Here is a 72,089-nt window from a genome sequence, read left to right as displayed (position 1 = left end):
ATTCTGTGGAATTTGGTGAAAAATGGATGTCATTTGACGTGATTCAGACCTAATTTGCAAAAATTTATGTTTTAAGAAGTTTGAGGAAGTTCTTTGATTTCGAGGTTTAATTTGTTGTTATTGAGGTTATTTTGGCGATTTGATCGCACGGATAAGTTCGTATGATGTTGTTGAGTTAGAAGGTATGTTTGGCTAGGAGCCCCGAGGGCTCGGGTGTGTTTCGGATGTGTTTCGGAACTTATGAAAAGTTGCAGGTTTTTGTTGTTCAGTGACCAGGGATTTTGTTCTTCACATTCGCGTGGGTCCACTCACGAACGCATAAGGCAAATTTCTCAGGAGCCAAACTTCTTCTTCACGAACGCGAAGCTGGAGTCGTGAATGCGAGGCTAAGGAGGGATACCCTTCGCGAACGCGACACAGCTCACGCGAACGCGATGGCTAGTGAACCTAGGCAGGGGGAGGGGCATTTTACCTACGTGAACGCGACTCATTGGACGCGAACGCGAGGCTCGAGGAGTTTCTTCTCCGCGAACGCGAGCTGGCTTTCGCGAACGCAATGGCTTATCAGGACTAACTGTCACGACCCAAACCCCGCTCCGATCGTGATGGCGCCTCTCGTGAAGACAAGGCCAGCCAACAAACCCATATCGCCTTTTCAAAAATGTTAAACATTAATAAATAGGATTTAATGATATAATTAATGGAAACACAACCCGACACAACCCTAACCGGGGTGTCACAAGTCACGAACATCTACTAGGGTATAAATACAACGGAAATCCTGGAGTGTACAAATACAGACTAATGAAATAAGGAGAGAGAAAAGTAGTGCTGCGAACGCCGACAGCTACCTTGCTAAACCCTGATGACTCTGCCTCCGATCAGCCAAAACATTCTTGAATCTGCACACAAGGTGTAGGGAGTAATGTGAGTACTCCGACTCAGTGAGTAATAATAATAAATAAAGACTGAAGGCAAGGAATCACGCAAAAATACAAGGTATTCCAAACTGAAGCAGTAAAATCACTTTAAACAGCAAAGCAGTGAGAAATCAAGTGAAAATCCCTTTTTTCCAACAAGTAAAGCAAGTAGTTTACAAGTGAGTAACAAAAATGATAGAAATATAAATAGCCCCTCGGGCAAAACATGTACAACAAACCGCCCCTCGGGCATAATATTAACAGAACCAGCCTCTCAGGCTCAATATCAGAACAGTGCCAGCCCCTTGGGCTCAATATCAGAACAGTAACAACCTATCAGGCTCAATATCAGATCAGTAACAGCCCTTCGGGCTCACTCTCAGAATAGTATCAGCCCCTCGGGCTACCTCATAATCACTCATATCAACCCCTCAAGCATAGTATCAATCACTCAGAATGATGGGTACTCGCGCTCATTGTGGGTGTGAAGACTCCGGAGGGGCCCCTTACGACCCAAGCGCTATATCAAGCCACCTCGTGGCATCATCACTCAGCATATCCTTACATCACTCAAGCCACCACGAGGCATATAAAGTATCTCAGGCCCTCGGCCTCACATCACTCAAGCCACCTCGTGGCATAAATAGTATCTCAGGCCCTCGACCTTATATCACTCAGCATATCCTCACATATGTCCCTTGGCCTCACTCAGTCCGAAAATCATCATAAGCCCCTCGGGCATTTGTAAAACAGTAGTTCTCAGCCCAAAATACCATTTAGAAATATTATTTGAGTTTTCAAATCTGCATAAAAGCGGCTGAGTTTGTAAAACAATAATTATCAACAGGCTGAGTTTAAATATAAGTCAAAATAGTGAGGAAATAGTGATAAAAATTCCCAAAGGATTCAAATAATTGGCACGAAGCCCAAGTATGGCAATCAACCCACTCATGATGATAACAAATAAGTTTCAATCAAATATACGGTAAAATTATCAATCGGGATGGACAAAGTCACAAACTCTTAGGACATCATTTACAATCATTACTCATCTCGAACCGGCTAATCCTCTAGCTCGCGATGCCTTTGTCAGAAATTGCACTCAAAATTCGCCCGTGGGATCCACATCTCGGAACCCAACAAAAATTACGGAATATGAAACCTCATCCAACCACGAGTCCAACCATACCAATTTTACTAAAATCCGACATCAACTCGACCCTCAAATCTTCAAATTAAACTAAGAGGGTTTTCAAGATTTTCCCAACTAAAATCACCAATTAAATGTCAAAACTAGTAATAGATTCGGGTAATCTAACCAAAATTAAGTTAAGAACACTTACCCCGTTGTTTTCTCTGAAAATCTCCCGAAATCGCTTCTCCCCGAGTTCCAATTTGGTAAAAATGGAAAATGGGACGATTTTCAGAACTCAACATTCTGTCCAGAATTTCCGTGGTTACTGTTCACGCATTTTCCTATTCATGGGTACTGTTCACTGTACTGTTCGTGGGACTATATACGGGGTATTGTTCATATGTACTGTCCACGGGTACTGTACATGGATACTGTTCATGTTTACTGTACATGGTATTGTACACGGATACTGTTCACACATGTGCGGTTACTGTTCACACGTGCGAAAAATGTAGAAACTGCCCATAAAATTGCAGTAGCTTTTTTTTTCACTAAAAAGGCTCTAACTCTATCATACGAACTCGGAATTCGATGATTCTTGTTCCTATGAGTCACAAATAATAATACGAGTATAGCCCTTTAGTCGAAACTCAATTCGAAGCTCATTTGCTTAGTTCAATACCCATTTCGCTCGTTAAACAATTAACTCATGTTTCATGCCAAAACCCCAATCGCGACTTGATGAAATTAGACCAAACTTTCCAGATCAGTCCTATAATTCATTATAAAAATTTTGGAAGTCTCGAAATCAAATTTCGATCTCTAGAACTAAAAATGGACCTTTGGATCATTACATGCTTATGCTCAAAACAGCAAAATCTTCCAAAAACTCTTCCAAAACATATCCGAGCCTCATGGGACCCCGACCAAACATGCCAACACACCCCATAACATAATTCAAACTTGTTCCAACCTTCAGAATGCTAAAAACAACATCAAAACATCAAATCACCCTCGGTTTCAAGCCTAAGAATTCCAAAACTTCCGAAATCCGAATTCGATCAAAAAGTCGACCAAACGACGTCCAAATGACCTGAAATTTTGCACACACATCACAAATGACATATCGAAGCTAGAGCAACTCTCGGAATTCCATTCCAACCCTCGGATAAAAATCTCACCTATCAACCGGAATTCGCCAAAATATTAACTTTGCCAATTCAAGCCAAATCCTTCCATGGACTTCCAAAATGCATTCTGATCGCGCTCCTAAGTCATAAATCACCCAACAAAACTATCTAAATCATAAAATTTCTGATCCGAGCTCATATGCAAATAAGTCAACTCTTAGTCAACCTTTCAAATTTAAAGCTTTCAACTGAGACTATTCCTTCAAATTCATTTCGAACCAAAACCGACGATCTACATTAGTCATAATACATTACACGGGGCAAGTCATGCCCGGGAACTGGCGATCAAAGTGCAAAATTTCAAAACGATCGATCGGGTCGTTACACTAAACCATCGCGAATGCGTACGCGATGAGTAATTTCGCCTAGTTATTTTAAAAAAACAGAACAGTAGCCATTACGGGATTTACACCAAAACTAATAGCTTCTTCATCTTAACTCCAAATTGGGCAATTTTTAAAGGAGATTCCACCACTACTTTATAGGTATTTAATCTTAGACTCATTTTCTTCAATTTCCATTAACACCCATTAGATTTCTAGGCTTAATCATGTAATTAAGGGTAGAAAATTAGGGATTTGGGTAGAGTTAGGGCTTTTTTATTATTTGTGATTTAGACCTCGTTTTGGGGTCGGATTTGAAAACAAATTATATATTCGGGCTCGTGGGTGAATGGGTGATCAGGTTTTGGTCCGAACCTCGTGTTTTGACCAAGCGGGCCCGGGGTCAATTTTTGACTTTTTGGGAAGAATGATTAGAAAGCTATAATTAAGCATTGGAATTGGATTGTTTAGCATTTATTGATGTTATGAAGTCGATTATGTATAGATAAAATTGATTTGGAGCCGAATTTGAAAGGAAAGGCGGTGTTTGAGGCTTGAGTTGGTCGTGGAAGTTCGAGGTAAGTGTTTGGTCTAACCTTAGCTTGAGGGATTAGGAGTCGAGTCCTATTTGCTATGTGATAATTGTTGAGTACGATGTATAGGCATGGTGACGAGTATCTATACGTTGGTGTCAAGCATGCCCGTGAGTCTTATATTGTGATTTTCATGACTTCGTTGTATTATCCATGCTTTAGAGTTGATTTCTACTTGTTGTGGGACGTTTATGGAAGGAATTGTGACATTTGAACATCGAGGAGCATTCGCTCAAGTTATATTACGAATTGTGAAAGTATATGAGTTGATTTAACCCTTTGGAGCATTGGCTCAACTGGTAAAGCGAGTTGTGAAGTAAAAGTGAATAAGAGAAAGAAGTCACTAAATTGTTCCCTTGCCGGGATATTATTGATTTATTGATTATCTTCCTTGTCGGGATGTTGATATTATTGATGTTGCTCCCTTGCCGGGACTTAATTGTTAAATTGTTGTTCCCTTGCCGGGATTCCTATTATAATCTTGTTTATTCCCTTGCCCCGTTGTTTGTGATTGTTGTTTGGGTGAGGAAGAGTTTTAAAGAACGAAAGGTGATATCGTGTATTAATTTTTTGTGAGGAAGAGTGTAAAGCACGAAGGGTGATGCCGTGTACGATTGTGAGGAAAGAGAGTAAAGCACAAAGGGTGATGTCGCGCCGCACGATGTACCATTCTGTGCCGATTTTATTAACTGTATGGTGAGGAAAGAGAGTAAAAGCACGAAGGGTGATGTCGTGCACACTTTTATTATATAATTGCTTTGGTGAGGACGAGAGTAAAAGCACGAAGGGTAATGCCGTGCATTTGTGGATTTCTGATTCTTTGTTGATATCCGAGTTATGTTGTTCTTTCATTACTTGATGTCTTTCTATTCGAAATTGTTATCTCCCCCACAACATGCTCCCCTTCCCATATTGACTGGTTATTTCTGTATTTCTTTTCCGATGTATATATTTGAACTGCACAGGTTTATTTGGTAGTCTGGTCCTAGCCTCGTCACTACTTCGCCGAGGTTAGGCTAGGCACTTACCAGCACATGGGGTCGGTTGTGCTGATACTACACTCTACACTATGTGCAGATTTCGGAGCAGCTTTTGGACCATAGTGTGGAGGCTACCTTCAATCCACGCGGAGATCCAAGGTAGACCTGCAGGCGTCCGCAGGCCCTGGCGTCTCCCTCTATCCCTACTTTCCTGTTTCATTTTCCTTACATTCACAAACAGTGTATTATTATTTCTTCAGACTTGTATGTAGTAAATCTTAGACCATCTATGATACTGTGACACCAGGTTTTTGGTGGTTAAGACTTGAGTATTTGTAATAGATGCAGTTTTCAGACATTTAATTGTTATCTTCCGCTTAATTATTTAAAGTTTCGTTGTTTTCATGTTATCGACTTATATTTGTTAAGAAGAAGTAATTTGATAATGAAGTAAGTAGTTAAGGATTGGCTTGCCTAGCTCTCATTAGTAGGCGCCATCACGACTCCCGAGAGGTGGGAAATTCGGGTCGTGACACTTTGTGTGGCTAGGAAGAATAAAAATATCACGATCGTGATGACACCTAGTCCCTAAAACTAGGTAAGCTTATCACTCAACAACATCAGACAATATATAACAATTCAATATTTAAATAAAACTTAGAAATGACCCAAAACATAGCCAGTATAATTATACCACAATCACAATCCCAAAATCGATAATATTGAGTCATAAGCTCTACAAAAGGTAGGGGTGTCAATGGATATTTCAAAACCGACCGAACCGTATCGCACCAAACTGATTTTTAGGTTTGTTTTAAAGAAACCGTAGGTTTTTATATAAATCTATAACCGTACCGATAATTAGGGTAAGTTTTTTATTTTATAAAAATAAACCAAAAATATACCGAACCGTACTGAATAAATTTTACATGTGGAAAATATATTTATATAGTAATTTAAAACTAATAAAGCATTAAATTTTTCATTGGGCTTTGAAATTATGAAATTTGTTATAAGTCAACAAGTAATTAAACTCAAAATACTAATTCCTAAAACCTATTATGCTACTTATACTTAAACTAAGTTATTTCAAGTATCTTTATGAGCAAGACACAAAGTATTCTAGCGATTTAGAGTGGCAAACTACAATGTATTGAATATATTTCCTTTCATATAATTTAGATTTATCTTTTTGAATATTTAATATAGATTTTCTTCTTGAGTCCCTACTTGGTTAATATCTTTCCACTCGTGTGATTTATATTTTCTTTGCTTTTACTTGATTTCTTTTACGTTGTTGTCGAATAGTTGATGGATCTATACTCTAGTCATCTTTCATTTTTTTTAATTTATAACCTTTTAAAAAGTAAAAATGTCTAGAGAATTTTGTTAAGTTCTATAAAAACACGTATGTTATTGAATTCTACTTCTACTGGTGAATTTTACATGACATTTAAAAAAATACCAAAAATTAACCGAACTGTACCGATACCGAATTAAAACCGACATGATTTGGATGGTTTCGAAAAGTCTAATTTTGGTTATACATAATAGAATAACCGAAAAATTGGTATGGTACAAATTTTATAAAATAATCGGCCGAATCGAACCATTGACACCCCTAACAAAAGGTACATAATGAGTCTAAAAATACAAAAATATTTGAGATATAATAAATAGTAGAAGGTGACTTTGAGGCCTGCGATTGGAACAACAAGTATACCTTGAAATCTCCACAGCAACTTAGAATCAGCTCACTAACAACTAGCACGCACTGATGTACCAGGATCAACAGAAACATACTATGAGTACATTACAATCGGTACCTAATAAGTATCAAGACTAACCTCGGCAGAGTAGTGACGAGATTCAAGTCAAGACACCCACTAGTCAAATAATCCGTGCAAAAAATCAAAGACGGGCAATAGGAAGAATAATAGAAGGCAATAACCATAATTTCATCAGAACAAGTGATAATAAATTAATACAAGTAAAGGCTCATTTTTAACAACAAGTCATCAAATAGAACCATGCAGATATGGCACATTGTGCCTACATTACCACTCACCCTCGCACGACAAAGACCTCGTGCCACAACATTCATCACACCCCGCACGATAATACATCGTGCCACAATATAAGTCACGCTTGTATGGTAACGACCTCGTGCCACAATGTAGATCCGATTATATATCAATTGCCCAAAAAATGTTCCAGAGAACTATCAAGAATAAAATAAAGTAATGCAAAATAACAACTTTTTTTGTTTCAACCCCTTACGCTACCAACAACTCAATAGAAACTGAGATAACAACTCCATGCAAATAAATAAATTTTGACAACTGAAACATTAAGTAATAACAGAGGTACATATTTTCATGTTAGAAATCACACAACAAATCATTTATAAATTCATGACACACACAAAGAAGTCATAAGCACAAACAAGAATACACCTTCTTTACCACCACACAAATATCATCAATAAACGCCCCCATGCCATTACACATTATCCCCACATAGCCACCCTTATCTCACCGCGTGTGCAACAGTAAAGTAATTGCCTGCCTTATCTCGTCACATGCATTTTAATAATCATCCCACTGTCTCGTCTCATGAGCAAACCCGATATAACTCGCCTTGTCTCGTCACATATGCAATATCAATAAATAATATTAGCACGGTAGAAATCTCGTCCAAACACCTGAACAATCCGCCCAACAAGTTCACATATACCATAATTATAACAACACAACATGCCAAAAATTGTCGTCAAGACATAGACTTACAATCTGCCAATGCAGTGCACAAGGATAAATCAATAAAGGAAATGCGGATAGGTGTTCAACATACGAGCATGAATTCAACTAACTCACTTTGGCAACAATATCACAAAGGCCCAACTTGGCATATTAAGGAGATTACAATCCTACAATATGATCTCTAGAATGGAACATAAACTCAAGCAAACAACCAAAGTGAAAACACGTAGTGCATAGATCTCTCATGCCAAACAAGGCAATAAGAGCAAACTCGGGTCAAATCCGGTCATAAATCACACAACGACTGTGTACACACTGGTCACCTCGTGTACGCATCATTTACACATAACACAAATAAGTAATTAAGCCAAATCCTAAAGGGTAATCCCCTCACACAAAGTTAGGCAAAATATTTACCTCAAAAACTCTCAATCAATAATCTAAAAATGCTTTCCTTAAAAGTACACCTCCGTTCGGCCCAAATCTAGTAAAAAAGGAATTCATAACATCAAACAATGTAAGAGAATTCAACCTCAATTAACAAAGTTAAGATCTTTACATAATTCTCAAAAATTTAACAAAAGTCAACCCCGGACTCGCTCTGTCAAAACCCAAGTCGAATGATAGATCTTGACAACTCATAACCACGAGTCCAAATATGTGTTCGGTTTTCAAATCCGAGTCCAAATCGATTCTCAAATCTCAAATTTTTATTTTTCATAACATAGTCAAAAATTCCCAAAAATTCATTTCAAATCTCATGATTTTGATGTTAAAATCTATAAGTCTAATATGACTCGATAAATTATCAAATCAAATCTTTAGCTTCATTTTCATAACACAAGCAATGAAACAAATTCTAACGGATTTCTTATGGATTTTAACATCAAAATCATGATATTTGAAGAATTTTTTGGGGATTTGTTTTACTATGTTTAAAAAATAAAATCTGAGATTTGAGAGTCAATCTGGATTCAGATTTGGAAAACGAACACATATTTGGATTGTTGGGGGTTATGGGTTGTCAAGATCAATCCATTCGACTCGGATTTTGACCTAACGCGCCCGAGGTTGACTTTCATTTACTTTTTGGAAAATGTGTAAAGATTTTAACTTTATTAATTGGGATTGAATTCTCTTGCATTGTTTGATGTTATGAAGTCTATTTTGGTTAGATTTGGGTCGAACAGAGGTGAACTTTTAAGGAAAATATTTTTAGAGTATTGATCGATAATGTTTGAGGTAATATCTTGCCTAATTTTATGTGGGAGAATTACCCCTTAGAATTTGGCTTAATTGCTTATTTGTGTTATGTGTAAACGACGTGTACACGAGGTGACGAGTGTGTACACGATCGTATGTGTGATTTATGACCGGATTTGACCCGAGGTTTCTCTTATTGACTTGTTTTGCTTGAGAAATATCTGTACTACGTGTTTTCACTTTGTTTGTTTACTTGAGTTTATATTCCATGCTAGATAACATATTGTAGGGTTTTAATTTCCTTAATTGGCCAAATTGGGAGTTTGTGGGATTGTTGCCAAAGTAAGTTAGTTGAATTCATGCTCATATATTGAACACCTATTTGCATTTCCTTTATTGGTTTGTCCTTGTGCACTACGTGGCAGATTGTGAGTTTATGTCTTGATGACAATTGTTGGCATGTTGTGTTGATATGATTATGATACATATGAACTTTTTGGGCAGATTGTTCGAGTGTTTGCATGAGGTTTCTTCCGTGCTAATATTATTATTGATATTGCACATGTGGCAAAACAAGGCAGTTTATATCTGGTTTGAGCATGTGGCGAGACAAGGTAGGATGATTATTAAAATGCATATGGCAAGACAAGACGGAAATTTACTTTATTGTTATGTACGTGGTGGGATAAGGGTGGCTATGTAGGGATGATATATAATGTCCTTGGGCCGTTTATTAATGATGTATGTATGGTGGTGAAGAATGGGTATTCTTGTTTGTGCTAATGACTTCTTTGTGTGTATCACACATTTATATATGATTTTTTGTGTGATTTCTAACATGCCAATCTGTGCCTATGTTATTTCTTGATGTTTCAGCTGTCAAGAAGGATTTACTTACATGGAGTTGTTATCTCTCTTTATGTTGAGTTGGTGGTAGCATAAGGATTGAAATAAAAAGAAACTTGTTATTATGCATTACTTTATTTTATTCTTGATAGTTCTCTAGAATGTTTTATGGTTAATTGATACGGAATTTGATCTAATTGTGGCACGAGGTCCTTGTCGTGCAAGCGTGACTTATAATGTGGCACGAGGTCTTGCCGTGCGCCGTGTGACGTATGTTATGGCACGAGATCTTTGTTGTGCGAGGGTGATTGGTAATGTGGGCATGATGTACCATATGTGTATGATTCTATTTGATGAATCGTTGTTGAAACTGATCCTTTCGTTGTATTAAGTTATTATCACTTGTTCCATTGAAATTACAGTTATTTCCTTCTATTATTCTTCATGTTGCCCGTCTTTGATATTTTGCCCAGATTGTTTGACTGGTGGATGTCTTGACTTGAACTTTGTCACATTCTTTGTGCAGATCCAGGTACCTCAGCACGTGTCGATCGTGAGTGAGCTGATTCTGAGTTGCTGTGAAGACTTCAAAGTATACCTGCTATTCCACTAGCAGGACTCGGAGTCACCTTCTACTGTTTCCTTTCTACTGTTTATTGTATCTCAAACAGTTATGTATTTTTATACTCATTATGTACCTCTTGTAGAGCTTATGACTCAGTATTATCAGTTTTGGGATTGTAATTGTAGGATTATCATATTGGCTATGTTTTGGGATATTTTCTTAATTTTATTTAAATATTGAGTTGTTTTATTCTATCTGGTGTTGTTGAGTGATATGTTTATAATCTTAAGGACTAGGAGCCATCACGATCCTTAAGGTGAAATTTGGATGGTGGCATCTTTATTCTTCCTAGCCATACAAAGTGACTAAGCACTTAAAGGCACCTAGATGATTAGCTACTAGGATATCCCTATCTTTTTGTATAAAAGGCTAAATTCAATTATATTTCTAGATGATGCAGTAGAGTTTGGTCTAAAAATATTAATAAAGCTGCCATATTTTGCAAGAATATCTTCCTCCGTCACTTGCTTCTCTTTCTTTTTAGTCCATACAAAAACAGTATCATTCAAAAGTGTTGCAAGTTATAGACCATAGGAATTTATATTCAAACTCCCATGGTGAATATTAGGTTCAAACTTATTACATGAAACTATATCTTAGGTCTAATCTCAAGGAATAGAATAGTGAAAGACCTAAGATAAACCTACTATACTTGAAGAAAAGGAATATCCATAAAATTTAAGTTGTAAAAAGTAAAAAATAGTAAGTATACTATAAACCAACTAACCTCGCCTAAACAAAAATGTAAAAATCAGTTAACTAACTTTATGTAAAACTTTCTAGAAAAAACACTCACATATGATACCAGTAGATCTACAGGGGCACATGCCCGCTAACCCACCATCAGTCCCACCTGACCCACCCAACGAAAATTTGAGAACGCATAGCTCCTCCACCATTCCACAACTAATACGCCACCAAACCAAACTGACTACAACTCAGAGTCACCCACAAATCATACCCACTCAAACCCAAATAACCATCTAAACCTCAAAACACAACCAAATTTAAACCAAGATATTGCTATTAGAATTTTTTTGGACAACCCATAGATCTTGAATACCCTTAATATGGCTTTCTTCGAACAAAATGGGCAACCAAATCAAACAAAAAATGCAGCAAGTAAGCAAAGTACACCACCAACACCTAATGCAGAGGGAAGTTCGAACCAAATGGGTGTTAAAGAAGAAGACGTATCAGTTATCAAAACCCATGCCCATCCAAAGATAAGCTCAAATTTTGACCAATTTAAACCTAAACACCAAACACAAACTACAACAACCTTGGATCATAGAGGAGGCTTTGAGATACTGTACCATTCATCACACACAGCAAATATGGCTTGAAACTAATTCAATGCTTCTGAAAAATACTATTGAAGGAAATTGGAAACCTCCTTGGATCATAGAGGAGGAGGTGGATGAAATAAAGGAATTGTTAACATGGGGTAATGGAAGAGTGTCTCATATTTATAGGGTGGGCAATAAACTTGCTGATCACCTAGCAAACTATGCACTCGGCATGGGAAATCTGGAATGCCATGAGTTTCACCATCTGGATACACAAGGAAGAAGGTTAGTCAATGTAGACAAACTTCGATGTCCAAATTTGAGAATCAAAGTTGTAAGATGTTAGAACTGATGAGGAAAGGTTGTGTAAGGAATAAGGAAAGGAATGGTGCCCAAATGCAAGGGATGCATCTGAAAGATCTAAGCAGTGGATATCATGATCAAATCCTAGGGGAGGAGCTCATGGTTATTTCTAACATTGTTTGTTCTTTTGCAGGAAATTTAACTATACCTGGGCCACATTTTCTGATGATTCTCCAACAGAAGTTAACTGCACACTCCATATTGCAACAGCAGATGGCAACACAAAGTAGTAACTCAAAACATATACTGCAAAGAAGGTTCAGCAACAGCTCAGTCGTGCTACAAATGCTTCTCCATTTATTACGACTTCAAAGGGTGGTATTAGCACTAGGTGCTCATTCCCTTGAAGAAGGAAAGATGGCAAGCACAAAAACGACAAGACACAACTGGAAAAATAATGCTGCATAAATTCAGTTCGAGAGAGACATATACAGTTATTCTCTAATGGAAATTACAGGTCGTACAACATGGATAACATACAGCTGCTTATTAGCATTAGTGATACAGACACAAGCAGAACGAGAGAGGAGTTCAAAAAAATGGAATAAGGCTGAGGATGATTACTCGATAGGAGCAAAAGGCATAGAGGCGTGGGTGCATAGACCAAGGGATATGCTTCACAATGTAGATAGGTGCCTTGAGACAATAAAACTAGATCCCTTATGGGCTATGGATACATTAAACAAATGCAAAATGTACTGGCCAATGCAATTCGTTCGCATGATGCTGTTTTTAACTTGGGACAGGCAAGACATTGATCTATGCAATCATGATTTTTTGGAAATACAAACTCATGTATCAAAAGGAGCAAAAGCATGTGAAGCATGGGTTCAAATACCAAACAATGAAGTTGATAATGCAGATAAGCACATTGGGTTATTAATCTGGGGTCTCGTGCAGTATATATTAAATTCATGGACCATCTTTCCATGTTGCAAAACAAAACACACGAGAGGAGCACATGACAGATGTTGGGCAGCCATGTTCAAAAGAAATAGTCTCTTCAGCTTTCAATCATATGCAATCATAAGGGATCTATCACAAGTAAGTGCGAGCATTTTTTTTTGAACTCTTATTTACAGCGGAGGATCAATAGGGAATATTCAAGCAAATACCATCAACTAATCTGGGCAGATACAAGAATTCAAGTACAAGGCTTAGAAGTAATATTTTCGAAGTTGGACTCAAGAGCTAATCTGATGCATGGGCTAGAATACTATATCAACGCGTACATTAGTTCATATGTGATACCAATTTTGAGTCCACTACTCTCTATTGGTATTAGGTACTATGTAACAATCATAGGTTATTATTTCCATTTTGCAAGACCTCCTGAGATTGTATGATTTTGATTTTGTTATATATAAAAATTAGCCCTGGGCGCTTGCCTAGCGGATTACCAAAAAAAGAAAAATTACAACAACCCCTCCCCAAAACCAAAAAACAATTGACCCACCTAAATAGTCAATCCCACCACACAAACTGGACCAAACAATCATAACCAAAAGACCTCCGTCTCTGGGGTTGGAAAATCCAAAAATATAGGTGTATAAGGTTAAAATTGAGGAGCCCGATTTCAAGGTCTTAGATTGGGACTATGAGTTCGAGTCTGGGAGACTCACAGTGAGGGTCGGACTTGGCTGAAGGGCACATACCTCGAGGGAGCAGATCGAAGGCCTAACACGACCTATATCGAGGGAAGTACGATCTCGAAGATACTCAAGAAAGAGCGGGAATTTCTTAAAGACACGTAGATCAGGGCATTAATTAAAGGATAAGATTTGTACGAAATGGTATAGGTCCGTACCAGGTTGTTATACACCTGTACCAATAGAATTCTTTACCACAATTAGGAATGTACTATGTTGGGGTTTTCTCCTCCTATATAAAGGGGACCCCAATCATTTGTAAAGAACACATTATTCACTGCAATAGAACATTCTACTCTGCTTTTCTCATTTACCGTCCTCAACAATTATTCTTCAGCTTTATCATTTTTGCTTTATTGTTCTTAGCTTACCTTGAGGCCCCTGAGATAATCGAGATCGAGGCCCCTATTGCTCTTACAATACTTGTTTGGTTCATCAATTCCTCTTACTTAAACCTAATATTACTTGTATATTCACTAGTATTGGAATACATCACATATCTTTAAAACCACAAATTATCTTTAATTTTTACTCATATTTTTCGAGGTAACCAGTTTGGCGACCACCATGGGGCTAAAGATAATAGTGATTATTTCTTTACTGATTCTCGTTACACACGTTTTCTTTACACTTTTTCTTGTCAAGATTTTTTGATTATCAGACTTAGACATGTCTAGCACACATAACACACCTATTCATAATGATGAAGGTCTTGGAGAAAACAGAGGTATTGGGGTAGGTGTACTACCCATAAATCCTGAGGAAGTGCCAAATATGAAGTCGGTTGATATCAGCTCGCATAACGTTCTAAACGTAGATCTAGGTACAGACCCTGAAAGGAACGCGCATAGGGAATCCTGGCCCTATGGCCAAATAACACAAGGAATGGAAGAAGGAGGAGTCAGCCTCCAATTGATATTCGAAATGTTGCAAGCACAGCAAGTCGCCATCGCTCAAATTCAGAGTCAGGATAGAACTCCTAACACAGCCAAACCAAGGAACACTCGGCGTGCTGAAGCAGCGCTTGAAAGGCCCGCTGAAAGCGGCTCGGGGAGTGACCCCACGATTATAAGAATGCTCGAAGAGCTTGCCAAAAGATATGAGACCGGAGAAAAGAATATTGAAGAAAATGACAAAAAGGTGGAGACATCTACTCAAGGGTCGACGAGATACTAGGAGCACCTCCGATTTTGAAAGGACTGGACTCGAAGAAGTTCGTGCAAAAGCCATTCCCCCAAAGTGCAGCTCTGAAGCCCATCCCGAAGAAGTTTTGGATACCAGATATCCCAAAATACAACGAAGCCACTAATCCCAACGAGCACATCACCACATATACTTGTGGCATAAAAGGAAATGATTTGGAAGATGATGAGATTGAGTCTGTTTTGCAAAAAAGGTTTCGGGAAACTCTCTCTAAAGGCACCATGATTTGGTATCATAACTTACCCCCAAACTCTATCGATTCAATTGCCATGTTGGAAGACTAATTTGTAAAGGCACATGCTGGTGCCATAAAAGTTGCAACAAGGAAATTCAATGTATTCAAAATAAAGCAAAGGGAGAACGAGATGCTGAGGGAGTTCATATCCCGTTTCCAGTCAGAACGAATGGAGTCACCACCGGTCTCCGATGACTAGGCCGTACAAGCCTTTACTCAAGGGCTAAACGAACGAAGTTCGATAGCTTTGAAGCAGTTGAAGCAGAACTTGGTCAAGTATCCTTCTGTGACTTGGGCGGATGTGCATAACAGGTACCAATCAAAAATTAAGGTCGAGGATGACTAGTTGGGAGCCCTATCGGGCTCAGTCTATCCAAGCAGGTTACTGGCAGGGGAGTCAGGAAATGCAGACGGGGGTCAAAATCGAATAAGGAAAGATATAAGCCATACATCAAGGATCGAAGGAACATTTCAAGGCATAACATACCTCAGAATGATCGAAGAGCAGATCGAGGTCAAAGTTCCCAGGAACTCGTGAGCAAAACCGGGTTTGATAGGCACTTGGGACCGTCAGAAGCACCCCGATTATCGGAATACAACTTTAGCGTTGATGCCTCGGGGATCGTCTCAGCCATTGGCAAAATTAGAGATATTAGATGGCCCAAGCCTATACAGACTAATCCTTCTCAGATGAACCCCAACTTGATGTGCAAATATCATGGTACTCATGGGCACAGGACCGAAAATTGCAGGCAGCTTAGAGAGGAGGTAGCCCGATTGTTCAACGAAGGGCATCTTTGTGAATTTCTCAGCGACCGGTCCAAGAACCATTTCCGAGAAAGGGATGCAAACAAGAAGAATGAGCCCGAAGAACTCAACATGTCATTCACATGATTATCGGAGGAGTTGACGTCCCGCAGGGACCTATATTCAAAAGTACCAAAGTTTCCATCACAAGGGAGAAACAGACTCGGAACTACGTGCCCGAAGGCACCCTCACATTCAGAGAGAAAGATACTGAGGCCTTATCTCAGCCTCACAACGATACACTGGTAATTTCTATCATTTTAAATAAAGTTCAAGTTAAATGTGTTCTCGTGGATCCAGGTAGCTCGACAAATATAATCAGATCAAGGGTCGTGGAGCATCTCGGGATGCTTGACCAAATCATACCTACCTCTCGAGTCTTGAATGGATTCAACATGTCAAGTGAAATGACGAAGGGGGAAATCATCCTCCCAGTCAACGTGGCCGGAACCATACAAGATACCAAGTTCCATGTCATCGAAGGAGATATGAGGTATAATGCTTTACTTGAAAGGCCGTGGATCCATAGCATGAGGGCAGTGCCATCAACTCTTCATCAAATGATGAAGTTCCCAACAAAGGATGGCGTTAAAACAGTATATGGAGAGCAACACGCAGCTAAGAAGATGTTTGCAGTACACGACTTGGCACCGGTATCGACACTATCTACATCGGAGGAGTCAAAGGACAAACAGGTCGCCAAATAGCAATCACAGTCCATACCTTCAGTTGAGCTCGAGGGACAGGTGATCAACGAACATGTGGTCGATGATGAAGAAGAAGATTTCCTCACCCCCCGAGCCTTCATTGCCCCCGAGGAATCGGATGCAACAAAGTCCATGGTCGAAGAACTCGAGCAGACGATATTGATCGAGCATCTTCCAGAACGAAAGGTATACCTGGGGACGGGGTTAACCCCCAAACTCAGGAAAAAACTTCTTCAATTTCTTATCGATAACATTGATTGCTTTGACTGGTCTCACTTAGATATGACAAGGATCCCACCGGAGGTAACTACCCATCGACTAAGTGTCGATCCCAGATTTAATCCGGTAAAGCCAAAGAGGAGACATGAGTCCGAGGTAAAGCATGCGTTCATCAAAGAAGAGGTATCCAAACTTCTCAAAATAGGATCCATTAGGGAAGTAAAATATCCGAATGGCTAGATAACGTAATGGTAGTCCCTAAAAAGGAGAATAAACTTAGAATGTGTGTAAATTACAAGGATTTGAACAAAGCATGCCCTAAAGATTCTTTCCCACTGCCCAATATCGATCGATTGATCGATGCTACGGCTGGCCACGAGATCCTTACCTTTCTCGACGCTACTCGGGGTACAATCAGATTCAAATGAACCCGAAGGACCAGGAAAAGACTTCGTTCATCACGAAATATGGTACATATTCCTATAATGTAATGCCCTTTCGGGCTAAAAAATGCAGGAGCCACGTATCAGCGCCTAGTTAATAAGATGTTCGAACATCAAATAGGCAAATCTATGGAAGTTTATATTGATGACATGCTAGTTAAGTCTCTGCCCGGAGAGGACCATTTGACTCATTTGCATGTGACGTTCGATATCCTAAGAAAGCACAACATGAAGCCCAACCTGAGAAATGCACTTTCTGAGTCGACTCGGGCAAGTTCTTAGGCTTCATGGTGTCGAACAGGGGGGATAGAGATCAACCCCGATAAAATCAAAGCCATCGAGGAGATCACCGTGGTGAACAATGTGAAAGTCTACCCTAGGCCGATTTATCTCGAGGTCATCAAATCGGAGCCATCATTTTTTTTCCCTACTCAAGAAGAAGAACAACTTCGTATGGACTCCGGAATGCCAGCAAGCCTTGGAAGAATTGAAACGCAACCTCTCGAGCCCACCCTGCTCCATTCTCCGAAGGAGGATGAAACACTCTACCTGTATCTAGTTGTGTCCAAGGTAGCGGTAAGTGGCATGTTGGTTTGAAAAGAGCAACGTACGTAATTTCTTGTCTATTATGTGAGTCGGACCCTAGGAAATGCTGAAATCAGGTACCCACATTTAGAAAAGTTAGCTCTTGTATTAATAAGCGCGCCTAGGAAATTAAAACCATATTTCCAATGCCATCATATATGTGTACTAACCACGTACCCACTTTGAAATGTCTTGCATAAACCCTAATTATCGAGCAGGTTGGTTGTCACGACCCAAACCGATGGACCGCGACGGGTGCCTTAATCCTACCTGTCAAACACTCGTAAGCATGAGTTTAGGATATGAACCTGTATAACATCTGTTGAATTACGAAGGTAACATACATGAAGGAAACCTGCCAATAAGGCATATGTACGTATACATGCAGAATACAGTGGGCGAGCCGACAAGGCCACATACAACCCAACTAGACATACTGTCTACAGACCTCTAATAAAAACATAACTGTACAAAGACGGGACTGAGACATGTCATACCCATATACATATATATACACAAACGTATCGTACCAAAATCAAAAGCAGCTCCGGATCAAGTGGAGCACGCCAACTCTCGCTGATCAGGGATCCTAAGAAGGGGGACCGTCAGCTTGTCTACCTGCACCTGCGGGTATGAAACGCAGGCCCCGTGAAATAGGGCGTCATTACGAAAAATGTACTGAGTATGTAAGGCATGAAAATTAGTACGTAAAAGACATAGATGAAACATGGAATATAGAAACGCATCTTTAAATCTGAATAACTTTGTAAATTCTGAAACGTTTATAATGCCATGTACGTGCGTATAAATTGCATGCCATGCGTAAGTATGGGTGTACATAATATCATCAAGCTACTGAGGGCATCCCATCATATCGTCTTGGCCACTGTGGGCAACATCATCAACATATGTCAGTTGATCAGGTGGTGGTGCGTATATAACGCCGTAACCTTTTTCCATACCTCATATACATATATTTACATATATATGCATATATAAGCCATCTACTTATGGGTCAATGCACACGTATAAATGAATGAAATGCATGAAAAAATACGTAATAATCTAAATATTCTTTCCGGATAAACTTTTCCAACTGTGTATTATTCTGAGACCCTTGAACAGAAGTTAATAATAATTCTCATGGGAAATCAAGAATATAGACACCCGTAATATTTCAATTAATAGAGTAATTTATGGAAACTGTGTGTTTGCTCGTTTCTTCAGTATAATTTGTACCATGCCAAAAGAAAGAAGGGAGAGCCTTAACATACTTGGAGTAGGAAAAACTCTGTATAATATCCCTTTGGAGAACATTCATTGAAATTTTGGATGAAACTGCTTCTGCTCCTTTGAACCAAATGAACGAAATAGGCTTCCTCTAATTGAAGAATTGAAATTGGAAAAGTGGAGTATGTTTCGTATTTGTGGAATTTGGACGAAATTTTGCTAAAGAAGGCTTCTGTTTTCTACGTTTCCTTTATATAATTTAGTTTCTAAATTCCAACCTTAAGAAAGGAATCCTTCTTGCACTCTTTTGGAAGGAGTAACGTTACTTGTGTTCTTATCTTCATTAGTAAGACTTAAGTTATTTTAAGTCTTGGTGGCTTTGGGCACATGGCATAATGAGTCCTTATATTGCCACATGGCATGATGACTAATGAGTTATTTTTGTCATGGTGGTTTTTTGTCACATTTTAGATGGGTATATTTATAAATTTTTATCCACTTATTAGTTAACTGGGTAATGTCCTGTTACCCGGTAATTAATCAATTACCCACATAATTTAAAAATTACCCCAAATTACTTAAAATTCCACTTATTATTTTTTATATATATTTTATATATATACTACCATGATCATATGGTACCTTGCATGGTACTAGTTCATAATTATCGAGTATTATCGCTCGACCCATATTTTATCCCAAACTGGCCACTTTTAACGAAACTCGTTTTCTTTAATTCGTGTACCCTTTATCCTTCATGACACTTATTTATCGCTAGTTACATATAGCGTAAATATGTTAATGTCAAGATGATCTTGTCCCCGAGTCTATGTCAATTAACTGAAGACGAAACTTTTAACGTACGAAAACGCAAGATGTAACATCTTTCCCCCCTTAGAAACATTTGTCCTAGAATGTTTAACTCCCCGTGATCTATGTAACTTTGGCAGGGTCGCCTCTGTAACAACACCAATACCAACTCTTCCCGTAGAAGCTTAATAACCAAACGCCACACAGGACCATAATTATGAATAACGACAATGGCCTCACACGACCAATGACAATAACTAACACAAGAATCTATACACGTACCTTAAGGTTATGACGTCTCAGTCGGACCCTTCTCTGAAGGAGGAAATAAGTAGGGATATCTAGACTTCATGTCTTCCTCGGCCTCCCAAGTCATTTCTTCCACATTGTTCCTCCAAAGTACTTTCATGGAGTCTACCTCCTTATTTTGTATCTTGCAGATTTGTCGGTCTAGAATGGCAACGGAAATTTCCTCGTATGACAAGTCCTTTGTAATCTGTACATCATTCGTGGGCACTACTCGAGTAGGATCGCCAACGCACTTCCGTAACATAGATACGTGAAAAACCGGATGGACAGGCTCCAATTCCGAGGGCAATTCTAACTCATAAGCTACTTGGCCCACTATCCGAATGATCCTATAAAGCCCAATATACAGTGGGCTAAATTTACCTTTTTTTCCAAACCTTATCACACCCTTCATAGGTGACATCTTTAAAAATATCCAGTCATCAACCCCGAACTCTAAATCTCATCGTCGCATGTCAGAATATGAATTTTGACGATTCTGAGCTGTCAATAGTCGATCCCGATAACCTTTACTTTTTCTATGGCTTGTTGAACCAGGTCGGGCCCATGTAATCCAAATTCTCCAACATCGAACCACCCTATAGGCGACCTACACTTCCGTCCGTAAAGAGCTTTGTATGGAGCCATCTGAATGCAGGAATGATAACTATTATTATATGCGAACTCAATAAGCGCCAGATGATCATCCTAGCTACCTTTGAAGTCTATTACACAAGCTCGTAACATATCTTACAGTGTTTGAATTGTACGTTCAGCCTGTCCGTCTGTCTGGGGATGAAATACTGTACTAAAACTTATTTGAGTCCCCAATCCTTTTTGGAAGGACCTCCAAAGGTTAGCTGTAAATTGAGTTCCTCTATCCGAGATAATAGATACAGAGACACCATGTAGTTGTACTATCTCCTTGATATAAAGCCTCACATAATCCTCTGAGGAATATGTAGTTCTAAAGGGTAGAAAATGGGTTGTCTTTGTAAGCCTATCAACAATCACCCATATCGAATCCAACTTACGCTGGGTACGAGGTAAGCCTATGATGAAGTCCATCTTGATTACTTACCATTTCCAAGTCGGAATCCCCATAGCTTACAATAACCCACCGGGTTTCTGATGCTCAAATTTAACCTACTGACAGTTAAGACATTGAGAAAAAAACTTTGCTATATCCTTTTTCATTCCGTCCCACCAATACACCTCCCTGATATCATGATACATCTTTGTTTCTCTTGGATGGATAGAATAACAAGAATAGTGAGTTTCTCCCATAACGTGCTGCGCAGCCCTGCAACATTAGGCACACATAATCGTCCTCGATATCTGAGGACCCCATCTTCTGTTTCAAACGATGTCTTCTTCTTCTGAAGGGTGGTATCCCTATAATAAACTAACACAGGATCCTCGTACTGGTGTTCCTTTACTTCAGTTACTAAAGAGGATGTTGTCGTATCCTGAAGAGTAATTCCAACGTCACCTGAGTCTAGTAACCGAACTCCAAGACTAGCTAGCTGATGAACATCATGGGCTATTCCCCTTTTTTCTGGCTGTAAATACGATAGGCTACCCATAGATCTACAGCTGAGGGCGTCGGATACTATGTTCGCGTTCCCCGAAGGGTATAAAATATCGACATCATAGTCTTTAAGTAGCTCCAACCATCTCATTTGACGTAGATTCAATTCCTTTTGCTTAAAGATGTACTAGAGGCTCTTATGGTCAACTTCAGTTACTAAAGAGGATGTTGTCGTATCCTGAAGAGTAATTCCAACGTTACCTGAGTCTAGTAACTGAACTCCAAGACTAGCTAGCTGATGAACATCATGGGCTATTCCCTTTTTTTATGGCTGTAAATACGATAGGCTACCCATAGATCTACAGCTGAGGGCGTCGGCTACTATGTTTGCGTTCCCCGAATGGTATAAAATATCGACGTCATAGTCTTTAAGTAGCTCCAACCATCTCATTTGGCATAGATTCAATTCCTTTTGCTTAAAGATGTACTGGAGGCTCCTATGGTCAACTTCAGTTACTAAATAGGATGTTGTCGTATCCTGAAGTGTAATTCCAACGTCACCTGAGTCTAGTAACCAAACTCCAATACTAGCTAGCTGATGAACATCATGGGCTATTCCCCTCTTTTCTGGCTATAAATACGATAGGCTACCCATAGATCTACAGCTGAGGGCGTCGGCTACTATGTTCGCGTTCCCCGGATGGTATAAAATATTGACGTCATAGTCTTTAAGTAGCTCCAGCCATCTCATTTGACGTACATTCAATTCCTTTTGCTCAACGATGTACTGGAGGATCCTATGGTCCGTATAGATATCAACATGAATGCCATACAAGTAGTGCCTCCACATCTTTAGTGCATAAATCACCGCAGCTAACTCTAAATTGTGGGTCGGGTAGTTCTTCTCGTGCTTTCTTAGTTGTCTAGAAGCATAAGCCACAACCTTACCATGCTACATCAGCACACAACCCAATCCAATGCCTGAAGCGTCACAATAGATAACGTAACCATCGGTCCCTTTTGGAAGCGTTAGAACCGGTGCTGACGTTAATCTGTCCTTTAATGCCTGGAAGCTTTGTTCGCAAGCATCAGTCCATTGAAACTTTGCTCCTTTCTGAGTCAACTTTGTCAAAGGTGCTGAAAGGGAAGAAAATCCCTCTACAAATGTCCTATAATAACCTGCCAAACCAAGAAAGCTACGAACCTCTGTCGGTGTTGTGGGTCTAGGCCAGGTCTTTACTGCCTCAATCTTTTATGTATCTACCCCAATGCCTTTACCCAAAATGATATGTCTAAGAAAGTTACAGAGTTCAACCAGAATTCACATTTAGAAAATTTTGCATACAACTTCCCTTCTTGTAGAACTCTGAGCATAGTACGCAGATGATCAGCATGCTCATCCTCTGAACGAGAATACACCAATATATTGTCGATAAATATAATTACGAACAGATCTAAAAAAAGACCTGAACACACGGTTCATCAAATCCATGAATACTGTTAGGGCATTGGTCAGACCGAACGACATAACCTGAAACTCAAAGTGCCCATATCTAGTCCTGAATGTTGTCTTCGGAATATCTTTATCCTTAACCCTTACCTGATGGTACCCGGACCTCAAGTCTATCTTTGAAAAACACTTGGCACTTTGCAACTGATCAAATAAATCATCAATTCTCGGGAGCGGGTACTTATTCTTGATCGTCACCTTATTCAACTGCCTATAATCAATACACATTCGTAAGGAACCATCTTTATTTCTCACAAACAAAATAGGTGCTCCCTATGGCGACGTACTAGGTCTGATAAAGCCTTTTTCAAGTAAGTCCTTTATTTGTTCTTTCAACTGTTTCAGCTCTTCGGGGGCCATTATATAGGGAGGAATAGATATTAGGTGAGTATCTGGTAGTAGGTCAATAGAAAACTCAATTTCTCGCTCTTGCGGGAGATCCGAAAGCTCATCGGGAAAAACATCGGGAAACTCATTAACCACAGGGATGGAATGAATGGTTGGTGACTCTACTTCCACATCCTAAACCCGAACTAAGTGATAAATACAGCCCTTTCTGATCATCTTCCTTTTCTTGAGATAAGAAATGAATCTTCCTCTCGGCGATGCCGTATTACCTTTCCACTCCAAACAGGCTCCCTTGGAAATTGAAATCGGACTATCTTTGCTCTACAATCAACTTTGGCATGACAAGAAGCCAACCAATCTATACCCATAATAACATCAAATTCTACCATATCTAACTCAATTAGATCTGCTACGGTAGATCAACCATGAACTACTATTATACAACCCATATATACCCGCTTAGCTATCATTGAGTCCCCAACAGGTGTAGACACCTCAAAAGGTTTAACCAATTCAGGTTTTACTTCAAAATTACTAGCAACCAACAGAGTAACGTATGATAAGGTGGAAACTGGGTCAATCAGTGCATATACATCATAGGAGGAGACTGATAATATAACTGTAACAACATCAAGCAATGACTCCTGGTCCTATCGCCCTACTAATGCATAAATGTGGTTCTGAGGATTGCTCGACCTAGATGTTCCACCTCTGCCTCTACCACGATTCATTGGTGCTTGTGGACCTTGCCCAGGGGGGCGTACTGATGATGACGAACCAGCTACAGATCCCGCTGGCTGAGCTACGCTTGCATCATCTCTCATCGTACAATCCCTCATATTGTGGCCCGGATAACCACAAGTATAACAAACACCTAATCTCATACGGCACTACCTAGTATGTTGCTTACCACATTGAGCACATAGTGGCAAGGGCGGCCTCATCTGATTTGACTCACCCCTATACTAAGAGCCTGAGGCCCTGAAATTCTAACCAAACCCTGAATATGAGGAACGATCAAATCTCTCACCGCCAAATTGAGAGGGTGCGCTAGCCGATGGCTAGGCTGGATACCTCGGGTACTGTTGCCTCTTACCACCTTGCAACTCACCAGAAGGACCCGAAGACCTCGCTCTCTTATTATGGGACCTATCATTCTCACGATCGTCCCTCTATTTCTGTTTATGCTCCTCTACACCCTGAGCGTATGCCTGAATACGAGAAATATCCATGTCTGGCTGAAGCGAGACCGACATACAATCGTTAAGCAAGTGAGGCTCGAATCCCATCATGAACTGGTGAACCCGATCCTCCATCTTAGATACAATAGTGGGAGCATACCTAGCCAACGAATCAAATTGAAGACTGTACTCCCGAACACTCATGTTACCCTGCCGAAGGGTCAAGAACCTATCAATTCTGGCCCGTTTAAGCTTTGGTGGCAGATAATGATGAAGAAAAACCTCTGTAAACTCCTGCCATACCGCTAGAGGGGCATCCTCACCTCTGGACAATTTCCAAGACTCGTACCAATTAACTGCAACATCTCGGAGTCTATAGGAAGCTAGCTCAACTGACTCAGTTATAGTGCCCTTCATTACCCTTAACGTCCTCTGCATTCTATCAATAAATACCTGAGGGTCCTTGTTTGGATATGCTCCAGTGAATACCGGAGGGTTTAAATTAAGGAAGTCACAAACCCTCGCACTGACGGACCTACCTGCATGACCAATACCTATTTCCTGACGCTGAGTTTGTGCAGCTACTAATCGGGTCAATAACTGAATAGCATCTCTCATCTCCTGACCCGGTATATCTGACTAAGGTGCTGAATGTACAGGGGCGGGCGCTGGAGCTGGTGCCCCTCGGAGCTCTTCTGGAAAGGGTGGGGTATGTGAAGTTTGAGATGGAACTTCATCATGAGACTCTCCCCGAGCCCTGGTAACTCGTGGCGCTCGACTAGTAGTCTCACTAGCCATAGACTTTCTTTTCTGGGCGGCCGTACTCTTTAGAGGCATCACTGAAAATATAACATATCGTTAGGAACATGAATTTTTGTATCGCACGATCTGAGATAAAAAGAGAGGATAACATCCTATATGTCATATAGCCTTATTTTATAAGTGTGGTGCACAACACACCCATAAATAAGACTCTACTAGACACGGTCTATAGACAACTCTAGGATAGAACTGCTCTGATACCATTTTTATCACGACCCAAACCGATGGGCCGCGACGGGTGTCTGAGTCCTACATGTCAAACACTCATAAGCATGCGTCTAGGATATGAACCTGTATAACATCTGTTGAATTACGAAAGTAACATACATCAAGAAACCTGCCAATAAGGCATATGTACGTATACATGCAGAATACAGTGGGCGAGCCGGCAATGCTGTTATAGACAACTATACATCCAATAGCTGAAAGCCGACAAGGCCACATACAACCCAATTAGACATACTGTCTACAGACCTCTAATAGAAACATAATTGTACAAAGACGGGATTGAGCCACGTCATACCCATATACATATATATACACAAACATATCGTACTAAAATCAAAATCATCTCCGGATCAAGTGGAGCATGCCAACTCTCGCTGATCAGGGATCCTAAGAAGGGGGACCGTCAGCTTGTCTACCTGCACCTGCGGGCATGAAACGCAAGCCCCGTAAAATAGGACGTCATTACGAAAAATGTACTGAGTATGTAAGGCATGAAAATTAGTACGTAAAAGACATAGATGAAACATGGAATACAGAAACACATCTTTAAATCTGAATAACTTTGTAAATTCTGAAACGTTTATAATGTCATGTACGTGCGTATAAATGTCGTGCTATGCATAAGTATGGGTGTACATAATATCATCAAGCTACTGAGGGCATCCCATCATATCGTCTCGGCCACTGTGGGCAACATCATCAACATATACCAGCTGATCAGGTGGTGGTGCGTATATAACGCCGTAACCTTTTTCCATACCCCTTATACATATATTTACATATATACGCATATGTAATGTCATCTGGTCATGGGTCAATGTACATGTATAAATGAGTGAAATGCATGAAAAATATGTAATAATCTCAATATTCCTTAAGGATAAACTTTTCCAACTGCGTATTATTTTAAGACCCATGAACAGAAGTTAATAATAATTCTCATGGGGAATCAAGAATATAGATCCCCCTAATATTTCTATGAATAGAGTAATTTATGAAAATTGTGTGTTTGCTCGTTTTTTCAGTATAATTTGGATCAGGCCAAAAGAAAGAAGGGAGGGCCTTAACATACCTGGAGCAGGAAAAACTCTGTATAATATCCCGTTGGAGAACCTTCGTTGAAATTTTGGACGAAACTGCTTTTGCACTTTTGAACCAAATGAATGAAATAGGCTTCCTCTAGTTGAAGAATTGAAATTGGAAAGGTGGAGTTTGTTTCTTATTTGTGGAATTTGGATGAAATTTTGCTAAGGAAGGCTTCTGTATTCTACGTTTCCTTTATACAATTTAGTTTCTGAATTCCAACCTTAAGAAAGGAATCCTTCTTGCACTCTTTTGGAAGGAGTAACGTTACTTGTGTTCTTATCTTCATTAGTAAGACTTAAGTTATTTTAAGTCTTGGTGGCTTTGGCCACATGGCATAATGAGTCCTTATATTGCCACATGGGATGATGACTAATGAGTCATTTTTGTCATGGTGGTTTTTTGTCACATTTTAGATGGGTATATTTATAAATTTTTATCCACTTATTAGTTAACTGGGTAATGTCCTGTTACCCAGTAATTAATTAATTACCCGTATAATTTAAAAATTGCCCCAAATTACTTAAAATTCCACTTATTATTTTTTTATATACTTTATATATATATACTACCGTGGTCATATGGTACCTTACATGGTACTAGTTCATAATATCGGGTATTATCGCTCAACCCGTATTTTATCCCAAACTGGTCACTTTCAACGAAACTCGCTTTCTTTAATTCGTGTACCCGTTATCCTTCATGACACTTATTTATCGTTGGTTACAAATAGCGTAAATATGTTAATGTCAAGATGATCTCGTCCCCGAGTCTCTGTCAATTAACTGAAGACAAAACTTTTAACGTACGAAAACGCGAGATGTAACATCGGCCAAATGGGTCATCGAACTAGGAGGATATGATATCGAATATCAGTCTCAAACGCCTATCAAGTCTCAAATTTTAGCAGACTTCGTGGCCGATTTCGTGCCTGCATTCGTACTCGAAGTAGAAATGGAACTTTTGTTAAAAACGGGTACGTTATCAGGGGTATGGACCCTCTTCACAGACGGTGCCTCGAATGTGAAAGGATCTGGGCTCGACATCGTTTTAAAACCACTTACGGGCAATGTCATTAGGCAATCTATCAAAACTTCTAAATTGACTAACAATGAAGCCGAGTACGAGGCTATGATTGCAGGTCTCGAACTAGCCAAGGGCCTTGGAGCAGAGGTCATCGAGGCAATGTATGACTCCCTTTTGGTAGTAAATCAAGTAAACGTGAGCTTTTAGGTTCGAGACGATCGAATGCAGAGGTACTTGGACAAACTTCAAATGACATTGCACCGCTTCAAGGAATGGACACTGCACCATGTGCCTCAAGAACAGAATAGTGAGGCCGATGCACTTGCGAACTTAGGGTCATCGGTTGAAGAAGATGATATTGTGTCGGGGACTGTCATCCAACTATTGAAGTCGGTGGTCGAAGAAGGTCATGTAGAGATTAAGTCAACAAGTTTAACATGGGATTCGAGGAATAAGTACATCGACTACTTGAAGCATGGGAAGCTCCCCGCGGACCCAAAAGAGTCGAGAACACTTCGAACCAAAGCAGCTCGATTCTCTCTCGATGAAAATGGAACGTTGTATAGAAGAACCTTTGATAGACCACTGGCAGTATGCTTAGGACCCGGAGATACCGATTACGTACTTCGAGAAATCCACGAGGGCACTTGTGGGAACCATTTTGGTGTAGACTCTCTAGTTTGCAAGGTGATCAGAGCGGGATATTATTGGGACAGCATGGAAAAGGATACCAAGGAGTTCGCCCGAAAATGTTATAAATGCCAAAGATTTGCACCGATGATCCATCAACCCGGTGAACAACTCTATTCAGTACTATCCCCGTGGTCATTCATATAATGGGGATGGACATCGTCGGCCCCCTACCAACGGTGCCAGGTAAAGCTAAATTTATTTTGTTTATGCCTGACTACTTCTCAAAATGGATTGAAGTGCAGGCCTTCGAGAATATAAGAGAAAAAGAAGTCATCGACTTCATATGGGACAACATCATATGTCGGTTCGGGATACCCGCCAAAATAGCATGTGACAATGGGAAACAGTTCATCGGCAGCAAAGTAACAAAATTCCTCGAGGACCATAAAATCAAAAGGATTCTATCAGCGCCTTACCACCCAGGTGCAAATGGTTAGGCCGAGTCCACAAAACAAAACCATTATTCGAAACTTAAAGAAAAGGTTAGATGAGGCAAATGGAAATGGAGAGAAGTATTGCCCGAGGTGTTATGGGCATATCGAACGATGTCGAAGTCGAGCACGGGGAGACCCCGTTTTCTTTGGTATACAGATTCGAAGCATTAATCCCAGTCGAAGTCGGGGAACCTAGCGCCAGTTTTCAGCATGCCACCGAGGACTCAAATCACGAAGCTATGAACACTTCTCTCGAACTACTCGATGAAAAATGAGAGGCCACGTTAATTTGAATGGCCACGCAAAAACAAATGATCGAAAGGTATTACAATAGAAGGACGAACCTTCGATATTTCAGAGTCGGGGACTTAGTCCTGAGGAAAGTCACTCTCAACACTCGAGACCCAAATGAAGGGAAACTAGGTCCCAATTGGGAAGGACCGTACTGTGTCCTAGGAGTCATAGAGAAAGGATCCTACAAACTTAGCACAATAGAAGGCGAGCAACTACCAAAAAATTGGAATGTATCGTTGCTCAAGCAATATTACTGCTGAGGTATAACCTTCTCCCCTTTCCCATTTGTATTTAAACTAACGCCTTGCAGATGTTCGATTAGAGATATCGAGGCACCTTTCAGCTCAAAGACCTCGAGTTTGAAAGCATGCATTGCACTCTTTTTCCCTTAGATTGAGTTTTATACCAAATGGGTTTTACTGGCATGGTTTTTAATGAGGCAATACCTATATGCTACCGAAAGAACATTCAACAAGTATTCAAGGCTTCTTTTCAATCAACCTCGAATACTGGGTGGCATCACCCTCGGAGGTTACGTTTTTTAGAAAGATACTTCATGCCTAAGAGGGCCTCGATAGGAGAACTTTGTAATGAGCCAAACGGTCAAATGAACCATGTCCATATAGAATAGTCGAGCCCCAGCAGCAAAACATGTATGCATGTATCAATTATTTGAAGAAGCATTCTTATTATATCAAAACACTTTGCGCCTCAAAAACGACTACTATTTTCACATTTAACGGCCTAAGGGCCAGAACCCCGAATACACCCGAATACTCGGGGACTGTCCTCGATAATTGATGCATCAAGTCATCAAACACTCGAGCTTATAAGACCTTAAAGAGGCACACTAGAACTTATAAGACCTCAAAGAGGCACATTCGAGCTCACAAGACCTCAAAGACGCATCCCCTCAATATTAAGGCCAAGGACATCACTCTCGGGGACTAGAGGCTACGGCCATTTAAAGGACTACGGTCATATAAAAGGCTACAGCCGAAATAATGCGGCTCGGAGACGTCCGACTTCCAACATAAAACTAAAAGGCCTTCATATACTTCGAAAAAACCGGTTAGATTAGGCTACCCTCGGCAAAGGCAAATGATAAAAGGCTTCGATATATTCAGCCCTTGAATAATGTGAAGGCTTCGATAACATCAACGTTCGAAAAAACCTCAAGAGGTATTTGATTAAATGTTGAATATCAAATTATGAACGAGTTTCCAATCAATCAAACCTTCAAAAAATCCAAACGAGTACAAAAAACACATGCTAAGTCATATAAAATTCTCACTAAGTCTTTTAGCCAAAAAAAAAGGAAAAGTTTATAGCCATTAGAGGCCGAATTGGCCCCACCTAAAGAGCCTAAGGGCCAATATTTAAAGAGCTTTAAGGCCGAAGCACACCGTGCTCAAAGACCTTACCCAACTCGGACTCAAAAGTCTCGAGCTAAAACTTAGCTCGAAGATCGAACCTTAAGGGGTAACCTATTAGCGATCGTTGATCAAAATACAAAAATTTGAGGGTCTACTCTACCCCGAATTTGATTCAACGCTCAGAGGTTAGAGCATCAAAAATTTAAACGCTGAAGAAAAATTGAAGGCAAACGGTCAAGGAAACTCCTTTTTATATACATAAAAAGATATTACACGGGGGTCCAACAAAGCAAAAATTACAGAGGGGCATTCCCCCCCCCCCGAAACCTGTCGCTTCCTCGGGACCAGCCTCTTTCCTGGGGGTAACTTCTTAAGGAAGCCCCCTCCTCTTTATCATCTTCGCCGTCATCATCGTCATCGGAGGAAAGGACAAATTTGGCATCTGCCTTAGCTTGCTTTATCTCCTCAGAAAGATCAAAGCCCTTAGCATGAATCTCTTCGATCGTCTCCCTTCAAGATCGATGTTGAACATAATCATTGCTTCTTTTATCTCGATCGAAAACCTCCCTCAACTCCATCTGAGAATCGGCAGCATCTTTTAAAAAGATGGCCACCATCTTGTCGGCCTTGGCCTGTATTACACAGGCCTCGGCCTTGACTTCCACAACTTCGGCCTTAGCCTTCTCAAGACCAGTCTCGAGCTCAGCTACTCTGCCAGCTTGAACGAAGTTGCTCCCCTGAGCGTTTGGAAATTGAACCTCGAGGGCTGATACCTTTGCCAGCGCATCATTTTTAGCCACAACGAGGGCGTCAATCTTTGCCTTCCATTCATTGCACTCGGTTCGTACTTGATCGACCTCGCCCCGAAGCTGCCCGATCACATCTAGCTTCTGCTGCAGCTGAGACATTGAAGTATTATCCTCCGAAGACGGGAGAGGTAGCCCGTATTTTTTCAGAACAGATGTTACCTGCTTTTCTAACTCAGTCTCGTACTCACGAGCTTTAGCCAACTTCGATCGGAGATGTTTCAGTTCTTCCTCATTTTTGTCAAGGAGAAGCCTAAGTGTTTTCTCCTCATTTGAAGCCTTACACAAATCGACTTCATAATGGCGCAATTCGATCTTCAATTTGTAAAAGGCCTACACAAAGGAAAGGGATGGTTAATTAGATAGAAGAAGAAAAGTATGGCATCGGAGAAATATTAGTGCCACGGAAAACTTACAATTGATCAAAGACGATGAGCCTCCTCAAAGATTGAGCTCGCATCCATTGGGTCGGCCTCATCGACCCCGACAAAATAACCATGGAAGGGGTCGTTTTCACTCAGGCCTCCGTCGAGCTTGGAGGTCTTCACGTTCTAAGCATCCCTGATGGTATCCTCGGGGAAGGCTAGAAATGACGAAGGTTGACCTGCTGTCATGGCCTCGGGGAGATCACCCGAGGCATTCTGTTCAGGTAAAGGAGCTTCGAAGCTCGCTCTTTTTGGGGGTATTTCCAGAAGTCTGAGAAGCAATTGTCGCGTCAGATGATGTAGGGTCTTCATTCCCCTTTTCTTTTAAAGTTCCTTCCTCGAGGCTAGGGGCCCCGATCTCAGCAGTCTTGATAGCCTTGGAGGATTTCCTGGTTCGAGTCACCAGCGTCAAACCCTCCTTCTCGTCACCATTATCATCCATGAACTGGTGGGCCAATTCAACATCCACACTGATGACGACGTTTCTCCTACACCTCTGAGCGGGATTTACTTGGCTTTGGGTGTCCTCTCTCTTCGAGGACCTCTTTCTCTTGTTATCCTCCTTTGGCTTTGGAGCCGAAGATCCTGCTTCCTCCTCGGAAGGGGCAGCCTCATCTCAAAGAACTCACCGATACCTGCGACAGGGAAATCAGGTCACATGAAGAAAGATATTCTTGATAAGGAAAGAAACATTATGGCACGAACCATGAAGCTTCGCTTCCCACTTGCCCTTCGACAAGTCCCGCCATTTGCATTTGTCGTATGGTGAAGTATCAGCTAGTTTGCGAACCCAGTCCTTGAGGTCGAGGATCGCATTAGGCATCCACGAAACCGCTGCATAGAGGGGAAATGAGTAACTATGCAAAGTTTAACAAAATTTATGGAAAAGAACTAAAACAATTCCACTCACGTTCGAAATTCCATTCCTCGAGGAACAACAGGAACTTCTCGGGAATAATATCGACGATCCTCACCCGGATGAACCGACTCATCCAACCTCAATCTTTGTCTTCGCCGTTACTTGCAAAGAAGGACTTGGTTGATCGGCGTTGGAGTTTGATTAAACCTCGGAAATGTTGAGGTCGATATAATCGGATGAGGTGGCTAAGGGTGAACTCGAGCTCACCCTTTTCGCTTAAGAACCTCATCATTATCACGATCCGCAAAAAGGACGGATGAATCTGGTCCAAGGTTACTTGATATTTTCGGCAAAATTCGAGCACGAGCGGGTCGAGGGGACCCAACGTAAAGAGGTATGTGTATACACTCAGAAACCCCTCTACGTAATTTTTGATATCCTCTCCTCGAGAATGTATTTGCAGAACGACCTTCTCTCTCTATTTACACTCCCTCCTCACAGCATCGAGATGTACCTCGATGCATGTTCTCGACGACCGGCGACATCAGGAGGGTTCTCGACTATAAAGTCCTTTTTAAGGAAAATTTTCCCGATACGATCTCATGAAGAGCCGGCGATTTACCACAGGCCGGACGGGAAGTAGAAGTAGAGTTCCATTCTTTCCAAGGAACGGACTTGGAAGTTTTTGCCATCAGTACTTTAGAAAAAGAAGGAAGAAATAGATGAACCGGCAAGGTTTTGAGTCGATGCAGTGGAGGAACTGGAGGTGAAAAGGAAATGTATAGAAAATAATAGGTGATGCAAGGTGGAAAAGTCCTTAATGAGAGGAAAAACAAGTATATATAGAGGAGGATGGCGACAGTTCATTAGTATTGATGGACGACCGGCTCTGACGTGCATTATTGCTTTTGGGGAAGAGAACCGATGGGACGCTTCGGTCATTTCAACGCTTACATCATAAGACTGGTGCCATCATAAAGGACTTTGGGAATTCAAAATGTTTCATATCATTTCATTCTAAGAAATGCAGGTACTATTTATATACGGTCAAAATCGAGGAGCCCGATTTCGAGGTCTTAGATTGGGCTATGAGTTCGAGTCCGGGCGGCCCGCAGTGAGGGTCAGACCCGGCTGAAGGGCACACACCTCGAGAGAGAAGATCGAAGGCCTGGCACGACCTACATCGAGGGCAGTACGATCTCGAAGACACTCAAGAAAGAGCGGAAAGTTCTCAAGGACACGTGGATCAGGGCATTAATTAAAGGATAAGATTTGTACAAAATGGTACAGGTCCGTACTAGGTTGTTATACACATGTACCAATAGAATTCTTTACCACAATTAGGAATGTACTATGTTAGGGGTTTCTCCTCCTATATAAAGAGGACCCCAATCATTTGTAAAGAACACATTATTCATTGCAATAGAACATTCTACTCTGCTTTTCTCATTTACTGTGCTCAACAATTGTTCTTCAGCTTTATCATTTTTGCTTTATTGTTCTTAGCTTACCTCGAGGCCCCTGAGATAATCGAGCTCGAGGCCCCTATTTCTCTATCAATACTGGTTTGGTTCATCAATTCCTCTTACTTAAACCTAATATTACTTGTATATTCACTAGAATTGGAATAAATCACATATCTTTAAAATCACAAATTATCTTTAATTGTTACTCTCATTTTTCAAGGTAACCAATGGGGTCATCCAAACCATCATTTGTTGTTGCTGTCCAAACCACATTGAAGGCTATGACAGAGAAATCCTCATCCATTACGATTTAACATGGAGTCCACTTAGGTAAACATATAGTTTATTTCAGTGCGGAAGATTACTTTATCAATTTAGCTCAAGATTATAAATGGACCATAGTTGGAAGGTTCGTCAAGAATAAGCCAGAAATGGAAGAACTAAGGAAGTCGTTTGTTAGTCAATTCCACCTGAAAGGAACAGTTAAAATAGCCTACTACGACTATAAGACTGTTTATATTGACTTCACTAATGAAGTAGATTACAACCACATATACTTTAAGCCATTTATCAATGTTGGATCATATACCATGAAGATTCTGAAGTGGACACCAAACTTCAAACCAGATCAAGAGACTTATATTATCCCGGTATGGATTCTAATACATAAGTTATCGTGGCACTTATTCAGGTAGGATATAACATCCAGAATGGTTCAGTCTATTGGGACTGTTGTAGCCCCTAACCAAGCTACATACTCCAAATCTAGGGGAAATGGGGCTAAAGTCAAGATAGAAATTAATTTGATCAAGGCTAGGCAGCATAAGATATGGTTGGGTTAAAAAAGGCCAGATGAAACTGATGATGGCGAATGGCTAAAAGTGGAATATGAAGTAGCCCCTAGTTACTGTCAATATTGTTGAAGACAGGGGTATTAAGAAGGAGAATGTAGAAATAAAGTTGTTAATCAAATGTCCAAAGCATCTAAGGAAGAACAGAAAAGCATGAAGACTACTCAGAAAACATGATGATGGGTTTAAGGAGGTTACTAGAAAGAAAAACAAACAGACTTATCAAAAGGAGCAAGGTATTATTATCAGAGAACTAGATCCAACAAAATAGAACATGATGAATGATCTTGATGAGGTGTCAGGAAAGGGCAAGAGTGACACTCAACAAGTTCAAAGGGAAGCAAATGCAAATTATAAGCAAAAAAGGGAAGGGAAAAGTGCATCAGATAAAGGAAAAGAAATAGAGAAAAAGGAAAGAGACAACAAACAAAATGCAGAACCAAAAGTTAAGGCTAAAAGAAAAGGAACAAGAAGGTTAAGAAAATAGTCTATTGGGAGGATCAATTAGTAGCAAATGAGAAGTCTGTTGAATCCGTTTTGTAGCTCAAACTCTAGGGTGTGACCAAATTCAAACTAGCTCCCCCTGTAGGCACAACAAAGACCAAAAAAAATCCAAAATACCAATACCAATACAATCTACCATAACACACATACCCAGAAACAAAAAACAAAAAATAACTAGCCAAAAAAAAAAACTGATCCCGATAAAAATAATGCCCAACCACCCAACTCTAGCCATATAAATCTAATAATCACAATAAAGAACCAGCTAAAACAACCAACCACCAAACAAGGAGATGCACAACCATCTACCCGAAAAGAACAGGAGGAGGAGGTGTCAGGGGAAGAAATGTGAACTGATGAAGACATAGACACTGAAGAAGAGGAGGAAGATACAAGTGAAGAAGACTACGAAAGTGTGGAGGAAAACTTCACATCAAGTAATGAAGAAGCAAAGCAGCTAATATAAGTTTTTAATCATGTACCATCAGATCCTGAGGTGGAAATAGCCTTTGGAGAAATTACTGATAATATGAACCTGTCACCTAGAGGACTCTAATCTTCTAGAGGAGGAAAAGCCACAAGAGGGAACAGAGGAGCAAGAACAAAGAGTCAGACAACTGTGACCAGATCACAATCCAAATCATCATCATCCATCCAGTTTTAATGATTAAGTCCATATTTTGGAATGTGAGAGGCATCGGATCACAGGGTGCCTTTGATAGACTTAATCAGCTCAAGAGAAGACGACAACAACAACAACAACAACAACTACCCAATAAAATCCCACATAGTGGGGTCTGGGGAGGGTAATGTGTACGCAGACCTTACCCCTGCCCCGATAGGGCAGAGAGGCTGTTTCTGATAGACCCTCGGCTCAGAAAGACGGAAATAAATAATGGAACCATTTTGTTGGAGATCAAAAATAGACAAGTTTAGAAGAGAGTTAGGGGATCACTCAGCATACTCTAATTGCAATAACAAGATTTGGTTATTTTAGGATCAACAGTTTGACTGCAACATTATTCAAGACACAAAACAACAAATTACATGTTGTTTCAACAACCAAGATGATATTGTTTTGGTCACAGTTGTGTATGTTAAGTGTAAAAGACACTTAAGAGAAACTGTGGGAAGACCTTAGGGGTATTTTAGACAACATCGACTTACCTTGGTTAATTGTTGGGGACTTCAACTATATTTTGGCACCTGAAGAAGAAAAGGAAGGTAGGGCACTCTCAATGGAGAAGAGCATTCCATTTCTAAATTTTATAATAGACTGCTCTCTCATTGATGTTGGTTACATTGGGTCTGGTTATACATGGTGCAATGGCTGGAGTAAAAGTGCAAGAGTTTGGGAGAGACTTGATAGAGCATTCATGAACAACGAGTGGTCACAAAAATTTGTAAACACTGATGTTACTCATTTAGTGAGAATAGGGTCAGACCACTCACCTCTATTGATTTCAGTTACAACATCACAGGCACAAAGCTATTTCAGATTCTTAGACTTTTAGGTCCAAGAACTTGGATTCATGAATATACTAAAGCAAGTATCGGAAGAAGAGGTGGTAGGCTCTCCTATGTGGAGATTCCACCTAAAGTTAAAGAACACGTGTAGGAGATTGTCATGGTGGTCCAAAAACTGTGTTGGAAACATTTTTTGATAACACAAAAAAATGGAGGTCAAAGTGGCGGAACTAGAGGAGAAATGCATTGAGGACAATTCATATATGAATAGGATGGCATACAATAGGGCTAATGCACAACTGATCATGAACTTGAAGAAGGAGGAGGCCTATTGGAGACAAAAATCTGGAATGCAGTAGTTCAAGGAAGGAGATGTCAACTCCAAATTCTTTCACACACTGATGAATGCTAGAAGAAGGAGACTATGTATTAAAAAGATTAAAGTGGCTGACAACACTTGGGTAGAAGGAAATGATGTAATTGCAATGGAAGTTATTAAGCACTTTGAAGCTCAATTCTCTAAAAATAACTCTTTCAGATATTTTAGTTGTCTGCAATGCCTACCTAATGTGATCACTGTAGAAGAAAATGATATGTTGTGTGCAATATCAACAAGGGAAGAGTTGAATGAAGTTGTTTTTTCAATGAGCCCTGACAGTGCATTTGGGCCTGATGGAGTGTCCGGGAGATTTTATCAACAATGTCGGGATGTCATCTCAGCAGAGTTAACTAACATGGTTTGTGACTTTTTTGCAGGTTCTCAGTTATCCAAATCATTCACTCATACATGCCTTATCCTAATTCCAAAGGTGACATGCCCAAAATGTTTCACAGAGATGAGACCAATTAGTCTTAGCAATTTCAGTTGCAAGATCATCTCCAAGCTCCTGAACACTAGATTGGTTGCAGTGATACATAAGGTGGTATCACCCAATCAAGCTGGCATTTTGAAGGATAGGTCCATCACCCAAAATATAATGCTCACTCAAGAGCTTGTTCACAGTATCAAAAAGCCTAATTCAAATGGCAAGGTCATTATGAAGCTTGATATGGCCAAAGCTTTCGATAGAGTTAACTGGAATTACCTTTTCCAAGCTCTTAGGTAATTTGGATTCTCAGAAGAATGGACAAACATTTTATGGAGACGATTGCTAACAATTGGTACACAATCAATATTAATGGAGGCAAACATAGGTTTTTCAAATCCGGAAGAGGCATTAAGCAGGGAGATCTACTCTCCCCCATATCTACTTATTATTGGGGAAATATTATTGACCAAGCTCATGGGACAACTTAAAGAGGAAAGTTTCATCCCATATGCAGTTGACAGAGGTTGTCCTGTTATTATACATTTGAGCTATGCCGATGACACAATTTCTTTTTCATCTGGAGACCCACTGTCAATCATTGCTATGATGAAGAAGCTCTCAACTTATGAAAAATGCTCAGGGTAGCTAGTGAACAAGTCAAAGTCCTATTTCCTACCGCCTCCTAACACTTCACAACCAATCATAGATGACATCACTCATCTAACAGGATTCACTAACTCCAAATTTCCATTCACCTATTTGGGATGCCCCATTTACTTTGGGAAAAAAAGTCATATACTTTGGGAACCTGGTATCCAAAGTTTCGGCAAGCATGCAGGGGTGGTAGTGCAAGATGTTATCATATGGTGGCAGAGCTATTTTAATCAAAGTTGTTCTTCAATCCATACCACTTCACACTCTATCAGTTGCACAGCTGCCTAAGAAAACAATATCCCAAATGAAAAAGATAATTGCCAATTTTTTCTGGAGTGATATAGGGAGCAAGAAGAAATATCATTGGGTGTACTGGAGCAAACTATGTTATTCCACATAGGAAAGAGGTATAGGGATCCGATCAATACAAGACTATAGTGATATCATTGGTGCTAAGTTGTGGTGGAGTTTTAGAACAAAGAAGAGCTTGTGGAGAGATTTTATGGAAGCCAAATACTGTCCAAGAGCTCATCCAATAGCAAATAAATGGACGTCAGGTCAGTCTCATACATGGAAAAGACTCCTTAAAGCTAGGAAAGATTGTGAAATATTCATTTGAAAAATTGCATTTGGGAATCTCTCCTTTTGGTGGGATAATTGGGTTGGGATTGAACCTTTAGCTAAATTCTCTAATCACAGCTACAAATCCAAAAAAATCAGAGTTTTAGAATTCATGGATAGAGACACAGGGAATCGGGGCAAGCTACAGGAGGTCCTCCCTCTGTTAGTGGTTTCACAAAGTTTTGAACATTGAGATCTGTAGAATTTTTTGAAAGACCAAAATTAGGAGAATTTTCTGTGTATTTCATTGATGTGAAACTTTGGTATTTATACTAGTATAGTAACATGCCCACTACCTATTGTCTATTGAATACAAATAAATTACAGCTATGTACTATGTATAACTTTGTACAATATTTATATACAACTATGTTTTACTATATTTATATAGTAACATGCCCGCTACCTAATGGTTTCCAGATGGGAGCAACTATGTTTTGTTTCCAATTGGATAGCTATTATGGTCCTCATCAGCTTTTAATCAGTTTTCAATCTAACAGCTTTGGTGTTCCCACGTGTCCTTTGTCTAGAATCAGAATTTGGGCTTGGGTCTTCAACTGTTGGACCATTTTTCTCTTTCTGGACTCTATCCCCAAATCCATTTGCCACTTTCCTCTTTATAGCAAACTGGTTTTCTTTCTTATGAGAAGTGAAAGAAGAAGGAGGTAACTAAGGCTTCATAGATGAGATTCCAACACCCCCCCCTCAAGTTGGAGGGGAGTGTAGCGACGCCCAACTTGCCAAGAATTGAATTATGGGATGGCCCAGAGAGCGGTTTGGTGAAGATATCGGTTAATTGAGAGGATGATGGCACAAATGACAGAGAAATCAAACCACAGAGAAATTGTTGCCTCACAAAATGGCAATCAAGTTCAACGTGCTTTGTTCACTCATGGAAGACGGGGTTCCGAGCGATGTGAATTGCAGCTTGTGAATCAGAGTGAATAGAAACCGGAAGAGAAGGTGGTGTAGCTAGATCTGTCAAGAGTCGAGTTAACCAAGTGACTTCAGCAACTACTCGCCTCATAGATCGATACTCTGCTTCGGCGGATGAGAGCGATACTGAAGCTTACTTCTTTGATTTCCATGAAATTGGAGATCCGCCGAGAGTGACAAAATACCCACTTATAGATCGTCGTGTATCAATACAAGATCCCCAATCCGCATCACAAAATGCAAGTAGTGTGAAGGAGGGATCAGAGGACATGAAAATACCCTATCCAGGGTTGGTTCTGAGATATCTAACCACCCGTAGGGCAGCATTAAAATGAGGCACACGGGGCTGCTGCATGAATTGACTGAGGTGTTGTACCGGATAAGAAAGGTCCGGTCTTGTGTGAGTGAGATAATTTAATTTGCCTAGGAGTCGGCGATAGACAGTTGGATCAGAAAGAAGGTCACCAGATTCACCACTAAGCTTGCATGAAGGGTCCAATGGAGATGTGGCAGAGGGCAAACTACTACAATCAAATTCTTCAAGAACTTCCAAGGTGAATTTCCGTTGACTGATGATTAAACCTTGTGGCTCACGAAGAGTCTCCAGACCAAAAAAAATAGTGTAAGTCACCTAGGTCCTTGATCTGAAATTCCTGGTGAAGAAATTGTTTAGGAAGAAATTCCAATGTGAGTCACTCTTATTCTATATGAATTAGGAAGATTTACCATTAAAGGTTTTGGAAGAGGTTTGATTGTGGAAAAAATTGTAGGGTCTGAAGACATATGTTCAGAAGCTCCTGAATCCAATATCCAAGAGGTGATTATGAAATTAGAAGATTTAGAAGTTGAACCATTAAAGGCTATACCTGCACAGTTGGCAACATTTGCAACAACATCTGAGCTTGAAGACACTGTCTGACCACCCTTCACCTGTTGAAGAAGTTGAACTAGCTGAGAAACTTGACTTTGTGTGAGTTGTTGATTTCCATTGCTTCCATCAACAATGCTCTGCTCTCCTACTTCACTGTCAGAATATGCTGCATTGCTCTTAACAGGTGCTTGGAACTTCTTTGACCTTGTGAACTTGAAGTCTGCTGGAAATCTAATGATCATGTAGCATTTATCCACTGAATGCCCGGGTTTTTTACAGTAAGAGCAGCTCAAATTGTTCTTCTTTCCCTTGAAATCAGAGTTTCCAAACTTCTGACTTGGATGATTTTGATTTGCAGCCATGAAGGATGAAGAATCTCCAGGGAATTGAGAGTTGACATAAACTTCCCTTTGCTTCTCATTTTGCATCAACAGGGAATATGCATGTCCCACAGTTGGAAGGGGTGACAACATCAAGATACTACTCTTCACTAAGGCATAGGTGTCATTCAACCCCATGAGAAACTTAATTAACCTCTCATCCTGGAGTGATTTGGACATTTTCATCTTTCCTCCACAATTACATTCACATGAGCAGTTGACATGTGTATTCAAGGTATCTAGCTCATCCCATAACCTCTTAATCTTAGTGAAATACCCTGCTATGTTGCTTGACCCCTGAACCAAATCACTCAACTCTTTTTGTAAATGATACATTTTTGCACCATTTGATTGACCAAATCTATCTTCCAAATCATCCCATAGATGTTTGGCTGTTTTGGAATAGATAACACTTTCACCAATCTCTCTGGAAAGGGAGTTCAACAACCAAGATATGACCATGTCATTACACCTATTCCATAACTTGAAGTCAGGTGTTTCTGAGCTTGGTGCAAGGCAGGTTCCATCTATGAACCCCACCTTGTTTTTGGCAGAAAGAGCAATAAGAATGGACCTGCGCCACCCTCCATAGCTTCTACCATCAAAGTTTGTGTTTACCAAGTTCATTCCGGGTGAATCTGAGGGGTGAAGGAAGTAAGGATGACTTGAGTCCTTCATTCCACCTCCATTATTTGCAGAAGTGGTGACATTTGCTGAACTGACCTCAGTTGTTTCAGGAATAGAACCCATTGAAGACAGGAGAGTGAAGATAAAAATGAACAGAAAAAAAACTAAAGGATCGATGCTTTAGAGCTACTGCTCTGATACCATGTAGAATTTTTTGAAAGACCAAAATTAGGAGAATTTTCTGTGTATTTCATTGATGTGAAACTTTGGTATTTATACCAGTATAGTAACATGCCCACTACCTATTATCTATTGAATACAAACAAATTACAGTTATGTACTATGTATAACTTTGTACAATATTTATATACAACTATGTTTTACTATATTTATATAGTAACATGCCCACTACCTAATGGTTTCCAGATGGGAGCAACTATGTTTTGTTTCCAATTGGACAACTATTATGGTCCTCATCGGCTTTTAATCAGTTTTCAATCTAACAACTTTGGTGTTCCCACGTGTCCTTTGTCCAGAATTAGAATTTGGGCTTGGGTCTTCAACTGTTGGACCATTTTTCTCTTTCTGGACCCTATCCCCAAATCCATTTGCCACTTTCCTCTTTATAGCAAACTGGTTTTCTTTCTTATGAGAAGTGAAAGAAGAAGGAGATAACTGAGGCTTCATAGATGAGATTCCAACAAGATCTTTGATGAGGACGAAGATTTTTCCATATGGACACCAGATCAACATGGTCACTTTACTTGTAAATCTACAAGGAAGACTCTGAGGAAAACCAAGGTACCTACTTGTAACCAAGGATTTGGCTCTCCATCTGGTAGCTAAAAACTTTTTGAAGAATGACATTAATGGTTGGCCAAGCTTTGGGATTAAAGCACAGACAAGACACTTTTCTTTTGATTATGGATAATTGTGATATAATAGTTATTCTGTTCATAGCTTTTCCGGTACAATATAATAGAGTACATAATGTAAAGAAGTTGTACTCCTCAACATAACCTCTTCAGACGCATGTATGTAGTAATCCTTATCATCAGGCATTGGAAGCTAAGGTTTACGTCCTCTTGCATGTTCTTTTCTTTTGTTATATAAACAGGTAGGGGTCCAACCTGACCCTACACCGATAAGGTGACTTTTTATGAAGATAAAAAACTCTATGTAAAACTAAATTGTGAAAAAAATTCCATTTGATATTAGAATAAATTTGTGAAGTCCAACAGCTTCTTTTCCAAATATTAAGATGACATAGGATACAAACAACATGTAATGTAGTCATCAAAACTTTTAAAAACCACTCCAAAATAAATTTAATTATAAAGGGAGTGATATATAAGTTCAATGAACTAACATAGTTTGTTTGATATTTTTTTCTTTAGAATTTTTTATAGTTGAACTCTAACACTAGTTTATAAAAAACAATTATACTTCAATACTTTTTTTTGCAAAACTAACAATTATACTTCAATACTGTTTAGAGCATAGTGTTATTGGGCCGACATGAGCAGTAGCATAATAGAGCATGTTGGACAATGAGCTATATGGTATAAAAGATGCACAACGGCAACCATTGGCGTGACAACTATCACCAATTTATCTTATAATTTAATAAACTTATAGTGGAGGTTTGCATAGCAGTAGCCGAAATAGATAATATTTCATCGTCAACAACTGCAAGATTCAGTGATGAAGATGAATCCTATGAGCTTTTCAAAGTGTATGCCATTAGCATTTGTTTGTTGTCCTTTGCCCCGTAATTGACACAATAAATATTATGTAATTATTTTTTTCATATATGTAACAACAATTAAATAATGATGTGATTCATTTTAAACGCAATTTGTGTTGTACCAACTCCGTAATCCAGTTGCTTGCACATAGAGGGGATTGATTAAGATTGTCGAGTTGTATCTTGTTACCAAACGGGAAACTGTGTATGTAAAATTTGTTAATAAATAAAGTGAAAGTGTTATTCATATGTAGAAAAAGTAAAGATCATGGTCTTACCACCACGGTATTTGGTGGTAGCTATTCGATTCGCAAGAATAACATGATATTCTTGTAGTTGCATCACTTGCCTCATTATCTCAATTCCTTCATTGCTTGCCAAGTCTTCCAATATAGCGAACAAAAGAGGTTTCTTCCTGTACATTTATGAGAATTAGCTAGATATTTTCTTATGTGATAGAAGATTAAGTGACACACATGTTGTCCATAACTATGACCTCTTGAAATCTCTTAGCCTGATTAGTGATGTATTACATTACCCCACAGTTTGCCACCACAGCTAGTAGATCTGTTGTTATGAACAAAGAAGAATATAATCAGTGTTTTAAGATCCACAATGAGTTCTAAGTAATCAAGCTGTTATAAGACATAGACTAGTTGGAAACCGATAAAGATGTCTAAGGAACCACCTTTTAATATCGTCCTACTCTCTTCTAGGGAGAGTTAGAAAGAGAAACATTCCTTTCTCCCATAGTTTCCATTCATCAGTTTCGGTATCTCATTCCATGCTCCGGAAATAGCCGTTTTTGTTAATTTTGCATTGGGTCTTCTGATAACTCAACCTTAGCATATCTTGACTTTAAAGATGATGAATAGAAGTTAAATCATTTGGAAGTGAAGCATGAAAGAGTTACGCTGAGAATAGCTAACCAAATTCAACATCACAAGGCTGTTGTTCGGTATCAAGGAAGGAAATCCTATTTAGTCTCCTCGGAGGGGTAATAGTGTCTCCTTTTCATTATTCTTTGGAACAGTCACAATAGTGAACCTGTCGACGACCCATTCAAACTGGTTGATATGTATTAAATATGGTTGTGGATCTCTAATTTTGGCAGTTGAAATGAGATACGTCTCGAAATGTTCGAACAACTTATCACATCGTCCAATGTCATCACCATACAATATTACACAAATTTGTTCCTCCTACAATTTTGTTAAAACGGATAATGCACTAATTATTGGAAGAGTACAAGTTAGAAGATTTTATGTTACAGTTATAGTTGTAACTCCACTTACATTTTCATCTTGAACAATTATTGTCTGAAAATGAACTCGATGATCCCTGCTTTTCTCTCGGCCAAAATTTGTCCACGGGATGAACTTTGAAAGTCCATTCTTTAGTCGATGGTGTAATTTCATTGATCTTCAGTTTTTGCTCCATTCTATCAGTATAACTTGTATATTAATAAGAGTAAAATTGTAAGAACAAACCATCCCACATTACAAATATAAGGCAGCAATATATACCGGCAAAAAAGTGGCAAAAGCCATATGACAGTAGATTTTTCATTACTTCAAAAAGATAAATCTTGAAGAAGAAATTCACACACAAATTAAATTAGCAGCAATCACTTACCTGACGCCAAAACAATGAGAAAATATTACAAATATGAAAAAGAAAAAAGATAATTGGGCACCTAAATTGTCCAGGGAGTTGCTCTTCTAGTCTCTTTAAATGCTTCACCAAAATATCTCCAGCCTATCTGTGACCAAGTGAAAGCACACCCATAGGTAGAGGCGGATGAAGAGTATCGCCACCAGTTTCATCTGAACCCAACACTTTTGTCCCGGAACATAAATTTATGTGTAAAAATTTATTAAAATTACAACAAATGGTATATTTGAACCTATAACTTTAAAAATACAATGGGTTCAATATTAAAAATCTTAAAAATTGAATCCACAAAATTTAAATCCTGAATCCGCCTCTGCCCATAGGTACTACATAACCTCACTTATGGTTGTCAACTTTCCAAAATAAATAAGTAAAAAGCCATTTGCAAATTTTGTAGTAGTGTTGTACTTGTTTTAAGTTACGAAGTCTAAAAATCAATTTATGAAGTTCAATCTTTTAGGCTTATTAAGAAACAGTATGAAGAAAAAAAATTGATAAATTTTAGGTCAGAATAAATCTATTAATCACTTCAATAAGCTGAACACATGTTTAAAAAATTAGATTTAGTGAAAGATTATATCAAACTCTCCCCGGATGAAAGCTCGATTCATTGAAGCATTTTGCCGAGCACCTAGCAGTCAAATTAAAAACAAAGACGTCTTCTAACAATTTACTGATACAACCAGACAACACATATAAGGAATATCACAAAGATTCCAAGGCACTACAGCCGCTCTGTAATGTTGTAGAAACAATTTTCTTTTAATCTTATTTTGCCATGTTGCTTCTTCACTATGTTCTACGCTCTTCATTTTCCAAGACATAACCCCACAGTATGTGCCAGGTATGGAAATTAGAGGTTTTTTTTATAGGTAGGATATTAGTACTTTGTATTAACACAAAAAAAAAAATATCCTAACCTACTAAAAGCCGGCAAATCAATGGTTTTGTTCAGGTATCCCATTAAAGAAGAGAAGTTTCAAGGAGACAGGTTAAAACTTTGGTTAAAAGGGCACTATAGCCTCTCTGTAATGATGTAGAAACATTTTTTCATGGTACAACTCTTCTGAATGAAAGCCCTTGCTACACAAAACTATGACAAGGAAGAACATTTACCAGAGGAAACCACCAAAGTGAAAAGATAATAATAATATTTTATAATAATAATAAGAAGAAGAAGAAGAAAAGGGAAAACAAACGTTCTTGGGAGGAGAGTATTCGGAGCGTGTATAATTTTTGAGGTAGATTAGCGACAAAATTACTTCCCAGCTGTCAAAAGTAAAAGTCAATTTGCTGTGCTGTCAATACAGTGAGTCAGCAGAAGATGTAAATCATGTAATCCTTCTTTTTCAAATTCGTTGAAGTAATTTTCTTTTTAGTCTATTTTAAAATAAATGACATATTTTTAAATTTAAAAATAATTTAATTTTAAATTCTTCATTTTATCAATTTTATTTTAATTAGAAGTTTTTATAATCACATAAATGTCATGGTTCCATAAAGCTTTTACCCCTTAAATTTTTAAGACCAGTAATTTTAAAAGTTTTTTTTCCTTCAACTCTGTGCCAAGTAGGGCTGTTTATCGGGCGGATTTGGCGGTTATTTACTCTTAATGGTTTGGCTTATCGGCTATCGGCTTTTAAATGTATTAATCCGCTAGCCACCCGATAAGATATCGGGCGGATTGGTATCGATTTAGCTCTTATCGGACGGTTTATCGGCCTAATTCAATTTATATTGTGAGCATTAATTATTTGTTGTAAGATTCGCGAGTTGTGATTAAGCACTGGAGCTCTCACAGCGTCACAAATGCCATAGTGTTTAAAAAATCAAAGGGAAGGATGTATGCACAAGTTAATAACTGCGAAGGAAAGAAAAGAAGCTTTGCAGAGATACAAAAACAATTATAAAATTCTTCTAAGCTTATTCATCCCATACAATAAATTAAATTTTATTAATGTGAAGAATCCATGGTTTTATGTCTGTCCATGTGAAGGAACCATGGTTTATGTCTATCCATGCTCTGACATACTTGTGTAGAGGTTTTATCTTAGTTTTCTTTTTTGATTTCAGAACATTGTAAAATATGGATTATGTGAACCATGTTACATAATGTTGGAAAATATTACAAGCACAATAGAGGAGTAATATAAACTTCTTTCCAGTTTCATTGAAATGGCAAAGGTTTAGTGATAAGCTGGGCAAATAATGATTAATTGAACTGCGCTTGAAAATACAAATAGAATAGTTTAAAGTTGTACAGTGCTCTTAGGTTCTCTAATGCCAGATATTATCCCAAAAATAAAATTATCATAATATTCTATTATGCACTTGATGTAAATGTTATTTGGGTATGGTCATTTATTTTCATTTTTATATGGAGCAGTCTATTGATACGTGAAACTCAAAAGGAAGCTGAACACTTCATATGTTGAGCCCGTGCCAACCTCCCTCTAGTATATGTATGTATATGTATTCTTAACGAATTATCTGTTAAGAAAATTAAATAATCCGCTCCTAAACCGATAAGCCGTTAATTAAAAAAATCAATCTGTTCCTCATCCGTTAAACCATTAACCTGATACCAATACGATATAAGCTTCGGTTTTGGTTCGATTTTCGGTTTCGATTCGGTTTTGAACACCCCTAGTGCCAAGCTAAACTACCTCATCTAAATTGAAATGAAGGGAGTACCTTTTAGAGCTGTAATATGAAGTAGCAGTAAAAGCTTGACTGTCAATTGTAGCAGTAATAGCAATCTAAACTGTGAAATTCTTATATTACCCTATATTCTATACTATGGTTGTCCAACAGGACGGGACGGGACGGGACGACATTTAAGCGGGATGGTAGCGGGACGGGACGAAACGGGACGGGACAAACGGGACGAAACGGTCAGCCCATCCCGTCCCGCTAACAAACGGGATGGGACGGGACGGGTTCGCGGGACTTAAGTGTAGTTTTTTTTTAATAAAAAAAACGTCTAGTTTTTTGAAAATGACTAAGTTTTTAAAGTTTACAATGGCTAGTTTTTGACTTATTTAATAAACTTAAATGTTAAAAAGGAAATTAGAAAACTAAGTAAAGAATTATAAAATATTAAAACAATAGACTTGTAATGAAATATTCTAGTAATTGTAAATTTAAAATAGAGTTATAATTTATTTAATTTAATTTCAAAGTATTAAGTAACTAAGACAATTCATAAAAAAAATTCAACGCTTAGAGCTTGTTATTTTATTAATATAACTTTAAAATCTCACATACGAATATAATTCTTTTGAAGAGCACCTATTCTACACAGCCACCTTCTAGGAAGGTTTTTGTTTGAATTAGGCCTCTATGATCTCCGATTTGAAATATTGTTGCACTAAAAGCATTCTCCGATGCTAAGAATCAAGTTCATCATCAATAGAGGAATCAAAACATGTTATATAATTCATATCTTCCTATAGAACTTCTACTCTAGACTTAGAAGTAGAAGGATCAGTTTCACTACATGTTATTTCCATAGATTTATATTTATCAAACATTGATCTAGATTCTAGCACAAGAATATATGTTAGCTTGGAAGTTTTTGAGAGATGGTTGTTCATTTTCTTGAATTGCTAAATTTTGATAAATTTTACGAACAAGTCCCTTTGTACCTCTTAATTTTAAATATGGTTTAAGTATTGTAGAAATTAAATAAACTTGGGGAATAGAGAAAAAATACATTTTAAATTTTGCAATCATTTCATTAATGGTCGGTGCATAAGTTGAATTTGTTTTATACTTACCAAATACAACAAAAATTCCACAAATATACCATAAAAACTCATGGGACAGACGGGACAGGACAGGATGGGACGGGACAAGCAGGACAGGCGGGACGGGACGGGACGAAACGGGACGAAATGGGACGGGACAAACGGGACGAAATGGTCGTCCCGTCCCATATCGTGTCCCGTTTAATATTGACTCATCCCGTTTAAAATAAAGTGGGACGGGACGGGACGGGCTGTCCCGTCCTGTTGGACAGCCATATTCTATACAGACGCATCTATGGAAACAAAGTGGGCTTTGAAGATGCCTCAAAAGTTTGCTTTCTTTACTAAATTGTGTGATGGCAATTAACGTAATAATATTGAAAAATAGAGGAAAATATATTATGAATAAAGTTGGCATGTCAACTGCGAGAAATATGACACGGGAAAATTATATTATTGATGTGTTGACAATGATATAATGAGTCATATATATAATACATGTTCTACTCCTATTACATATAGGATTAGAGTTATTTATATGTAACTATTTAACTACCAAACTAACACTCCCCCTCAAGCCGGTGCATATAAATCATATGTACCGAGCTTGTTACATATATAACGAATACGAGGACCGTGAGGGACTTGGTAAAAATATCATCAAGTTGATCATTCGACTTCACAAATTTTGTAGCAATATCTCCTGAGAGTATCTTTTCTCTGACGAAATGACAATCAATCTCAATGTGTTTAGTCCTCTCATGGAACACCAGATTTGATGCAATATAAAGGCAGTTTGATTATCGCACACAAGTTCCATCTGGCTGATTTCACCAAATTTCAACTCCTTGAGTAATTGTTTGATCCAAATTAACTCACATGTTGCCATAGTCATTGCTCGATATTCTACTTCTACACTAATCCGAGCAACTATATTATGTTTTTTGCTCTTCAAAGACACCAAATTGCCCCTACTAAAACACATAACCAGACGTAGAACGCCTATCAGAAAGTGATCCTGCCCAATGAGCATCTGAGTATCCAACGATCTGCTCATGGCCTCGATCCTCAAACAATAACCTTTTGCCTAGAGACGATTTTATATACCGAAGAATGCGGACAACTGCATCCCAATGACTATCATAGAGAGAATTCATAAACTGACTTACAACGCTCACAGGAAAGGAAATGTCAAGTCTAGTCATTGTGAGATAATTTAATTTACCAACCAGTCGCTTATATCTTGCAGGATCGCTAAGTGGTTCCCCCTGTCCTGGCAGAAATTTAGAATCTAGATCCATTGGAGTGTCAATCGGTCTACAACCTGTCATTTTTATCTCCTCAAGAATGTCTAAGGCATACTTCCGCTGTGAGATCACAATACGTGAGCTAGATTGAGCGACCTCAATACCCAGAAAATACTTTAGTATGCCCAGATCCTTAGTCTGAAAACCTTGAAAGAGATGTTGCTTCAATTTAGTAATACCATCATGATCATTTTCGATAATAACAATATCGTCAACATAGACCACCAGATAAATACAGAGACTTGAAGCAGAATGCCGATAAAACATAGAGTGATCAGCTTCACTACGAGTCATGCCAAACTCCTGGATAACTATGCTGAACTTACCAAAACCAGGCTCGAAGAGATTGCGGTAGACCATAAAGTGATTGGCGCAAGCGACATACAAGTTCACGAGACTCCTCCCCCCCCCCCCGAGCAATAAACCTAGGTGGTTGCTCTATATAAACTTCATCCTCAAGGTCACTGTGTAGAAAAGCATTCTTAATGTCCAACTGATAGAGAGGCCAATGGCAAATAGTAGCCATGGATAGGAAAAGGCGGACTGATGCTATCTTAGCCACGGGAGAGAAGGTATCATTGTAATCGAGCCCAAATATCTAAGTATATCCCTTGGCAACAAAACGGGTCTTAAGTCGATCAACCTTGCCATTCGGACCGACCTTGACTGCATACACCCAACGACAACCAATAGTATATTTGCCTAAAGGAAGAGGAACTAGCTCCCAGGTACCACTCGTATGTAAAGCAGACATCTCGTCAACCATAGCATGTCGCCATCCTAGATGAGACAATGTTTCACCTGTAGACTTAGGGAAGGAAACAGAAGATAAAGAAGATATAAAAGCATAATAGGGTGATAACAGACGATGATAACTTAAACCGACATAATGATATTAGGATTAAGTGTGGTCTGTATACCTTTCCGAAATGCAATCGGTGTACTAGGAAGAGACAAGTCCGCAGTAGGAGCATGGACAGGTGCAGGACGTGAATTAGTTGGGCCTGATGTTGGCGCAAACGACGATGATAAGTCAAGAGTGGTATTCCTGTGGCTAGGATCTAAGAGGAGCCACACTAGACTCCTCAACGGTTGGAACGGGTAAGACTTCTGTGGCGGAAGGTGAAAGAGGAGCTATAGTAAACTCATCAAAGGTCGGTATAGGTAAGACCTCAGATATATCAAGGTAGTAAAAAGAGGTAAAAAAAGGTTTAGACTCAAAAAATGTGATGTCAGCTGACATAAGGTAGCTACGAAGATAAGGTGAGTAACAACGATATCCCTTCTGAACACGAGAATAACCAAGGAAGACAAACTTGAGAGCACGAGAAGCTAACTTCTCTTTCCCAGGAGCTAAGTTATGAACGAAACAAGTGCTCCCAAAAACACGAGGGATAAGAGAGTATAAGGGTGACTGGGGAAACAATATTGAATACGGAACCTGATTCTGGATGAGAGATTAAGGCATCCAATTAATCAAATAACAAGCTATGAGAACTACATCACCCGCAAAATGCAACGGAACATGAGATTCAATGAGAAGTGTGCGAGCAGTTTTAATGAGGTGCCTATTCTTTCTCTCTGCAACCCCATTTTACTGAGAGGTATAAGGACAAGAGGTCTAATGAATAATTCCTTGAGAAGTCATAAACTGCTGAAATTGAGAGGATAAATATTCTAAGTCATTATCACTACGAAAAGTGCGAATAAAAACACCAAATTAATTTTTGATTTCAGCACAAAAATTCTGGAATATAGAAAACAACTCAGAACGATCTTTCATTAAGAAAAGTCAATTACATCTTGAATAATCATCAATGAAACTAACAAAATAACGAAATCCCAAGGTTGAACTGACTCTACTAGGACCCCATATATCAGAATGAACTAAAGAAAAAACAGACTCTACATGACTCTCAATACTACGAGGAAAGGAGGCTCGGGTATGTTTTCCGAGCTGACACGACTCACAATCTAATGTAGATAAACTAGACAAACTAGTCACTATCTTCCGAAGCTTAGACAAACTTGGATTTCCTAAACGTCTGTGAATTAGGTTTGGAGGATATGTAACTAGACATGCCTTGGAGGGATTGAGTGAGTTAAGGTAGTAAAGGCCTTCTTATTCAAGCCTTATACCAATCATTTGTCTCGTACTGCGATCCTGCATGATAAAAGAATCATCAATAAAATATATACTACAATGGAAGGCAGGAATCAAATGATTAACAGATGCAAGACTAAAAGGACAGCCAGGGACATAAAGAATGGAATCTAGAGTGACTGGGGGTAGGGGATTAGCTTGTCTAACTCCTTTTACTTTAGTTTGAAATCCGTTGGCTAAAGTAACAGTAAGAGACTGCGAATACACAATATTTGACAAAAGTGAGTTATTACCAGAGATATGATCAGAAGCACTTGAGTCCACGACCCATTGTCAAAGAGTACTAGACTGGGAAATACAAGCAAAAGAATTACCAACAATAGAAGTATCAATCTGAGCAACATAGGCTACTTGTGGAGATGTCTACTTACTTGCTCGGTACCGGAGGAACTCATTATATTCCCCTTTAGATAAAGAAAATCCCTAGTTACCTGTAGTCTCGGTCTAAGCAACATAAGCATTTTTGGGTGGTCGACTACGTAAAGAATAGCACACTTCACGAGTGTGTCCAAGTTTATAACAATAAGAACACTTAGGTCTAGTTCTTCCAAAACGACCTCCTCCTCGTCTATTCTCCATAGTTTGAGATGCCTGATTTTCCACTGTCTGGGATGCGAGAACAGAGGAGTCAAGTGTTTGTGATGAGATCACTCGATGACTTGGTGCTGCAGCAAGGCGAAGTAATCGAGAGAATAATTCATCAACTGTAGAGACAGTCGGACTAGCCAAAATTTGGTCACGTACTGAATCAAGGTCATTAGGATGTCCAGCTAGTGTAAGAACTGGAAACATCTTCTGTCATTGCTTTTGTTGCTTTTCAATACTAGCAGAAACTGGCATCAGCTTCTCAAATTCTTACATGACTGCTTGTACTTATCCCAAGTAAGTAGACATATCTGATTCATATTTCTTCAAGCTTGTCATTCGCGATATCACATCATAGAAACGAGATATGTCATTAGTGTATAAAGTGCGAGCCTTTTCTCAAACTAAATACCATGCCTGGAATGGGCAAAACAAAGGCATCAATTTGGAATCAATAGATCACCATAAGATACTACATAACTGAGCATCGATCTTTTTCCACTGTGCTTTGGCCTTGTCATCTCTCTCACTAGCCTGTTTGGTTAAGTAATCTTGAACACCTTGACCTTTACACCAAAACTCAACTGACGAGGCCCAAGATAAATAATTGAAACTCCCAAGTAGGGGTTCAGAAGTAATCATCAAGACTGAATTTCCAACGCCAATGTTTTTAGAACCAAAAGCATCAAGTCCGAGAGACATGGTTAGAATAAAGAGATGGCTAGCAATTATCAGCAAAATAACAGAAGAAATCTGGATACTTTAGCCAGAAAAAATACTGTAGCTGTCGGAAAACTATTTTAGTTGTCGGAAAATTTTCAAAGTGCTCGGAATCAAAAAAATAAAAGCACGGGTAGGCTCGGAATTACAAGTTGGTCCGACTGTTCTGAAGAAGGAATTTCAAAAAATGGTCGGAAAGGGCTCCACGCGTCGGCGCATGGAGCAAATCTCACCGGAAAAAAATTTCTCCGGGCAGCGTGGCGGCGCGTGAGAGGTTGTCTGCCGGAGGTGTTTGTTGGGCTTTGGTCGCCGGGGGTTGGGGGACCTTGCGGGGGTGTTGGTTTTTGCACAACACCAATGGAAATTATTATTTTTTTTTCGAAAAAAGCCCTAAAAGGTCACCGGAATTGAAGTACGACGACTGTTTTGGCTGGATTTTCTTTTCCGGATGTTTTCGCACTGCCGCTCTGATATCATGTGAGAAATATGACATGGGAAAATTAAATTATTGATGTGTTGACAATGATACATAAGTCCTATATATACAATACATGTTCTACTCCTACTACATATAGGATTAGGGTTATTTACATGTAACTATTTAGCTACCAAACTAACATCAACGAAGACTAGTTTACTTTAACATAATAATATTGAAAAATAGAGGTAAATATATTATGAATGAAGCTGGCATGTCAACGAAGACTAGTCAGCTTTGACTGATGCACTCACTCTTCTATATAGGTAGAATGTGACCTAAAATTAGCCTAATCATCAACAAAGATTGTTTTTCCGAAATAAAAAGAAACTATAATTAGCAATACTTATCTTGAAAAGACTATCAATCGAACCTCACGTTTATTAACCCAATTACTTTATGTAGACATTATAACATTATTCTTAAAGTAACTACGCTTTAGATACTGACATACATTTTCTTTGGTAAGTAAAGAAGAATTTTTATTTACCACAAAACTGACATATATTATGTAAATATTATGACATCAAGCTTAAAGCAATCTGCATTGCACTTGTTAACAAACAGAAAAGGAGGCTAAAGAGTCATGAGTTGCTTCGGAGTGCATAGTTACCTGGAAGAAGAAAGAGACGATTGGGAACTCATATGAGTCTGGGCGTCCTACCATAACCACCGTTGAGAAGTCTTCATCTATCCTTTGAATGATTGATCGAGGAAGTAATGTTGGTGGATCCATTGGACGTTCCAAACTTAACTCCCAAGTCAAACTTAGCCGCAAATGCTAAAGTTGACTGAAGAGCCTTTTGAATTGAGCTTGGTTGTGTATTTGCAAGGAACGGTGTCTTTGAGGAGCTAGCGATACCCATACTGCACTTTTGTGCAGACTGATAATTTAAAGACTGCCCAGCTGGAAATAGGGAACTCGACTGCCTAAACGGCATTTCGTCGGAAGTTTTTTCTGCTGCACTTGGTCTCCTTTGAATGGGCGATGAAGCACGGTTGAACTCATTAGGACGCGAGATGTCTTGTGCCGCTTTCTCCGCCGAGAGGAAGCTTATACCCTGAGGTGCGGAAGCATGGGGAGTTCTAGTCGACATTTGATTCATGCTCCATAACGAGGCACTTAGGTTGGCTTGATTATCGTCCTTGACACTGCCATCCCTCTTGGCACATGTTGCAGCTTCTATACTATTGTTCATGCCACCGGGCAGCAACTTCTTAACTCCATAATCCATATTAAACAAGCCTGAATATGTGTCGCCACTGGGCTCAGCTGAAGGTGCTTGACCAAAGGACAGGAAGTTTATTCCTTGTGGTGTCCTCGGGGAAACTCCTTTCATTAACCCAGCCTTTTCATGCTTATTATGGATCATTTGACAGCTAAGTTTTCCAACATCATCTGCCTTGGAAGATAACCCAGCCTTTTCATGCTTTCTGGCATCACCTTGCAAAGACTTACCATGAGATAAGAACGTTACACCTTTAGGTGTACGTGCAGCTGGCTTTTGCACAGGCTCTAATACAGTCCGCTCAGTGCACTTACCCGGAACAAACCCAGCTGAACCAGATGAGGAGTTAACGTCTTTATGCGACACCCCATATGTGTTTATTTGCATCAAAGAGTTCGAGTTACTTGGAGCTGATGGTGACATCAGCTCAAGGTTTGAAGCAGTAGGACTTGTCACTGCTGCCATCTTAACAGTTATCTGAAACATGCCAGTGAGACAAGAAGTTAAATACCTCGAGACACAGAGGAAGAAGCCCTCCAAAGAGGTAAGAAAATGAAAATTTGTGACCTAAAAAACTAGAAAACATGAATCACAGGTAGGGACATACCTCATGTGAAAATAAACAATCAGCACCTCTGCTGCAAAACCCGATGGACGCATAGTTATTGCACGGATACTTGGAGAGTTGATGATCAAATGGGCAATCATCACCTTTCATGCAAGATTGACGTGCAAAATGACAACATGGCTGAAGAAAAAAAGAAATTTACAAAAATTAGAAGCCAGAACAGGCTAGAAGCATGGATATTATTCCACATGATAGAAATAAATACTTGTAAAAGCAACAGTAAAGGAAAGGGGGTATTAAAAAATTGTTTCTTTTCTGATCAATTTGATAGTGCAGCAAGTTACAAACCATAAATTGGAACTTAAACAAGCACACGAGATTTTTTCTTGGACATTATGAAAGCAAGCAGTAGCCTCAAACTGCTGCAAACATTTTATGCCTTGGTGTGTTGCCTTCTCAATAAGAATCTAAGCATAGAGCAGACATAAAATAGATACTCAGTTCTATCTCTATAACCTGAAACTGTCCTGTGCCTATCCTACACAGACTAATTTTAATCCACAAGAAAGATATAATATATGGAATTTAAAGCATAGCCTAAAATGTGGAATATAGTTTTACATTGTGAGGTTCTTTTCCTCCCGTTCCCTGCCCTCCCCACCCCTCCCCCTTCCCTTTTAAGTTGTTAATAATATCCAGAGTGAAGAGAGCATATAAAACTTTACAGGTTTGACCTTCATGAATATTTCTAGTTCTGTGTCTTATTATGACAAAATAATTGATAGCAAAAAAGGTGTCAGCAACTGGTGATGATTGAAGTGCTAATAAACATTCAAACTGACCTGAGTGCTATTTCAAATAGGCTATAGCAATTCTCAACTAGGAAACAAAGTATTAATGCCACAATTTCACATCAAAGACTTCAAATCTCCTAACGTGCCGACAGCTTACAACAATATGATAGAACAAAATAAAAGAAGCATAAGCAGACCTTTGACTTTGTCAAGGGGGTGGTATCATGAGAGAATTTGCACTTCTCACCCTGTCAAAAGAAAAATGAACAAGGTTAAATCTCTAAAACATTGAAAGATCTGCTAAATTGAATTGCCTTTTTTTTAGATGAAATTTTAGCTTACCTCTGAGCATCTTCCTTTGAGATAATGGCGGCAATATGCCACAACTTTTGGTTTCACCACTGGTGGAAGCTTCAGCCTTTTAACTCCAAGCTTTCTGTTCTTTTCAGCTCGTTTAATTCTTTCTTTGGCCTACAAAATATATTAGATTCTTTAAATAAAGACATATGCTTAAGAATGAGCAACTTGATCCTACGAAATCAGAGCATAAGCATATTACATTACCAGATTTAACATTCTTCTGTTAGAGCAGGGTAAAGGAAGATAAACTCATTCACAAATAAATGAAAATGAAGGGAGAATGAGAGACACCTTTTTCTTTGCTCTCTTTTCTTTGGTTAAAGGACCTCCCTTCTTTTTCTTTTTACCGATATCAGCATCCTGCCACAAGAGGAACAGAATCAAATATAGCGATATTTGCAGCTGATGAGAAACACAGAAAGTGAGACTGCATGTCAGAAAAACTGCAAACTATACTTTATCCATCTATACCATCGTACTGACTTGCAGACGCAAATACGAGTTGGGATGTTCAATTAAGAGGCTAACAGAATATAAAATATTTCAATAACCCAATTTCTACTTTGTCCCTTCCCTTCCCTCCTCAGCTCAAGCAAGATCATCAGGTAATGCACTACGTATAAAGTATGCAGATGCGGCATGCCAGCATCAGTAACTTTAGAAACCTGCTAAAGTCCTACTACCATTTCTTTTTTCCTTTTTCAGGAGGAGAAAGGGAGGAGAATGAATTAGAGTCAAGTCTTGACGATTTTGATAGAAGTCAACAAGCATGGTAAATGATCTGGATATTCTATGCATTTACGAACACCAACTAGAGGTTCAGCTTTCTTTTGTTGAATTTGGGAATGTCTATAATAGGGAATAATCGCACCAAAAGTGCAGATGGGCATATGTGAAGTTTATCTCTTTGAAACAGCAAGTGAATTCTGTTTACTTGGATCAATAGCAGATCGGAAGAGCTTCATAGAAGCATGAGAATGTACCGAGTCCAAGACAAGTGAGATTGCTGGACACTTATTGCACTAGCCATATCTAGCGACACTGACAACGTTTCATCTGATTATGCGAGAGAAGTCAAAATATTCCTAAGAAGCCATTCACCTATTGCATTCAAACACCGGGCAAACTGAAAAGAATCCGAATTAACCAGAACAGACATGAAAGTTGCACATAGTGGAAAGTGCAATAGTTAGAATGTAAATTAAGTGCAAATTAAGTGCTACAGTAAAAGATTGAAGGGAGTGATCATACCTCTGCAGCATCTATTAAGTGTTTATTTTCTTTTGCCTTTTCTGCGGAGGTTGCGCCAAATTGGAAACCAGCAGGATGATCTAACTTCATGTCTCCACCAACTTGTTTAGCAACATTCCCACTATCCAAAATGCTGTCATACACACGGACCTTTCTGGTCCCAACATCCTTTGAGCAAAAAACTTTTTCAACATTATCTTTCGGCTCTTCTCCAAATTTTCTTATGAATTTTCCCCCCAAAGAGGTGTAATCCTCATCAACTGCATCAATGGATGAAGAGGCATATGCGTCCCTTTTTTGTGGTGGATTATCGCGAGCATCAAAAGCAAAATCTTCTCGATCAACAATGTCAGCAGGATACTTCTCTGCTTCAACCTTCTTCTCATCCCGAACATCATTAACTATGTCATAATCTGATTCATCAAAAACCATAAAATCCCCAGAAACTTCCCCTTTCTCTATTTCTTCACCCATGGGAACATGGACGGACAAATCTGTTGCTCCAGCAGAAGATATCAAAGTTTCCAATTCCATCTCTTTTAGACGCAAGCCATGCTCCATTTCTTCCGTCAAATGTGTCATAGGAACAGGGATTTCCTCTCCAGAGACCTCTGCAGGTTGTGACAACTCAGCAACTGTATCCGCACCAAAACATGACTCTATAGTTGCACAGACATCATCAATGCTGAGTTCTTTGTCTAATTCTACCGGTCCGACAGGATCAGACTCCTTCACTTCCGATTCATGAGTGCTACACCTATTCCCAGGTTCCTCGACCATTTGATCGTTAAAACTACGAGTTTTGTCTACCAAACGATTCATATCATCAATATCATTTGTTCTAGCATGGCCTCTGTCGCCTTGTATTGCATCACTTGTACGATTTGAGAGATCTAAATCTACTTCCATTTGTGCACTGGTAAAATCTCTGTATCCAGAACGAGAGCTCCCTTCATTTCCATCACCCGAACCCTGTTGCACTACCAGATTGTCAGACTCCTTATGAGCAGGACCATTAACTAACAAATTATCAGACCTGATGAGATGATGATCAACCAACTCTTCGACTTCATTCTCTTTTCCCAATTTACTGCCATTGTCATCTATACAAACATTTTTTACAAATTAAAAAATGGCTTTGTCAATACCAACATGTTACTATAAGTATAACTTGTATTTAGTATCTTCTCCAAAATTGAAGTCATGTCATAATTAAAAATTAGCGTCGGAACCATAGTTGTGCATATAGATTGTACATGTGTAATCACATGATTATCAAAAGCATACATAGCAGAACACTAACACACATTGAGATACATCTGTTGCATGTAAGATACACACACAAAAAAATATATATATGTTATATATATAAAAGACAATCACAATCGGTCATTCGACTTTATTGCCATTTCAAATTCGAACAACCTAAACTAAAGGCATAGGGATGGCTGAGTGATTACCAAAAAATAAAAAGGAACCTACTAATAGTCATGCAACCACATTGATAAACACATAAACTTATACTCTGAGCTCTATTTTCTGTTAATTCAGGCAAAGAAAATAAAAGTTTAGTAATTTTACCTGGTTTTTGTATCTCAGTAGTAGAGTCGGTGGTGGGGCAATTATAGGATAGAATCTGAAGGAGTGTAATGTAGGTTTGGCTCATTAGGGGTCGGCGGCGATGAGGAGGGAAAGGGAAAGGGTTTTGCAAGGGATTTAGGGCGCCGATATGCGAATTCTCCATTGTTGTTTCTGAAAGGAAGGTCGAAAAGTTTTGAGAAAATCGTTTTGAAATTCGTCGGAGTTTATGGAGTCGTCGTGAAATTGTGGCGGCTTAACTATGGTGGGAAAGGGATCAGTTTTTGATGTACATTTCTGCCCTCCTACTTTTTAGTTTTGTGACATAACTCCCTTCAACTTCTAATAACAGCTTGTTTGGATGGTTGTTTTATATCGGTTCATAATGTATCGTATCTTGTATCGTATTGTACTGTACCGTTTGATAAAATAATGTTTGGATGGATTGTGTCGTTTTGTCGCCGTTTCATGTTATCACGCACCAGTAATATGATGAGCTTGCAATATTATAAAGAAAAATTATGATACGGTATATAAAAAGGTAGGGTAAATGATAAAATAAAATTATTTAATAATAATGAAGGGTGAAATTGAGAAAAAAGGACAAGGTAACGACGCGAGCACACCAAATCGGTCGTTACATAAAGTGGCACATTTCTTCATTACGTAACGACGAATTTAACGATACGATACGATAAAATTCAAATAACAATCAAAACAAACATTATATTTAAAGTAATAATACGATACAATACAATAGGTAACAACCATCCAAACAAGCTATAAGTGACAACCTTGTGCAAATGTTTCCTTCTTTTCAGTTCTCATACAAATTAACCGATCATAGCCACAAGAAAAAGCGCACACGCACACACTTTTATGAAAAGAGGAGAGTAAATAACTTCTATCTTTTCTTCTTCAACTCGTCTTTCCCATTTTGACTAATCTAAGTTTTTTTTTTTTAATATCAAATATACCACTAAGTTGGTTGCTTAGTGATGTTTTTTATTAATAATATCCAAATAAAAATACAATATGCCAGGAGGTCTCACAAAATAAAGAAAATTAACAAAAGATGGTACATCAAACCTATTACCAAAGCTAAGTATTATACTCAACTTTGGTAGTACATAATGAACTATGAAGGAATGCATACCCTAATCAAGCATAGCCAAACGACTACATGACCATTGTATGTCCAAAGTGAGCATCCCATGCTGCAAAGTTGCACAATCCAAACTGAGATTGAGTACTTCAATTCCACATGAATATGAATCTTCAATTGGCACCTGGAACTTGCATTCAACCATGATATAGCCCAGAAGTAAGCAAAACCATACGCAATCAAGTGCATTCTCAAGGTCCAGCTTAATGTCACCTTAGTGAACTTGTGTCTTTGCTCCTTTAATACGTGATTGTGCATGTTATATATGGATAAAAACCAACTGAATGTACCTTCCTCATGTCTGATACATGTAGCCTGTGCTTGCCAGTTCCTCCAAATAATCGTCAAGCAGCCCACAAATTGCTTCAAAATCCCATGCCCACATTTTCCAAAATTGGACTGTGTATGTTTCATGCGTGTTGCTTTGAGCATTGTGCATTCCCAACTAGTGGTATTACCTATTTGTATAGTCTAATTGGCAAGGTAATTTGCCAGTTTATTCCGTTCTCTCATCACATGTACTATTTGAAATACACCTCTAGCTAATAGTGTTTTGATCTCCTCCACCTGATTGACAATGCTCCATGGTGGTTCTCAAATATCCTCCAGCATATTTCTCATCAATAGTGAGTCTGTTTCAATCAAACAAGAAGGAAATTGGGCATGAACTTTATACCTTAGTGCCTCCAGAATTGCCTGAGCTTCTGCTATGTTATTGGTAGTGTAACGACCCAACTGGTTATTTTGAGCAATTACGTTCGGTTCGGTAGTTTGAGGTCACGAGTAGCTTCATATTATATGTATCGACTTGCGTGCGTAGTCCGAGCGTGAAACCGGAAAGCTTTTATGTGAAAATACGAAAAATATAGTAATTTCTAGAGTTACAATTTGGTTTTTAGTTGACTTTGGTCAACATTTTTGGTAAACGAACCCGGATCTATGTTCTGATAATCCTGGGAGGTCCATGGTAAAATATAGGATTTGGGCGTATGCCCGAAATTGAATTCCGAGGTCCTTACCCTTAGAAAATAATTTTTGAAGAAAATTGTCCTGCTAGTTTTTAAAGGAAATGAATTAATGTTTGAACTCATTGGTATCGGGCTCGTATTTTGGTTCTAGAGCCTGGTACAAGTTTTTTATGATATTTAAGTCCTACCTGTGAAATTTGGTGAGAATCGAAATTGATTTGACGTGATTTGGATGTCCGATTGAAAAGTTAGAAAATCATGAGTTTTGAGGTTAAATTCATAGTCTTTGATATTATTTTGATGATTTGATCACACGAACGAGTCAGTATGATGTTTTTAGACTTGCGTGCATGTTTGATTTGGAGCCCCGAGGGCTTGAAGGAGTTTCGGATAGGTTTAGGCTATGTTGCACTTGTTTTTGGATGCTTCTTCGTCGTTTCTTCAAGAAAAAATGATACTACATTAAGAAAATGAGATCCAAATTTCATTTTTATTGAACCATTAGATCCGTATCAAAATTACGGAGCCATAGGAAAAAGAATCATTGAATTTGAACATCGTATAAGGAAGTTATGCTCATTTGCGTGTTGGGAAAAATTGCTGGTTTCTGGTGTGGTCGCAAATGCGAACTTTTTCATCGCAATTGCGATGCCCAGTTTGCAAATGCAAACTTTTTGTTGCAAATGCAACTTTTTCCAGCCCCTTATTCGCAAATTGCGAGGGTTCGCAATTCGGTCGCAAATGCGACATTTGAGGCCTGTTAAGTGAGATTTTTGACGGGATTTTCACCCATTTTTCAATTTTCTCAAAACCTAAACCTCCATAGGTGATTTTTCAAAGACTCAAACTTCTCCAAATCATTGGGTGTCTCTAATCAATTTTCAGCTATATTTTGTGATTATATCTTAGATTTAATATCAAATTTATGAGAATATAAAGGAAAATTTGGGAAAAATTGTGAAATCTTTCAAAAATGTAAAATGATAATTTGAATGACCAAATGGTATCGGAATTAGATAATTTTTATATGGGTGAACTCGTAGCGAAATGGGTGTTCGGTTTTTATAAATTGTGTCGGGTTCCGAGGTGCGGGCCTTGGGAGTTGACTTTTGTTGACTTTTTGCAAATTGTATAAGAATCATAGTTTTGTCAATTGAAATTGTTTTCTCTTGCATTGTTTGATGTATTCAAGTCATTTTTGGCTAGATTGAGCCGAGCGTTGATGAATTGGTAAAGGAAAAGTTAAATTGAGTATTGAATTGGCCGGATTGAGGTAAGTATCTTGCCTAACCTTGTGGGGGGACTTCCCCTTAGGATTTGAGTTTTCTATGCTAATTGTAGTCCGTGCATGCGAGGTGACGAGTGTGTGCTCGAACTTATTTATGGGAAATTTGCCTCTAGGGTTCTTAGGTCCTTATGCTCATTATGTGGAAAGTATCCCGTCATGATTGGGTTTCCTAATTGCTTAAATTGCCTCTATATGCTCCATATGATATTGTTAGCTTTCCTCTAATTCTTACGTGTCACTTGACCCTTAATTGCCTTAATTGAAGTGATTGCCTTCCTTATTGTTTTGATACTTCTTGATTGTGATTTCCTCTATGACTTCGTGCAAATATGTTACATGTCCAATTGTTGTGGTTACCGGTGTAGTTATCACGTGCTTATTATGTCTTGTTGTTTTGTTGAGGTTATCGTGCTTTTTGGTTTTTCCGTGATCCTTATTATGTACTATTCCTGCTTAAATTGACGATTATTCATGTTGAATAAGACTTATGACATTCTCTTGGTAATTGTCCATTGTTGAGTATTGACTCGAGTTGAGATCTATATTGCGAAGCTAACTATTGAAACAAGATTAGTTATTGTTGATTCCCTTGTCGGGAGGTTATTGTTTCTATTGTTGATTCCCTTGCCGGGATGTTATCGTTTATATTGTTGATTCCCTTCCCGGGATGTTATTATTTCTATTGTTGATTTCCTTGCCGGGATTTTATTATTTCTATTGTTGATTTCCTTGCCATGGTATTATTGTTTCTATTGTTTGGGTGAGGAAGAGTGTAAAACACGAAGGGTAATGTCGTGCATGATATTGTGAGGAAGAGTGTAAAGCGCGAAAGGTGATGTCGTGCATGATATTGTGAGGAAGAGTGTAAAGCGCGAAGGGTGATGTCGTGCCGATATTGTGAGTTTAAAAGCACGACGGGAGATGTCGTGCCACATTATTAAGAGTAAGAGCACGAAGGGTGATACCGTGCACATTTTTATTTATGCATATGGTGAGGAAGAGTGATAAAGCACGAATGGTGATGCCGTGCACTTTCTGTTTGTCATGTTTATTTGTGGTTATCAATTCAAGTGTTTTAATTGTTCAGATTCCTTTATTGATGTGATCCTTGTGATGGAACCCCATAGTGTTTTCAATACTTCGTCATACTTATATATATATATATTTCAATACTTCAAATTTCAATAATTGTTTCATTTTTAATTCAGTTAGTTACTCAATTAAATTCCCTTAAACCATCTGAGGTTGTATTTTACTTAAAATGAAATTTCTGCTAAGTTAATTTCTTAAATCCCATGTTAAAGATAATACTTCATTCGATGTAGTATTTTAATTGAAAATGGTACTTTCTTTATTCAAATGATTTCTAAAAATAATTTCATCTTTTCTTGTTGAGTTCCTAATTAGCTTAGAAGATACAACAACAACAACTACCTAGTAAAATCCCACAAAGTGGAGTCTGGGGAGGGTAATGTGTATGCAGACCTTACCCCTACCCCGATAGGGCAGAGAGGCTGTTTCCGATAGACCCTCGGCTCAGAAGGACGAAAATAAAAACAAGAAAAGACAATTCATTAGTAACTCTAATAGAAACCGCAATAGTAACAGAAGCATAACAACCAAAAGATAAATGACATGCAACAACAGTAACCAATATCCAAGACCTGGGGCTAAGATAAACAACAAGGATAGTGTGGACTCAATATAAACTGCAAGCCATCTAGATCAACCCTAATCCAACCCCGCCTTACCCCGGGTATGAAGTAAGGAAAGCTCTACTACCCCCTAACCTACAACCCTAATGCTTGACCTCCAAACCTTCTTATCAAGGGTCATGTCCTCAGAAAACTGCACTCGTACCATGTCATGCCTAATCACATCTCCCTAATATTTTTTAGGCCTCCCTCTACCTCGTCTCGTACCCACCACGGCCAACCGCTCATACCTCCTCACCGGAGCATCAAGGCTTCTCCTCCGCACGTGCTCGAACCATCTGAGCCTCGCTTCCTGCATCTTGTCATCCACAGGTTCCACACCCACCTTTCTCCAAATATCTTCATTCTTAATCTTGTCTATCCTAGTGTGCCCGCACATCCACCTCAGCATCTTCATCTCTACTACCTTCATCCTCTGGATATGGGAGTTCTTAACCGGCCAACACTCTACCCCATACAACATGGTCGGTCTAACCACAACTCTATAAAACTTACCTTTGAGTATTTGTGGCACTTTCTTATCACACAAGACTCCAGATGCAAGCCTCCATTTCATCCAGCCCGCTCCTATACGGTGAGTGACATCCCCATCGATCTCTTCGTCCCCCTGAATTATCGACCCAAAGTACTTGAAGCTATCTCTCTTGGGATGACCTGTGATCCAAGCATCACGTCCCTTCCTACTTCCCTCAACTCAGCGCTAAACTTGCACTCCAGGTACTCCGTTTTAGACCTGCTCAATTTGAAACCCTTAGACTCGAGGGTCTATCTCCAAACCTCTAACCTCTCATAAACACCGACCCTCATCTCATCAATTAGGACTATGTCATCAGCAAATAACATACACCATGGCACATCCCCTTGAATATGGTATGTCAGTGCATCCATCACCAAGGCAAATAAGAACGGGCTAAGCGCAGAGCCTTGGTGTAATCTCATAACAACTGGGAAATGCTTTGAGTCGCCTCCCACAGTCCTAACCTTAGTCTTAGCTCCATCATACATATCCTTGATCGCTCTTATGTAGGCTACCGGCATGCCTTTTGCCTCAAGACATCTCCAGAGCACCTCCCTAGGAACCTTATCATATGCCTTCTCCAAGTTAATAAACACCATGTGCAGATCCTTCTTCTTATCCATGTACTGTTCCACCAATCTCCTAATAAGGTGGATAGCTTCCGTAGTGGAGCGACCCGACATGAACCCAAACTGGTTGTCAGATATAGATGTCGTCTTCTTTACACTCGCCTCCACAACCCTCTCCTATACTTTCATGGTATGGCTAAGTAACTTGATACCCCTATAATTGTTACAACACTAGATATCACGTTTGTTCTTGAACAACGGTACCACTATACTCTACTTTATGTTATGTAAATGAGACTCCTTGAACATCTTAATTGCATTGGTTATGGACCCTATGTACTGAGTAACATGAGAACATTATTGTGCAAAGAGAGATAGAAATATGTGCGCACAAGGTGCCAGGTGTGCTAAAAGTTTGGTAATTGAGGTTATTATATGAGACATCGAGTTTGAGATGGCTGGAATTGTGCATCAGAAACGATATGATTTATTGAGCGGACAGCGCCTTCCTTGTTTGAGTGCATTTTTACTTGTCTGTGTTCCAGTTACGCTGGTGTTAATTTATTTGGTTATCTTTCGTTTCCATCAGTGTTTCTTTTTATTGTTTCTACTGATTGTAGTTTGTTCTTTCCCTGCTATTGATATTACTTTGTCATATTTAGGTTGATAGTTTATTATCAAATCCTGTTCAATTTATTTTACTAGTAGGTGTCTGGACTGTTCCTCGCCACTACCCCACCAAGGTTAGTCTTGATACTTACTGGGCACCGCCGTGGTGTGCTCATACTATACTTCTGTACATTTTTGTGTACAGATCCAGGTATTCGATCGGTAGTAGATGTGCGGGTCATTGCGGTGGAGACACAAGGTAAACCTGATGTAGCGTTCGCAGGCCTCGGAGTCACTTTCATTTGTACTTATTTCCATTTGTTCCTTTGTTTCGGAACAGTGATGTATTTATTTTGTATAACTATTATTAGAAAGGCTTATGACTTGTACCATCGATTTTGGGAGTTGTAATTTGTTAAGAATTATTTAATTTAAAGCTAGCAAATGTAAATGTCATCTCAGTTAATGTTAGGCTTATCTAGTTTAGAGACTAGGTACCATCACGACTCCTTCGGAGGGATTTTGAGTCGTGACAAGTAGCATCTTCAAGTTCATCTGCCTGTGCATATATAAGATCTCCAACTCCATCCCTAATACAGAATGCATATGATGCTCCACCATTATCCCCTCTACATGCACCATCTGTGTTTACATTTGATCCACACTGGAGGAAGTTGCCATACACACTTTTATATACTTCAACTTAAGTACATGTTGCATTAGTTTGTCATGCAAATCTGGCTAGTTGGTTTTGACTCCTGAAAAGCTTGGTTTTCTCACCTTTAACAACATATGTATATCATTTGAGATTATAAAAATCAACTTGTTGATAGATATACTCTTCCCATGTATTCTTGAATTGCTTCTCTTCCAAAGATGTCATACAATTAGATATGGTATGGCATGGTACACTGCTTTCAAACTTGTATTCACTGGCCTTCTCCACCATTCATTAATGACTTGTACTAGCTATTTTCCTTCTATGTTGATCCCTCCAGGTGAAGAGAAGTATTTTCAAAGAAATCTGGCTACGAGAGACCTGAAAAACACATGGGGAAGTGTTTCTTCTTTTGGAAATCCACATCACCAACATTTGGAAGTTATAAAATAACCTAGCCTTAAGAAGAAATCATCTAGAGTCAATTTAGCTTTCCACAATCTTCACATAAAGAAGCAAACTTTAAATTGCAACCCTTTCACCCAAATGAATTTATATAGCTTGCTTTCCTGCCTTCTTCTCCTTGTATATTGCCAAGCAGATTTTACTGTAATTGTCCCTTAGTTTCTAGTTTCCACCATGGCCTATCATTCATATAATGACATGAAGGTGGTGCAATGGATTCAAGAACATGATCATCTATCTCACCTGGCAGCTGGCAGTAGCCCCTCAACAACACTTCATTCCGTTCCCCATTCTCCACAACTTCATTTATATGTATTATGGATTCATCATACCAGTATTCTAGCCCAAAAGCATGATAAAAATCTCCAAGTCCAGTCCAATTGTCACACCAAAAGTGAGAATTATCACTTTTCAATTGCCACCAAATTTGATGCTTCACTTGATCTCTCATCTGAAGCATCTTCCTCCATACATGACATCCATCTCTCCAAGGTACCAACATTTTATTAATCTTCTTGTAGTACTTGTTCCTCATGAATGTAGTCCACAATGTATGTTTAGTTCTATAATTCCACCAGATCTCTTCAAACAGTGCTTTGGATACATTATGTAGGGATGTAAAACCAAGACCACCCTCATCTTTATGTAAGCACAAAGAATCTCAAGCAGCCCAGTGTCTTGCCCTACCATTTCCAGAGTTACTCCAGTAGAACCTAGCAAACATCTTACGTAATTGAGTAATGATATATGAAGGTGGGATCACAGCTGACAGGAGGTGAATTGGCATGCTCTCAAGCACATGTGAGATTAAAACAGTCCTATAACCAATAGATAACAACTTACCTTTCCATGATTGTAATATCTCATGTGCTTTGAATATGATGGACTTATAAAAATCCTTCTGCCTCAGATTATATAATATTGTACCTCCCAAATATGTGAAGGGGAATTGATGCCTTTGAAATTCAGTGATGAGGTGCACTATACTGGCTTCATCTCCATGAGCATTTTCAAGCATAGAAAAAGCTGATTTCTCTTTGTTCACTTTCTGACCTGAAGTTGCTTCATATTCCTCTAGTACATTCATGATCAACTGGATTGCCCCATAGTGAGAAGAATTGAAAATAATAGTATCATCAGCATATGAGAGGTAACTGATATTGTAACTCCATTTTGGCATTTCAAACCCTATGAAATTAGGGTTATCAAATAAGCATCCAAGGCCCTACCAAGCACCTCAGCAGCAAATATAAAAATGTGTGAGACAATGCATCTCCTTGCTTTACACCCTTTGAAGATTTAAAGAATTCATTTGCCTGACCATTTAACAAAACTAAATACCAATTGTTTGAAACTAACCTGAATACCATATCAATGAATATCTCCCCAAATCCTATCTGCCTCAACACTTTTGTCAGAAACAACCATGAAACTCTATCATATACTTTGGCCATATCTGATTTTATCACCACATTGGATGGCTTGCCTCTCTTCCTATGTTAGTGACAATCTCCTCTGTTAATAAGATGTTTTCCATTATACTCCTTCCCTTAACAAAGCCTGCTTGGTATGACGAAATAAGAGTAGGCAATAAGTCCACCAATCTCTCATGAATTACCCTAGAGATGATCTTGTTTGAGAAATTGCTCAAACTAATTGGCCCCATATCTGAGAAGGTTGCAACATTCTTCTTCTTAGGTAACAACATAAGACTTGTGTGTGTAATAAATTTTGGAAGCTCAGCACCACAAAAGAATGCCCAAACCATATTCAACACATCATCACCATAATATCCCAGTTAGAATGATAAAACTGTCCAATGAATCCATCAAGACCACTAGCACTATCTCCATTTAAGCCAAAAACTACAAGCTTGACTTCCTCCAATGTTGGTTCTGCCCAAAATGGTCAATGAAAGAATTTAGTGTTCCTATCACCATCTTTGAACCACTGCATGCCTGTTTTTTGCCTCCAAAATTCCTCTTCTAAATGGTAATATCTAGTGAAATTAGCCTTCAATTTGTGCAATTTAGCTCTATTTTGAGTTGTTGGATGAAGCTCAAACTCAATTTCATGAGCTTTGATCATATCTTCTAAGGCTGCTATTTGTTTGAAAATATCATCAAATGTTTGTTTGCTCCGAGCTGCCAATGTTATCTTCACCTTCTTCATCTTATTTTGAAATACTATAAATGGATTGCCCATACAATAAGTGTGCCAATTCTCCTTAACCACCTTCAAGAAAGTATTATGATTTGTCCAGAAGTTAAGAAACTTGAATTATTTTTTAACTTGGACATTGTTAACATTACAGGATAACAAGAGAGGAGCATGATCTGTCCCATACTTGATCAAATGCTTAACCTCCAGAGCTAGGAATAAATATTGGAATTGTTGATTAGCCTAGAACCTATCTAGCATGTTGAATATACAGTCAATATCCGACCTCCCATTCCATCGTGTATAAAGACTCTCTTTGAAGCCAAGATCATAAAATGCACAAGTGTCTACACAATGAGCAAGCCTTCAACTTCACTTGGGTAGATTAGAAGGCCACCATACTTCTCTTCCTCTGATAAGATGACATTGAAAACACCTCCTACAAGCCAAGGAGATTCCATGTCAGAAGCTAAATGGTACATTGAATCCCACAATTTAATTCTCTCTACTGCATCATATTTAGTATATACAAGGGTAACAATTAGTTCCTGCCCAGGCTTCTATGAAACAACTTAAGGGTCATTTGTTGCTCCATATCCATAATAATGTTCACATCAATATCTTCATCAATAAAAGCCCAAATCTTGCCATTCAAATTTGAATAAGCAGAATGGATCTCAAACTTTCTATGAAGGACAATGAACCTTTGGAAAGCTTTTTATGTGTTAATAGACCACACATTCCAAACTATAGCATTATCCATAAGATTATTTGGACATATAGATCCCACTTATCTTTGGTTATACCCTTCCCAGTGCAGTCTTTTCCTTTTGCTTTCTTGTATATTTTCGAGATGATTTCTTCTTGTCAACACTCCTGGGAGATATGTCACCGTCCCTAGTTTCTTGTTGAAAATTAGTAGTCATTGATTCCTACTCAATATCCTCTCCTAGGTCTTCATGTTCACCCTTATCATCATCTATCACCTGGAGGGACAATGGATTTGGTTCATGATTTTTGGTTATCATTCCAATTTATTTTGAACCATGTTGTTAATAAGAATGCCTTTAGCCAATGTTCCACTTGTAACACTAAAAGTTTTCCCAACTAAGATTCTAGGATCATCAATAATAGGAGCAGCAATTTGAATTGCATTGTTACTCCTAGTTTCAAATGTACATGCCTTAGTAGCAATTTTAATTTGATCATGTGTATTCATTACCTTCTTTAACACCCCAGAATTCAATTCCCTAATACTCATTGCCTCTCGTATTTCCTTGAACTGAAGATTGTAGACATCACCCAAACTGGGGTTCACTATAGCAGGAAACGTAGAAGTTACTGTTCCATTGCCTTTTGATACCTTACCTGTAGTTGTTTTATGAGGTGACATCATTGTATTATCTAGTACCTCAACCTAAAAATCCCCAACTTGAACTCCACCTAAAAGCTCCATCGGATCACCTCCAACTTTGGCCAATAATTGGATAGTACCACTAGGGTTTACTGTTCCATTGGCCTTCTTCTTATCTGAAGGCTCAACTGCTGATCAACCACTGAAACT

At 38.9% G+C, this 72,089-nt stretch overlaps 2 protein-coding genes across 11 annotated transcripts; both read right to left on the bottom strand.

Moving 5' to 3' along the window:
- Positions 1–44,065: 44,065 nt before the first annotated feature.
- LOC104248432 (uncharacterized) lies at positions 44,066–60,673 on the bottom strand. 10 transcript variants are annotated; one of them, XR_011407587.1, is made up of 11 exons: positions 60,415–60,673; positions 58,834–59,936; positions 57,874–57,942; positions 57,565–57,693; positions 57,420–57,470; positions 56,468–56,608; positions 55,245–56,337; positions 45,250–45,407; positions 44,451–44,521; positions 44,233–44,369; positions 44,066–44,155 (listed from the first exon to the last, which is right to left on the bottom strand). XR_011407587.1 is itself a non-coding variant. In XM_009804683.2 (7 exons), exons 1-7 carry the CDS (start codon positions 60,575–60,577, stop codon positions 55,318–55,320), a joined length of 2,676 nt encoding a protein of 891 aa, XP_009802985.1. In that variant the 5' UTR covers positions 60,578–60,673; the 3' UTR covers positions 52,855–55,317. The 10 variants fall into 10 exon arrangements, 1 of the variants encoding a protein (XP_009802985.1); XR_011407586.1 differs by having other exon boundaries at positions 44,073–44,369; XR_716451.2 differs by lacking the exons at positions 44,066–44,155; positions 44,233–44,369; positions 44,451–44,521 and adding an exon at positions 45,651–45,792 and having other exon boundaries at positions 44,859–45,407.
- A 5,639-nt stretch (positions 60,674–66,312) lies between these two features.
- LOC138868747 (secreted RxLR effector protein 78-like) lies at positions 66,313–66,747 on the bottom strand. The gene has a single exon (XM_070146317.1). It carries the CDS (start codon positions 66,745–66,747, stop codon positions 66,313–66,315), a length of 435 nt encoding a protein of 144 aa, XP_070002418.1.
- Between the last annotated feature and the right edge of the window lie 5,342 nt (positions 66,748–72,089).

The sequence above is a fragment of the Nicotiana sylvestris genome, chromosome 5, assembly GCF_000393655.2.
Source record: "Nicotiana sylvestris chromosome 5, ASM39365v2, whole genome shotgun sequence".
NCBI classification, from domain to species: Eukaryota; Viridiplantae; Streptophyta; class Magnoliopsida; order Solanales; family Solanaceae; genus Nicotiana; species Nicotiana sylvestris.
Note: the sequence above shows the minus strand (reverse complement) of the source record. Positions and strands in the feature narration are given on the sequence as shown.

Coding starts and splice junctions, on each gene's coding strand:
- LOC104248432 (XM_009804683.2), bottom strand. CDS start 60,577: ATGGAGAATTCGCATATCGGCGCCCTAAATCCCTTGCAAAACCCTTTC. Junction 57,694..57,873: donor AAAAGAGAGCAAAGAAAAAG/GTGTCTCTCATT, acceptor TATATTTTGTAG/GCCAAAGAAAGAATTAAACG. Junction 56,609..57,419: donor CCCCCTTGACAAAGTCAAAG/GTCTGCTTATGC, acceptor TTTTTTCTTCAG/CCATGTTGTCATTTTGCACG.
- LOC138868747 (XM_070146317.1), bottom strand. CDS start 66,747: ATGTCGGGTCGCTCCACTACGGAAGCTATCCACCTTATTAGGAGATTG.